The following is a 68569-nucleotide window of genomic DNA, read 5'->3' on the forward strand; positions in this document are numbered from 1 at the left end:
CTTTTGAGTTATCAGACCATTAGTCAATCAATTACTTGACGTGATATTTACATTAACATTAGCAACTTGATACGTATTGTTGGCGGTTCTCGATAATTGATTCCACTAAATAAAAGATTATTTCTTCGTGCTGAACTTTTAATGCTTTTAAGGTTTTTTTAGATTACACATTTAACTATTTCTGTGAGTGTGTGTATGTTTGGTGTGTGTGTATGTTTAGCATTTGTATGTCTATGTGTATGTCATGTTTTTGTATGTGTTTATATGAATATAATTGTATGTGTGTAAGTTTGCGCTTATATGTGTGTGTAATGCTTGTTTTTCCTTTGTCTGTGCTTTTAGATGTTTAGATACATTTACGTGCAAATTTTTGATAAAATTTGATACAAATGAAAAACTTTTCCCCCAAATAATCTAATTAAGGAATATGAACAGAAGTGAAGCTGAATGTATAGTCTAATCAATCAAACAGACAGCCACAGACAGCCATGTTTATGGATAACACAAACAAGGCGAGAGAGAAAAATAAATACTCCATCAAAAAAAAGTTATGTAAGAATTGCTAGCACTAAGAATTCCTTATTTTTAATGTCAGATGATGAACAGTTTATAACAATTCACACAAACAAACAAACACACACACACACACACACCACACACATACACACACACACACACACACACACACACACACACACACACACACACACACACACACACATATATATATATATATATATATATATATATATATATATGTATATACAAGAGACAAGAACACATACATACAAAAACACACTTACACATTAAACAAACACACACTCGCACACAACCATATTTTATTAAATTTAATATTTAATAAAATATGATTGTGTGCCAGTGTGTTTATTGTTTTAACCTTTGAACGCTTGTTACTACCAACACCAAATGCTTTAACTTCAATGATCTTTATTTCCAACACTAGTGTTGTAGCTTCCAACGATCGTTAAGTTATTGTTATTCCGTAGGTTCAAGATTCCGATAGATGAACACACTTGCTTCAAACGCAAACTTGGTTGAACGTTTATTTGAATGCCAACAGTAATAGAAACACCAAAGCAATCCAAGTAACTACGTAAATCACAGTTAAAACTTGGCATCAAATCTCGCTACTAACTTAGTTATTCGCAACCCCTTATAAATCCTCTATAGTAGATTTCTACAATCCTCTACGGTATGAAAAAATTCTATGGCTTACAATCGATAACAAATAGCAAAGATAACAAATATAACAAGATAACAATAATTATAATTATATAGCATAATTCCACCATCCCGGCAGATATAACAGTATACATGACAATCGTAAAAATATTGAACAGCTGTGGAATTTGTACTTTTTTGTAACCAAATGGCAGATAAAGATAAAAATGTTAACCGTCAAAAACACGATAAGTGCTCAGAAATTAGAAGAACTTTAGGTATCTACGATTTTAACTCCAACGTATTAATAGCATTTTTACCGTCATTCTGAACACACAATTCACAGTTCACAATTTTTATTTCAGAACAGGGCAAGGAAACGGCTCAATGGACTTGTATGGCCACCCAAAATAAAATAACAACAAAATTCTTAAAAAAATATATAAAAAAGTAAATAATAATCACAAAAATGAAAAAATTCCGAATAATTTTCCGTTTCCCCATCACCGGCACCATCATCTTCATCATCTAAAAAGACTGGAGAATGTGATTTTTGATGAACATCCGTCCTACATTCAGCGCAGTTGTCGCTACGTTTCAATTTTTACGACCATAAGTATAATTCACAATTGTTGTTTTTTTGGTTACTGATGTTGTTATGATATGTTGTGAATATATAAGATAACATAAAACTAGTATACAAAACTACATCACAAATCTCATATACAACTCATCCTGTAATTAGAGAAACGAAAAAAAAGCCTGAATCTACATTTCATCATTGTCTAATTTATAATTACCTAATCGTAAATATTTAGCTATAACTAAGAAGAATTAATTTTTAATGAATTCTCTCGAACTGAAATAGAGCCCTTAATTGGCCCAAATAAAATCAGAAATATTCTTATGAAAACATTTACGTTGAATCATTTAGTTAATTATTAATAGTTTCAAAAAAAGTAGGTAGGTAAGCACAATTTTTTGTAAAAAAAATTATCAGTTAGATCTCTTAAAAGGTTTAATTTTTCAAGAGTTTGTTTCACAGCGGTTAAAAATGAGTTGGGCTTATTAATAAAATTTCAAATTATAAAAAAACAAATAAAAATTTTTAAAAAATACTTTAAACGCGATGAAATGTTCACACTCTTGATTATTTTTTATCGAAAATTTCATCATGATAATGACATCAGAGGGTTGTTTAAATTTTTAAAAGCCCGTTAACGTCAACAATCAAAGATAGGAATGTTTTTGATGTAAATAAAGGAATTGAATTAATAAATAAATATTTATTTATGTTTGGAAAAAAATATATATATATTATAAAATATATGTAATATATTTTTAAATTTATGTATATATATAATATATATGAATATACGTGTACGGAAACTTTTAGGCCTTGAAAATTTTAGTTATTAATACTATTATTTAAATAATTATAATTTTTATTATTATTAATATTAATATTACTGTTATTAAAATAGTATTTATACGGCGCGTTTTAATTTACGTCATTATCGATAATTTAGGTTTAACCCAATCAGTCAGTGCTGAAATTTGGGTTCATAAGCTTGGAGTAAACCCTACCAACAATCATCTCCCAAACGACAAATTTCAGGAATTGAATTATTTTTCTCGGTTTCCGAAACCAAAATTTTTCTTATTGAGGAATATTTTCCACAGCAAATAAACCATGCATTCACTTTTTCAATCAAGCGTTTAATCATTAAACTGATTCTTATAAAAATCCTTACAGCAGAGGAAACACTTACGTAGACGTTGTATCGTTGATTGGATTTAATTGGAAGATAATGGATGCTTCTAAGTTTCATACATTCATAACTCATTAATTTCATTCACAACTTTCATTACCATGTATTAACACATTTGAGATGAAGTGACCTTGGAGTTTCAAGAATGAATCTTAAAAGTTTTAGTTTTATTTGAAAAAATTTGGAAAACTTTAATTATATTTGTGAAAATTATCACAAATTTTTTAGTGTTTTCCAATTCTAAACAATATAGTGAAAGTGTGACGAGAACTTTAAGTAGTTAGCCCATTGAAAAATCATCGTCTTTTCCACATGGGTAACTAACGATTTCATCGAAATTGACAGATTAAAAAAAGTTAATAGAAGGTTCCAACTCTAACCTTCTTATATAATAAAAATATTTATTATTTTTTCACAATACATAACTTATTTGGAATATGGTTTTAAGCTAATGATGGTTTAACAAGAGGTAAAATTTTTATGGTAACTGCAAGTGTGTATCAATTTTGGAGTGCCTCTTTCAATATTTAACAGACATGTGTTCACTAAAATACATACTACAACTACATGCTAGAGATGAGATATAAATATGTATATATATATATATATATATATATATATATATATATATATTTGTATATATATGTATATATATACTATACCTGCATGTATGTGTGTGTATATATCCATGTATAATACGTATATGTATAACAAGTCAACAATAAAATTTTGCGCTGCATATAATAACGAATCGATTTCATTACAAAAATTGCTGATATATTTATAGTGAGAGTAGAACTGAGCACAACATAACAACAATTTAGATTCATACAAACATACATACATACAAACAAACATACAATCATGCATATATACAAACACACAAACAGATTTACAGATGCAGAATTACAAATTTACATTCATAATTTTGTAATAAATTATGGTTATAAGTCTAACATATTGAATAATCAGATGAGCTAGTTAATTTCTATTTAAACGATAATATTGTAAAATATTCTCATAAGTGTTTCTAATTGTTTGTCGGTCTTTTATATTCAAGCCCTGCTCCGTCTGCTGAATTGCTGAAAATGTTAATTTAAAAAACACTTTTAAACTTATTAATCAATTTATGCTTTTTGTCAGTTTAGTTCTGAAACTTCTAATATTTACAAACATCATTTTTAAAACTAATGACAATATTTTTTCAAAATTTCAAATTGATCAATCAAAAAACAATCAAGAACGTTGTAACGAGGGATTTCATCCAACATCAAAAAGTTAGTTAACATTGATATTAATTATTTTCATTCCTTCCTATAAAATGTGATGAATTATATTCACGCTTGTTCTCTATTAACTAATCCTTTCTTCTCAAACATTTCATCAGAAAATTCAACCACACAATGTTATATTACATGCGGTTTTTATTTGGTTGAAATTAAGCAGAACTGTGAACGCTTTGAGACAATTTTCGAGTTTGGCCGAGACAGTACAATGGCAGCACAATGACTACAAGACGTGAAACTCGGAACTTATATCGCCTGCGTTAAATTGATATTCAATTATTACCTGATGAATTGGATAAATGCGAGATGAATCAATTCACGTGATGTCATCTCAAATTTTTCGAGTAATTTAAATGTTTAAATAAGAAAGTTTCATATTCTAGAATGTTCGAATATTTTTCCAATGAATGTAATTAAGAAAATGTGCAAATGAATTAATCATACAAAAGTGACAAAACTTGTTTGTGCGAGTTCAACTCGATTCAAATATTATTTTGGCCGTACATTATTATTACTGCTGCCGAACGAGCACCGATCCAGTTAGGAGTGAGTAGAAATGCATTCATCACGGTTGCTACTGTGGTTGATAAATTAATTTGATTTAATGCTAGCCTGCAGCTGTGACGTCCTAGCAGGCCTGCCTATTTCAAATTTCATTAAATCATTCACTATCATTTTTTATCGTTCGCTCATTCATTCAACATTTCTGTGAAACAATAATTCTGTCATAATATTATATTTCATTTAATTCTTATATCGTTGTGTGTAAGTCTGAGCTAATGTAAAAGTGCCTATGCATTAACATGGTACATTAACATGTCTGTGTGTTTGTGTTTTCACATGATTGTTTACACTCTATCCTATATTTTTCAAAAAGAACTCTATAAACATTCTCAAGGGTTAACCAATTTTTTTCAGTATAAAAATTTCGTGTACACACACACACACACACACACACACACACACACACACACACACACACACACACACTTGTTGATATTGTACTACAAAGTGCTTTTTTGTGTTTTGGGGGAGATTTTTAGGAAAAAAATTTGATAAAACATTAAGTAGCTACTCATAATGGTGTAAAATTTAAACAAAAAACATTTTAATTTGGATTCAGACATTTAAAAATAAAAGCCATTATGCAAACACACGAAAGCTATTTTTTTTATATTTGTTTATATAAACTCAGTGAAATATTCTTTTACGAAATGTAGCAGTATTCTTTTATTGCGTTTCTTAAATACTAAAAAGTATCACACATTTACACGCACACATACGCACACACACATACACGCACAACATACATAAATAAGTGTGGATTAAACCATCATACCCATATTGCATGTGATAGTTCAAGATCACTTTGCATTCAAACCCGACTCCTTCGTCTCACTGTCGGGCGTTCATCGTCGTTTCTCTTTTCGTACCGTCCAATTGTACTTTTTTATGGTATAAAACTAGACTGTCACAGCAATTAAAAACGCAAATCGTTAAGAGTAATGATTGATAGAGTTATTAATGATGTTAACGCGAACAGATTTCATAATTGGTTTACTCTTAACCGTCTGTCTTTGTCAGGCTCCTTTCCTCCTTATATTCAGAAACAAAGTCGTGGCATTATCATCTTCATCATCGACGTCATCGTCATTATCATTATTATAATATATTATAGTTATAATTATAATTATTATTGCCAATATAACCGCAGTTATCAGAACCATACTCGACAGCATCATCGCCGTCATCATCTCTGTTTTCATCATCTGTGTTTTCATCATCTGTGTTTTCATCATCTGTGCTTTCATCATTTGTGTTTTCATCATCTGTGTTGTCACCATCTGTGATGTCATCATCTGTGTTTTCATCATCTGTGTTGTCATCATCTGTGTTATGATTATCGTAATCATCATCAAAAATATCATAATAATAAAGGATAAACAGTGTTAATGACGTGTTGAATCTTTAGTAACAGTTCAGAAATTAACATTTTAATCAGTTACTAACTTTTAAATATTGAAAACCAAGCTATGATTAGAAACGTTTGAAATTTATGAAAAAAAAAGAACTACCATACCTTCACCGATAAAAAAAATTCAAGCGAGCATTGAACCATCCTGCAGAATTAGACCAACTAAATGCAGTGCACGTACCCAATCATAGTCATGACAGACTTTCAATTGCACTGCACTGAGTAACTGTATCAAGACAAAAATAAAAATAAAAACAACTTCTTTTGTCACAAAACGATCGATCTATTCATCACAATTGTATCTAACATTGACTGGATTCATGTTTGTTTAATGAATATCTCCGATGCAAATAATTTCCACAGTCAATAACATTATTATTTATATGATAAAAAAAGATTTTCTGTTGATAATTATTGTTAATTGTTTACATACATACATACATACATACATACATACATACATACATACATACATACATACATACATACATACATACATACATACATACATACATACATACATACATACATACATAGATACATACATACATATATACATACATTCATACATACACTTGCCGAACGATATGTAAACCTGACAAGTAAAGAATGCGGTTTGGCCGCGGCCAGAGCAGCGGACGAGAAAATGAAAAAATATGGGAACGCCCTCCCCTCGATGGAATTCGTGCCAATATGTATCGAGGTTCTTGGCCCGATGGACCCCAACACCCTTAAATTTCTTAAGACAATATATAAAATGATCAGCGTTAGATCAGGCGACAGCAGGAAACTGTTTTTCGCAACTAACCACATTTCGTGCTTGTTGCAGCGGTTCCTGCGTGTCTGTGTGCTTGAAAATATCCAACTGAATGCCGACATGTGCAATTAACGACAAATCAAAGTGTTAATCCATTTGTTACTTGATGTTTGACGGTTCAGTGTCACTCATCATGTTTTGGTTTTAACATACATACATACATACATACATACATACATACATACATACATACATACATACATACATACATACATACATACATACATACATACATACATACATACATACATACATACATACATACATACATACATACATACATACATACATACATACATACATACTAATATCCAAACAACCGTACATACATGCAGACATACTCATCACAAAAGCAAACATAAATTGTGTGTAGGCGTTGGACGTTGTTAAGCAACACATTTCAAACAACATGCGTTATACAGTGCACACCCTACACACACTCGCGCGCAAACACACACGCGCACACACACGCGCACGCCAACACACATATACACATTTCAGACATGCAAGTAAAAACATATTTTTATATCTCTATTCATCTATTTTAGTTTGCTTCAAATAAATTTTAAAAATACATAGCTAACAATGTAATATATATATATATATATATATATATATATATATATATATATATATATATAGAACTTTCAATGTGTTGCATTATTCATATACACCTAAATGATGTCAAAAATTTTATAAATACACATATATATATATATAATATATATATATAAATATATATATAGTTGCATATACTAATACAAAATTATTTTTATTCGTGTGTACATTGTATAATGCGTAGACAAACTGAAGTGGACATGTATATACAAAATGGATACCTACATTACACACCTACGTAAATAAATATAAATACAAGCATATGCACACACAAACACACATACATACATACATACATACATACATACATACATACATACATACATACATACATACATACATACATACGTACATACATACATACATACGTACATACGTACATATATACAAACATTTTGTTTTGTTTTTTTGGTGTCCCTGGTTTCCAGCTAGGGCTTTCCTGGAAACGTGTGTTAACGAGACATGCTCCAATCTTACTTTGTTTATTTTTGCCCTTCTGCAGTTTTTTTTTTTATAATTTTCTTTTTTCACATATTCAATAGGGCCGTTGTTGTTAGTTTCAGCTAGACGGGTTTTGATCAGTTAGGCGGAAGAGGGGGGTTTGGGGCTGAACCTCCCCCCAAATAAAAACTTCTGAAAGGTTAAAACAAAAATAAATAAAATCTGTATACAAATTTGTAAAAATTTGGACTGAAAACTATTTCAGTCCCATAACAGTAAAATTCGTTAAGTTTGTCTCCAAACCACTGACAGGTTTCAAAAGCAGAGTTTGTTGAAAAATAGCGTAAGATTCAATTTATTTATTACTTATTTGTTTAATTTTTTACTACTGCCTTGCATGCTGTAGCAGTTTCTGCGTCTGTCAGATCCTGATTTTTAAAGAATATTAAAAAAAGATTCAGAAAAAATGTGCTATTATTGTCAAGTTTATTTCCCCATAGCAGATTTTTGGCTACGCTGCTGTGCCTATGAAAAAGTTGTAAATGTTTGTGCATGTTGAAAATTTCTTTACAAAATAATTATTATTGAATAGCTTTTCAAATGATTTTTTGTACATGTGTAGATGTGAATAAATAAACAAAAAAAACAATAAATAAATAAAGTTAATAAAAAAGATAAATAACTATAATACACAAACGTTGTTATTTAGTCATTGTTAGTTGCCATAGAAATTTCAAAACTTCTGCTATTTTTGGGTTATTTATTTATTATACTATGCTTTTTAAGTTTTATTTTTTTCTTTTCTTTCTATGAATAGACACAAAAAACATGAATAATAATTATAATAATTAATAATAATAATAGGAAGAGAAATCAAAATAAAAATTTTTTATATTATGGTTATTAAAATATTAGTAGTAGTAGTAGTAGTAGTAGTAGTAGTAGTAGTAATAGTAGTAATAGTAGTAGTAATAGTAGTAGTAGTAGTAGTTGTAGTATATAGTAGTGGATGTATTATCAGTAGGAATATCAGTAAAACTAGTAGTATTTATTATTATTTCTATTGTTATCGATTGTTAGTAATAATGGAAATAATAATAGGTTTTCCTATCCAGTCAAAGCAATGCGATCATGGCGTGACGACATTGTGCAAATATAACTTGGAGTCAGGGCTGGAATAAAATGGTAAAATGCTGGTGTTTATTATTATTATCATTATCATTATTATTATTATTCTTATTGTTATTTTCATACCTATTGTAATTATTATTTTAATTATTTTTGTATCTTTAGTATTAGTAGTGGTAGTAGTAGTAGTAGTAGTAGTAGTAGTAGCAGCATTTTCATTCTCGTTATAGCTCTTTCTTTTGAAGTTTGTATCGTTATGTAATACAAAATAAAAATAGCAAGCTTTTTAAAATATTGTTGTCAACTTTGACGCTCGTGAAAACCAACACCCTTGTTATAACTTCAAAGATCTCGTCTCGATATTCCAAACAACAGTGTTGTAGCTTCCAACGATCGTTAAGTTATCGTTATTCCGTAGATTCAAGATTTCAGATAGATGAACACAACTGCTTCAAACGCAAACTTGGCTGAAGGTTTGTTTGAATGCCAACAGTAATAGAAACACTAAACTAATCCAAGTAACTACATAAATCACAATAACAACTCGGAATCAAACCTCGCTATTTGCAATCCCTTATAAAGACTTTACAGTAGATTTCTACAATCCTCTACGGTATGAAAAGATTCTATGGCTTACAATCGATAAAAAATAGCAAAGATAACAAATATAACAAGATAACAATATTTAATTATTTAATTTCACAAATCCAGCAGTTATAAGAATATAAATTTGTTAGCGCTTGTGCTTCTAAATAATTATATTCTAAATTCAAACAAAGTTTCTCATAGGTAAATAATTTAATAGAGATTGTTGTTACAATTTTGTACATGATCCAAAAAGGGTACATCATCATTCGCTTTTTTCATTTCCTTCAACGTTTGTTTTAAAAAAAATTATTTCAGACTCTCAGAAAAAGGTCAATATAATGAAACTACAAAACATAAATTGTATTTTAGAGGGGATACGGACAAAACGCCATAAAGGAAAGTTAAAAATATTAAAAAAAAATACCAAAACCCTCCAAAAAAATTTTTTTCCAGCCATCTCTTTGAAAGTCAAACTCGTTTTTATCTTATTCATCTTAAACCCACGAGATAAAAGATTCTTCGCGAACAGCGTGTGTGTGTTTGTGTGTGTTTGTTTGTTTATGTGTTTTTGTGTAAACGTCTATGTAGTTATGTGTAAATGTATGTGCGTATCTGTTTGTCTTTGTGTGTGTGCACATTTGTAAAGGTATGTGTATGTACGTGATTCAGTTGTAAAAGTATGTGTGTATGTGTATATACGTGATGTGTATGTACGTGATTCAAAGACAGACGTCTACAGTTTAAACATGCCATCACATAGACAGATATTATTCATTTTAGAAAAATTCACGCATGTAAAAACAAACAAACAAGCAGATATGCATAAACACACAAATGCACAAATACAAACACACATATAAAGCAGACACACGTGCAACAACAGACAGACACACAAATAGAGACACCAAGACACTGCAGATAAATAAATACACACACACACACACATACACAGACTGATACACCAAATGACTCGATTGAAACATTTTTATTGTCATCCTTCATTGCTTTATCAATCTATTTAATCAAAAAATTGTTTTTGTTTATTGCCTTCTTCCGTTTCTTTGGCATTCCCATGTCACCAAAGATATAAAATCTCATTTATAAACGTGTATATGTGTGTTTATTTATGTGTATGCGTGTGTGTATCTGTATGTGTTTGTTTGTGTGTGAATGCGTGTTTGTGTGTATGTACGTAATCCACAATTGCATTATTTTATGGTCGATTTTGTTGATGATGATGATGACGATGATGATGACGATGATGGTGGTGGTTGTGGTGGTGATGGTGATGATGATGATAAAGTGATGAAGATGATAATGTGATGATGATAGCGGGGATAATGGAGTTTGATACTTTTTATGATTATCACGATAAATTAACATGATAATAAAACTGTAATGATAGAATAGAAAGCATTAAAATGATAATGGAAATACACGAACAATAAAGTTAATAAGACTTTAAACTATAACAATAATAAGAAAGCGATTTTAATATTTTACTAATAATACTAATACTGCTAGCTTATAATAACGTAGTATTAATCATTATCATCATTAACTTCATCATCATCGTCATCTTCCAAAAGAAAATATTCCGAACAAGCCAACACAGCCACCACCATTCAAACAGCAAAACAACAGTTGTCGCGTTTCTGTTAGAAGTTAAAAAATATCTAACAAACATCAACCATAAAAGAGAAAAACTCAATATTCAGGATAAAATTATTATTATTATTTATTTCATTTTTTACTGTTTTTTTACCATTTAAATATTTATATTATTATTTATTTCTAAATTTATTCATCTTTCTATAACTATAACAGTATTAATAATGGTTGTAGCGTTAGCTCAAAAGGTAGAGGCGAAGTGACTCATCAAACTATTATTATACGATGTCCTGGTTTGAATACCATCTGTCCCAAATTATAAGTGTATGTGCGAACGTGTGTAGTATATTACTACATATTACTAACTCGATGCCTTAATACTAAATCCAATAACAATGAAGAACAAGAAAATGACAGCAACAATGATGAAGAATACAACACCAACTAAGAAACTCACTTTGATAAAGAACTAACTTTGCATTGTTTGAAGAAACTATATAAACCAAACCTGGACTGAAAATGATTTGTGAAAAATCGAAATAAGGCCTTCTTTGCATGATGAATTTGGATAACAACAGTTTCATTAAATTTTCATGACGAACTTGGATAATAATTCCATTTTCAATAAATTGAACAATTTTCAGAAAATTCTAGAAAGGAAAATTGAAGAGACAAACTTTAAATTGATTAATGTTAACAATTGGGTAGAATTCATACAATATGTATATACATATATATATATATATTCATGTTTTTTTTATTTACATGTGTTCATGTTAGTACACATATGCACAATTGCACACACACACACACACACACACATATATATATATATATATATATATATATATATATATATATATATATATATATGTATATATATGAAAAAAACAATTATATTGCTTTTTTAATTTTCCCACTATATTTCTAATTATTTATAGTCTGGGAAAATATAAAAGCAATTACATACATATATATTTAAGGGCTGAACACTTGAAATCTGCGATCACTAACAACTCATGTATTTAGAATCGTATGTTACGTGCCTGTTGTTGTGCTTGCGTGTCGAAGATTTTTCATTTTTTTATTCACATGTGTATAACGATATATCCGTACCGTGTGATACATCATAACATTCCGAGTTGATTTGATATCTTGTTAGTTGTATTTGTATTCTGTATGTTTATGTGCTTAGGCATAGGTTTGTATATTCGTTTGTTTGTTTGTTCATTTGTTTGTTTGTTTGTTTATGTTTATCTCTCCATTATAAATTTTTGAATGTTATTTTTATATTAAAAGGCGTGTATGTGTCCGTGTGAGAAAGATAGAAAGAGAGAGAAAATGAGAGAGAGAGAGAGAGAGAGAAATCGAAAAAAAAGAGAAAGGAAGTGAGAGAGATGGAAAAAGAGTACACATAAACGCTTTTAGATTGCTTACAAGCGTTAATGTCTTCTGTGTGTAGGTATTCGCAATGGTATTTTAATTTGCGTTCTCTGTAGATTGATGAATGAACACTGCAGACTTCCTCCAAGCAAGGCTGACTGCCTTGATTTGATAGCAATCATTTCAAGTTGTTAGCAACTCTTTTATCGGGGATGGAGGAACGATCGAAGATAGTAAAAGAACATTAAAGGTCATCATCGCGATAACAAACCCGAGCCGCTATAACTTCATTTCAATGGTTTTTCTTCATTTTTTTTTTATTTCAAGTTTGATAATAAAATAAAGTAGGTTGAATTTAACATTAACTTTGGTGAGATTTGTGGAAAACCAACAAAATATTCTTTTATCAACATTTATACATGATTGGTTGATTGTTTTAAACATATATTGTAAGTAGCATATGTAAAGACATGTGTTCATTTATTCTCAAAATTTCTTACTATATTTTTAATTAACGTTATACTCAAAAAAATTTCTTCATAATGTGGACCAAAAAAAATGTTCATCATTCTTATGAATTATTACAGAGTTCATCTGCTGGGAATGAAACTTTAGAAAGTTGATATGTACATTTACGAGATGTTTTAAGAAACAAAAATCTACAAATATCAGAACGTTTTAATTTGTTTGTTTAATTTGTTTTTTTTTATCTTTTCCAACATACAATCAACAACACCAACATCAACTATAAAGACATTGTTGTATATGCAAACATTTACGTATATACAAACATTTGATGCAGATACAAACATCGATATGTTTGATGTGTACATACAAACATTAACGTGCATACATCAACAAACAATGATGTTTGTCGCAAAATTACACATCTCTGCTAATTGTCCTACTTTGTATTGTTTAGGCGGGTTGATGCAATCAGAGCTCTCAGATGTGATGTACAGAAAATATACATCATTGTACCACACACGTGTGTATGTGCAATGTGCATACATTTGTATATTTCCCACTCAACACTCATACTCATACGTACATGCCTATCATGTAATTTATTAACTGTTTAAACCATGAATGCATGCCACAAAATGCACACAGAAGACGTAATCATCGAAGTATCCATCGTGAAGTAAAAATGAAACATCAAAATATATATGCATGCAAAGTACAGACTGCATTCACAAGATATAATGAACATCAAAACTTTATATAGACATTAGCTGTTAAGTTTCTAAAAAGCCTTCCAAACGTTCTTTCTGCAATGATTCCGCCATGCGCAATCATCTCCTCCGTAGACGAATTCTGCATTTAAATATTAATACAATACATTATAACACAACACAATACAATACTAAACATTGTATATAATTTATTTAGTTAGGTAAAAATATACTTTGGAATCACTTTACACGAGCGTGCACTGCTTACGCACACATACAAAACGCAAACAAACAAACGCACGTACACAGACAAACACGTACATACAATTATAGATATCTGCAAATTGATATTTGCTTAGATTATTAATCACGCAATCGGTCCTTCTAATTACGTACGTACATACCTACGTACAACGTGTTGTACACGCATACGGATCAACGTCGTGCACAAATTTCGTACACTATAAAAATGCACAAACAAACACACACGCACGCACAAAAAAATCAGAAACATACACATACACACAAACTCATAATCATACACACACACATACACACAAACACACACACACATTGTTGCCAGTTAGCCAACCGTAAACCATCGTAGGCGTATATTGCATGTTTTTATTGTACTCCAGGCAAATGCGTTTTAAAGGTAGACCTTTGTATTATGCATGTAAGTTTTACCGCTATTTTTAACTTGAATCATCATCATTATCATCCTCATCATCATCATTATTTTCATCATGTTACGGTAGCCATAGTACTCATCATAAGCACCATCAGCAGTATTATCACCACATTTGCCATCATCACCATAATCTCCACCATATTTATCTCCATCATAGTTTTATCATCGTCACTCATTATAGCCATATCCATCATTTTTATCATCATCATAATCATCAGCGTTAAATTCAACATCATCATTATCATCATCTCAATTACATTCACCGTCATTCATCATCATTATCATCATCGCCATGCTTTTAGTTATCATCATTATCATCATGCTTTTCGTCATCATCATCATCGTCCGTAACCATCTATCTATGTTTGCCTGATATCAATATACATGAGGAAGTAAATATCCAACGCATAGGGATTCTGAAAAAATGTCTGCTTGTTTGGTCCCATTGGTGACGTCATTGTTCTCATCGTTCTTATTTTTACTGTCATCATCATCATCATCGTTCTGTTATTATTATACATTTACATACATATACATACGTACATACGTACATACATACATACATACATACATACATACATACATACATACATACATACATACATACATACATACATACATACGTACATACATACATACATTTTTGACATTTTTTTTTGACATTTTATTTCATCAAATCAAACAATGAGATCAGAAAAATGAAATCAATGAAAGGAAATGATCTGGAAATCGAAAAAGAAATCTGGACTTCTTGTACTGATCACCAGTGTCAATTTGTAATAATAATAAATGAGTAGCTTTAAACAAATAAAAGAATTCAAGGTACACAAACATATTATAAAGAGTAATTCTAATATTTCAAAACTGTTCCGAAATATTAAACATAATTTAAAAAAAAAAGTTCAATATACCTAAACACAATATAATGTAGGTTATAGATATTTCAATACTTCAAAATTGTTTCGAAGTTTAAAATTTAATAACACTTTGACTAACTTCTAAATTGTGAATCTTATCTTATAGAAATACCACGCCAGAACCACATACACTCACTCACGCGCACAAAAACACTCACGTAAACACACACCTGTTCATCCACACACACTCACACAAGCACAGCACTCATTCACACACACTCACACAAGCACAGCACTCATTCACACACACTCACACAAGCACAGCACTCATTCACACACACTCACACAAGCAACCACATTCGCACACACTTAGACACACAGTAGAATATACATACATACATACATACATACATACATACATACATACATACATACATACATACATACATACATACATACATACATACATACATACATACATACATACATACATACATACATACATACATACATACATACATACATACATACATACATACATACATACATACATACATACATACATACATACATACATACATACATACATACATACATACATACATACATACATACATACATACAACCTTTAATCGCTCCATACATTGGTTACAAAGATTATAACATAAATTGCTGCTGTCAATATATATATAAATATATATATATATATTATACATATATATATATTTTTGTATTTATTAATTTGTTTCTATGCTTGCTTGTTTCATTAAACAATATTTCAATTTACAATTGACAATTTGGTATAATTATTTCTATTTTAAATGTTGAAAACTGTTCATACAGATTTGTTATATGCTAAGAATATTTAGCACATTGCAATTTTACTTACGGTCCCTCTGAATTGTATCTAATTATGAAGAATCCATCTATTTTGTCCCTAACTATATTCAGCTAATTTATCAGTTGTGAAATTTGTTTTATTAAATTTTGAAAGAGGTATTAAAAATTCATTTGCTTATTTATTCAATCAATTAATCAATTAATTAATTTGTTTGTTTGTTCGTTTGTTAGGATCTTTACACCTAGCTATGAAACGAGCTACTGGATGTTAACTGCGCGTGTTGACGCACCTCTAAACTAAACATCATCTTCATTAATTAGCCTGGGACGGATAAAAAGTCATCAAAATTTGGATCATAAATAATTTGAAGCTTTGCAAAAAACTATTTCATGTGCCATCCTTTCAAAATATAAGTACTTTGTCTTAACTCTAATGGATACAGTTTGATTGATTTGATTCTACAAACCACAAATTCATTTAAAAGACAAAATGAACAAAAAAAATAAAATTTTTAATTTAACCATCCAGCAATCCATCAATCAAAAATAAATCACAAAACTGAAACCCAGGCAGCCAAAACTTCCACCGGTCAGTCAGTCAGCCAGTCAGCCAGCCAGCCAGTCAGCCAGTCAGTCAGCCAACCAACATAATCCCACAAATCAGACGCACTCAAATGGAACAATGATAAATCACGTGACGATGACTCATGCTCATGACGTCATCATCAACGATCGATAAAATGTTTTTTGACCTCTTGAACCCTTACCGGAAGAAGTTCTCCATCATTGTCGTCATCGTCGTCGTCATCAATTCTGCAGTGGTCAGCGCTGTTGACGACTTATTTATGTCTTCACAGGTTTTTTTTTTTTTTATTCCGGTTGGTCCGTTATTTTTCGGTTGGTCCGGTTAAAAGTGCCATTATCGTAATATTAACTTGAATGAAAATATAATATTGGCATTAATTATAATAATGATTCCATTATTATATTGTAATTGGTCTTTTAAATACGTTTCATTATTTTTCATTTGATTTTGTTAGAAATTTTAATCTATCATTTGAGATTTTATCTCGATGAGTGAGTAAGATTGGGATAGGTTTCCATTGGGATTCCCAGAATATTAGTAATAACTATTAAAATTATTATTACTATTATTACTATTTTATTTATATTAATAATATTGTTGTTATTATTTCTGTAATTATTACAACTAAATTAATTTTCCAAGATATTGCAGCACTAACATTGTGATATCTATTCTCATTAATGTGCAATGTTACTGTTGGGAGCAATTATTATGACAGAATAATATAACTAGTGTCGTAATATAAAAATTATAGCAACATGACAATGTGATAATACACACACACACACACACACACACAAACACACACACACACATATATATATACATATATATATATATATATATATATATATATATACATATATATATATATATATATATATATAACATAATTATTGTTGTAATTAATATATTATAATGAGTCACTTGCTAAATTGGTTTTAGTTAAAAACCAAATCTTGTGCAAATTAGTGATATGGTAGGTTGAGTAATATTAATAATAATGATTTTATTGAAAGGAATAATTAATTATCTGTTTATGAATTTACGTTTGTGTAGTGTGTTTGAGTAAGTGTGAAAAAGTGTGTCTCTGCGTGTTTGTATGTGTGTTTGTGTGTGTGTATTTGGTAGTGTGCGTGTGTGTTCATACAATGAAATATAACTATTGAAACTGATATCATGAATACATACACTCATAAACAGACATACATGCATACATGAAGAGCAGAGAGAAAGAGAGAGAGAGAGAGAGAAAGAGAGAGAGAGAGAGAGAGAGAGAGAAAAGAAAGAGAGAGAGAGAGAGAGAGAGAAAGGCAGACAGACAGGCACACATTTAAACCAACTAACCAACTCAATCCCACAGAGTATTAACATGTGTCTTTAAAAAGCAAAGGATGATTGATGAAATAAATTCTGAGACAAATAAAATGAAAAGGTCCTACGCACTAGCGTGGAGATACTGGAATTGGTGATGATAACGAAACGAAACGAAATGAAACGATGACGGTTATGACAGATTCATTTCGGAGGTGGCGAGATATTGAGAGGAGCAATTAAATCATACTTCATAATGTACTTCATACGCAACACCGATGAACGTTCAACGATGGCTAAATGGTTAGTGTGCCTGGCAATGCTGTCGTCGGAACTGGTATCAAATTCAGAAAGACCCCACCTATCACATGCAATGTGTATCATGCGTCAATTAACAAATCAACACACACACAAACAAACAAACATTTATTAACATACAAAGATTGTACTGTACACATACACATTACACATACATACAAAGAATATACATATACACAATACACACACATACAAAAAAGGTACACATACACAACACACATAAACCTAGGCACTAATGAACACAATTTCTGGTTGACAAAAATCTCATTTCATCGAAATAATGACACTTCAATCAGGCAGAGAGAGGCCTGACTCATATATTTGAACTTTGATCCCTAGTGGCGCCCTCTATGTTTATTGATTTTGGTTTAGACAGATTTGAGACTTAATTTATGTATTATTTTAGTGTAATAATTTTTGTGAAAACTTTATAAAACTTTTTAACAAATTTAACAATCGATCAAGATATTTTTACAAATGTGTAAAAAAAAAATATGCGAACAAGCAACACATGAACAAATGAAATCCCTTGGTGAATGAATAAATAAACACACCCACCCGACTCTCTCCCAAACAAATTAGGAACCGGCGCTAGATCAAACCATCACACTGCTGTAGAAAGCCTAGAATATGATTGATTAAATTTTAAAATAAATAACGTGTAAGGGTTAGAATAATGTGTGTGTGTATGTGTGTACGTGTGTGTGCGTGGTGTGTGTGTGAATATATGTGTGGGTGCAATTGATGAGTAGAAGTTGTATTGTACAATTGTACATTGACTTACTCACACACACACGCACACACACATGCTAATGAAAAATTTTTGAAAAAGTAAATAATAAACCCATCTACACTAAATTTCTAATTAACATACAAAGGAAAATACGAAAAAAAAGCGAAACTCACATACAAACACACAGAGACCAAAACAAACACAGAAACACAAATTGAAACAAACACACAGACAGACGAACAAACAAACATAGACAGAATTAAATAAGCACATACAATACACACAATCAGAAAAACAGGCTACGAAATATCATTGCGAAAGATTTTTTAAACAGACCATTCATTTACTTTTCCTTTCATCTTACTGACTTTGCATTATGACATCATACCATCTCTTCTGTCTTTTCTTCTTTTTCTCACTTTTTTTCTTTCTTTTTCTTGCTTTCTCTCTCTCTCTCTCTTTTTTTTCCTTTTTCTATCTTTCTCTCTCTGGCGTGTAATCCAATATTTGGTGACATGCAAACCTATATCTGAAAGTGAATACAGACAATTTCGCACAAGTAACATATACTATGTCATAAACAAACTGGGAAATACATAAAAATTGAGGGAGAAGAGAAAAAAGAAAGCAAGAGAAAAAAAATGGAAAAGGAGGAAGAAAGTGTGGAGATGTAGAAGAAAGTGGTTGTTAGAAGATTGCAAAAAAAAAAATTTGAAGTTGAAAAGATAATGACAAAAATTGAAATAGTATCAAAAACACGATGTAAGTGGAGAAACAGACAGATATCTATCAGGGTAACAAAACAGCCAGACAAGTTCGCGTGCTCGCGAGGCTCTGCGTGTGTCGTGTGGATGGAAGTGTGTCGCGTGTTGTTTGTGTGTGTGTGTGTGTGTGCGTCTTCACGTGCGCGTGTGTGCTTATGTACGTATCGTGTGTGCGTTCTTGTCTGTGTGTGTGTGTTTGTGTGTGTCTGTGTGTACTTGGACGTGCACGATTTTAATTAAATGTTTGTCAGTGTATGTGTGTGTGCGTGTGTGTGCGTGTGTGTGTGTGTGTGTGTGTGTGTGTGTGTGTGTGTGTGTGTGTGTGTGTGTGTGCTTTGTTACCATATATAATATGTTTGTTTCAACTTCCGGACAAAAATTGTTAACTGAACTATTATTTCATTCGCTGCATTCATAGCATAATATTGTGATAATTTAATTTAACTTTCCGCCACATTAATATCCATCCACTAACCGAAATAACAAATTGGAGTCTCGGTTCAGCAAAGATTTCGTTTTCAGATTGGCTGGAGATTTATTGCATCCAATTAGTTATTCGTACATATAAACAAGTTTGGCAGTATGTGTTTGTGAGTGCTTGATCTGCTAATTAGCGCTGGTGTTCATGTTCATGCATCTTTTTGTATACACATAAACATTAAGCGTTGTATCTGCACATAGAGCAGGTTTTCAATACGTCTGTGTAATAAATATGCATGCACGTATGTGTTGAGAGTGCATGTGTTTTTAAGTTTGCTTGTGTGTGTTTGTGTTTGTGTGTTCCTAATTAAAATTATCTTACCTTTGATTTGTGTGCATGGATTGAAATGAAACAACGAGTGTTTATCTAATGTAAACAAGAAACATTTCTGTGAGACACGCGTAGTAACGCATTGTGAAAAGTGTGGAGCGCTGCGTTTCATCTTTGTGCATGCGACAATTCAGCCAGTACCTTTAGATGTGTATGTATGCTTGTTTTTTTTAAAATAATGTGCGTTAAGAGGTGCCTGCATAATAGTGTATGTGTCATTTTTATAGTTTTGTTTGAATTCAACGATTTTGGAGAATTGTTAATGCGTAATTGTAGACACGTTCTACAATTCATCGAAGTTTGAAAAAATATTGTTGGATAAATGATGCCTGTGCATGTGCAATATATAATGTTGAATGCATAAAACAGATGTCAACGTGTGCAAATGTTTCAAGTGTGTATGTCTGCCTGTCTGCAAGAGAGTTCGGAAGATGAAAAATTGTTTTCCTTGTTTTCATCATTCATTGTGTGCTCGTTTGTTCTCTTTCGTGTTCATGTTTGAAGATAGCCTGGCAGACTCAAGTGCTTCAACTGCAAAATTATTTTCTTTATTCTTTTTTTTATTTTTTTTAATAAAATTTGTGACGACCACAAAATATTACAATTATAATCTACGGCGTACATTTTTTGAATGCTTCAAACGTAAGAAATGGAGAGAGTATTCATTGCTTGTTAAGATGCTGTTGTTGTCCCTACGGTAGGTTCGATGAAAATTCATCAACATTTATTGAGTGAAGTCAGTGAAGATTTAGGTTTTAAAAATTGTTACATAGTCCTGACAACTTTACTTGTTTTTCATTTTAATAGAAATTCTATTCATTTGACAATGATAGAACAAGAGTAAATTTTTTTCAAGCAACAAGTAGTTCCAATGTAGATCTTTTTAAACACCTCACAATAATTTCTGCATGAGTATTTAATTTTCAAAATTCTGTTTTCTGAATTAGTCAACCCGTTGGTACAATCAGGTCTAAAATTTTGAAAATTCAGTGCGATGAATGAGAAGCGATCGATAATTCTACGGTGTCCGCAAATATTGAATACAAAAATAGAATAAAATTTCTGTCATTAACATCAGTAACATTAATAACTGCATCTACTACTGCTGCTACTACCACTACTGCTACTACTACAACAACTACTACTACTGCTACTACTACAACAACTACTACTACTACTAACACCATTACTACTACGACTACTTTTACTACTACTACTACTACTACTACTACTACTACTACTACCTACTACTACGACTACTACTACTACTACTACTGCAACTACTACTACTACTAATACCATTACTACTACTACTACTACTACTACCAATCTACAACTACCGATTTTTAAATAATAATACAAACAACAATAATAATAGCAACAAATGTATTTATTTGATGATATTATCATTTGGAATTTAAAATTTTTACTAATATATATTAAAAAAAGAAAAAAGTAAGGTGTAGCAGCAGTAGTAGTAATAGCACTTGTAATAGTGATAATAAATAAATTGAGTGAGTTAGTGCATTTGCCATCTACCAATAATCACTTATTAATAAATAATTGTATCATAGCAATGGCCAAATATTGCATAGGCCTTCCGACCGATGCTGTTGTCGACAGTTAATTCGTTAATTGTTCGTTTCGCTGCTATAATTACCAGTAGCAATTACTTTGATTTTAGGACTCAAAATCACACAGTAACGCAGTTAGGCCTGTAGTAAAACTGTAGGTGCTTTTATAAACCTTTTTTAATAGACAACAAACAAGCTGGCACACAGATAAAATTTTTTAAACGGTTTAACAAATAAATAACCGATAACAAACATACAAATCAACCAACATGTTAACTAGTTTTGAGAGCATTGAATCAGCTTGCAGCGATCTACGAGTCGTTTTTCAAGCCTCTTAAACACAAACAAATTAAACAACCGTAAATATGAGCTGCATTTCTAAACACATGTTATCCAAACAAATATGTCTACTCATACAAGAGTGTATCTGTATAATCAAAACTTCATATATAAACGTTAACTAAATAAACATACATCACAAACCTCACAAAACAGTAACATAAACAAACCAGAGTCAAAGCAAAATGAATTATTAAAATAAGCCATTCTATGTTTTATTAGCTGCTCTGTCGTACAGTAAACATATTTTGGTGCTTAAACAATGATAAGCAGAATAATATTACTAATATTGATTGAAATAATAACATTACTCATCTATTACTACTACCACTACTTCTACTACTGCTGCTGCTGTTACGACAACTACTACTACTGCTGCTATTATTATTACTTTAATATTACCACTACTACTACTACTGCTAATCTAACTAACATTTTTACTACTACTAATGTTAATAATACTAATAGTAACAACAATAATCATAATAATTTGTAGAGATCTGTGTGATTTGAGCCGAAGCAAAACAAAAACACGGGAACATTTACATTTAACTGAGCATAAATCAGAGATCGTCTATAAGTAGGCATAATATGCAAAATTTTGGCGGTTATTTCTTTTTTTTTATTAATTGTTATAATTTTTTAATATTTTTTTTATTCAATGGATTTCATTGGATATGTAAATAAAACAATTTTAAAATATATTTTCTAAAAAATTATTGTATCACCAATCCAAGTTTTTTTTATATTGGAATAGCACAAATATAAAATGACTTTTCTACAACATCTACATACTTAACAAACAAATTTTTGTTCTTTTCCAAATGTACACATTACGTAAATAGTAACTGAATTATGTGCACATACATACGAGCACATACATGCACATCATTGTACATTAAACTGTCGCATGTTTGTGCATGTTTGTATGTAAAAAAAGTGAATTTTATGTACTCGAATGGGCACAAGTTAGTATGTATGTCTCTGCTCGTTGTATCAATGTACACATGTTACATACAGAAATCTATTTGTATGAGGCATACATTATATACATTTCAATTGTATGTTTTTGTATGCATCTATGTACACTACATCTTTGTATGTGCACGTAAACAACAAACATAATGACGTACGAAACGAAGGTGTGCGGACAATTGATGACTCGTTTGTATGGCGCTACACCACACTACAGGTAAATGTTTCCATTATTCTTTTCTCTCTCTCACCCTCTATCTTTCTTTTGTTTCTTTCTTTTTATCTTTCGTCATCTCATTTTTTCTTTTACCCCATCTGTCATTCACTTGCTGTTATTGTCATATTGTTGTATACATACATACATTACGGTGCTTCATCATTCATTCATTCATTCCATCCAAATCTTCTGCCATCTGTTTTCTATTCATTTGTTTCAACTTAAAAGCTCTCTACACTTTAAATTTTATTGCTTTATAGTATTTAAATAATTGAAAGACGTATATTTATGGCGATTATATGGTCTATTCAAAAATATTAGATTAGAAACGATTGAAATATTTTAATCTTCTAATAAATTTTGGACTACATAATATGAAGCAATAATCTTTAAAATTATTATCAATTAATCTCTTGAACGATATTCTCATCCTACATCATTTTCCAATCAAATTTATGACTATGTTTCTAACAGCCCGTACGTAACATGTCAATTGTCACGCCAACAATTAGCGTATTTCAAACAAAGCGATACAAAATCAAACCACATCCCAGCAAACTGACTTGCAATAATTATGGATGGAAGCAGTGCACGCACACTACACATACATACATTCGAACGTTGTTTATACCATGCTGTCTAGCACAGTTGAATAGTTAACAAATTAACTGTTTAAAAAATGTGAATGAATTTAAAATAGCATTTTCAGTTGAATACTACTGATATTAAATACTACGACTAGTCAATTACCTCTGCTATTACTACAGCTGCTACCACCACTACTACTATAACTACTACTGCTGCTACAACAACAACTACCACTATTATTATTACTACTACAACTACTGCTGCTACAACAACAACTACCACTATTATTATTACTACTACAACTACTGCTGATGCTGCTACTACTACTTCTATGACAACAACAATAACTTCTACTACTACTTCTTCTACTACTACTTCTACTACTACTACTACTACTACTACTACTACTACTACTACTACTATTACAACAACTACTACTAAATGAGAACAACTTTAAAATAGCATTACAAATTCTGAATTATTTTAATAACATATAGCAAACTGTGCTGTGATAGAATTTCGAAATGATCAGTAACATAGAGATGGCAGATTAGTGAAAGTAATTACTTTTCAATGCATGCAGATTGGATAAAAAACATTTTACCAAACAATTTGTGTAACCATTCAGTCGAGGTTTCAAATGCAAGCTGAGTTAAACCAATTTTCATGAAAGGTTATTTTCCGTTCGATGGTCGATTCTATTGATAAAAAATATAAATTATCGTTACGTATTTTTAAACAATTTATATATTACTATATTATTATTAATATTAAATATTAAAATTTAATAATTTAATGATTATTAAAATAGAATTGACATACATTATTCAGTTGCTCTAATAGGCCAGTTAGTAAAACGAAACGGTGAAACACACGTTGTTTGTTCAGGTTTTGATTGCTTAATTGATTGGTTGAATGAATGAATGAATGAATGAATGAATGAATGAATGAATGAATGAATGAATGAATGAATGAATGAATGAATGAATGAATGAATGAATGAATGAATGAATGAATGAATGAATGAATGAATGAATGAATGAATGAATGAATGAATGAATGAATGAATGAATGAATGAATGAATGAATGAATAAATGGATGAATGAATGAATGGATGGATGAAAAAATGAACGAACGAACGAACGAACGAACATATGAATGAATGGAATAATGGATAGATTGATCGATTATTTGGTGGATAAACAGATTGAAGGATGGATGGATGGATGAATAGGTGAATGAATGAATGAGGAAGACGAATGGATGAATGGCTGAGTAAATATTAGCATGTGCGTATATTATCAACAGTATCAATTAATAGAACAATTAAAAAATATCAATAACTGTTTTGAAAGGATGTGGTGATGATGATGAAGATGATGTTGATGTTAATGATGATGAAGGAGGAGATGATGATGAAGATGATGATGAAGATGATGATGACAACGATGGAACCTACGAAATGACAACGCAAACCATTTTAAATGAGTTTAGTGAACGTTTTAAAGTGAACGAAAACTAAAAGTCGAGCTTTTAAAATTGAGGAGCTGACAGCTTGTGGAGGGATGATGAATGGCGTGCGAGATCTGATCCGTTTCAATCCGCATGTCGTCTGACGATTTAAACTTTCAAAAATCTTTCAAACGGGACAAACTAGGTCTTGTTTATGAACTCCTCTGATGTGCTGTCTCCCCTTGCGTTTGTGTCCGTATGTGCGAGTGTTTGTGCGTGTGTGTGTACGTTTGTGTGCGTGTGTATGTGTGTTTGTGGGTGTGTACGCTTATATGGATGTGCGGTGTGTTTGTGGGATATATCTGAGTGTATGTATTTGTGTTTGCGTGTGTTAATTGTCATGCGCGTGTGCGTGTCTGTGTATGAATTCACAATTTTCGTGAGTTATTGTTTTCAGTTCTTTAATGTTTTTTGGTTGTATTTGTAGGTGAGGTGCTTGTGTCTCTCACGTACCCTTAACTTCTATTGTCTTATTAATAAATTCATTCATTGATAGTTTGATTGAAAAGTAGAAAGCTTATTGTATGTTACATGTGTGTGTGTGTTTGTGTGTGTGTGTGGAGGGGGGTGCGCAGTTTTGTATGCCAGTCTGATTATATGCTTGTCAGATTGTCAGTATAAAGAGCCGATGATGACAGAAGTGACAACAAAAATATCGTTTGGTGGTGAGGTGATGATGGTGTTAAAGATGACGAAGTTGATGACGGTTATGACGATGATGTGCTGGTGATGATGATGACGAAGATGGTGATGACGTTATGATGATGATGATGATAATGATGATGATGATGATAATGATGATGATGATGATAATGATGATGATGATGATGATGATGGTGGTGGTGATGGTGACAATGGCGTTAAAAACAAATTCTTCATTCAACTAATTAAATATAGCAAATGATTATTAAGAAGAAATTAATTTTGTAAAATTTGTTTCAGAAAGTAATCATCATGATCTTAATTAACACATACTTCTACACATACATAAAAGAGCACACACACATACATAAACCAAATAACAAACATACATAAAGACAAACGAATACAATTTAAGAACCATAAACAAACAGACAAGCAGACAAACACGCCTTGTTAAAACTATTCAATACAAAAACCGTTAATTATTTAGCATTAAGATGTTTGAAAGACTGCAAAGCAACTAAAACACAATGGCAATATTAACAGAAACATCAGCAGTAATTAAATGTCTGAGTTGTTACTCTGTGTATGTGCACGCACGCACACATTAAAACTCACGACAGCCCTAGAACGCACGCACACACACGCACATATTATAAAAAAAAATATACAATACACGCACTGGCTTATACACGTTTAATAGATATAAACATATAATACAAACGCATACATACATACAAAAACACACACAAACACACACACATACACACACCAACATAGACAATCATACACAATTAATTTCTAACGTTTAAATAGATGTAAACTTTGATGGGTGTCAGCATATATACTTTATACAGCATTTATACACTTACAAAATATAGATATCTAGATAATTTACTAAATAGATGTCCGTGCTGCAAGCACACAAAATCACGCACACACGTACAGACAGACACGTACACACACGCACAAAACCAGGTATTTTCAGACTTGTAAGCAAGCACGAGCAGACATTATTATTATTAAAACAAAAAATAAGTCTTATATTTTTATTCTTCCATATTGCAGTTTAGTCAATCATACGTAGAATCATATAGAGGATTTATCACCTCTCATATTGTAAAATGGTTGCAACGATTAATTGTTCTAAATCATTGCGTAATAATAATAATCTTTGCTATTGATTATTCACGTGTAAAAAAAGATACATAACTATACATGTGTATTACGTATAAACATACACATTGCGTGTGTGTTTGTGTGTGTGTGTGTGTGTGTGTTAATCTTCTTTGCATTAATCAATGTAATCCTTCGTTTGTATGTGTTGTGTGTATCCATTCATTTTTCATACAAGCAGAAGAAAACTAGCGATGGGTAAATATTAGCGTCAAATAAACAAAACAATACATTCTCACGCTAAAAAATTACTCAGTACTCAGTACTACTACTCTGGTAGTAGTAGTAAGTTAGTAATTAACAAACTAGTAATAGCATTGGTGATGTTTGGATGATGAAGAAACTTTGGCTTGTAAATGTGTGTGTGTTTGTGTGTGACTGTGTGTGTGTGTTTGTGTATGTGCGTGTGTTTTTATATGTGTATGTGCGTATATAGGTGTGTATATATGAGTGTATGTATATGCATGTACGGTGTATGTATATGCGTGTGTGATGAATGTATATGCGTGTATGATGTATGTATATGCGTGTATATGTGTGTGTGAATGTGTTTGTGTATATGGGTACATCATTTTAATATCAAACGCGTGTAATAGATACTCGATTAGATATATATCAGAGATATATATCAAAATAGATGGGTGAGCTTGAGATATAATATTGATTTATAAGAATTTACTTTAGTTTATTGCCGTAATAAAACAGATAATAATGATATCTGACAGAATATCAACGACAATAATAACAACAACAACATTAATAACAACAACAACAACAAACATCAACAACATCATCAACAACAACAACATCATCATCATCAACAACAACAAAAAAAATAACAACAACAGCAATAACAATAATAACAATAGTAGCAATAATGTTAACAATAACAAATTCTCTATTTATAGATATGTGAAAATAACAACATCCATTCACCAGACAGACAGACAATAGATTTGAGCTCAGTTTTCTCATCAAATTTTGTAACTTCGTTAATTATTTTATTATTTTATTCTTATCTATATTTATTTTAATATTCATAATTTTCATGGTTATATTAATTTTATTATTTCAACTATTTTTTGATCATAGTGCATAAAATTTTTATCATCGCCATCTTTAGGCATATGATTGTAACCATTATCACCATCATCAGCATCAGCATTATTTTCATTATCATTATCATCATCTTCATCATCATTATTATCATTATCATCATCATTCACGTAATGAATATGATCATCATCTTCGTCGTCGTCGTCATCACGCCATCATCATCGAAATCATCTTCGTCATCTTCTTCTTCTTCCTCCTCCTCCTCATCACCTTAATGATACGACAGTCTATAGAAAATCAATGACACCATCGCTGGCAACAAAAAAACAAACAACTACCTTGCACGTATAGGAAAGACATGGTGATGACGATGATGACGACAACAATGATGATGACGATGATGACGACAACGATGATGAAAAAAGATGATGAGGATGACGATGAGGACGATGCCGAAGATGATGGTTACAATTATGATGACGTTTTCGGCGATGACCTTTTTGATAAAAATACTGACAACGCTGATGATGACGAAGATGTTGAAAATATCTTCAAATTGATAGTTACTATGATAAAAATGATAACGACGAAGATGATGATCACAATATTATTGACGAAATGACGCTTATAACATTGGCAATTGTTTGCAATTATTTCGAAGTGCTACGAAAGACGACGTAACGTGAAGTGAATAAACGTAAATCAACTCATCGCCGTCCATCGCATGTGATATACTGAAATCTCTCTAGCAATTAAACCTAACATAATTATCAGCAATCTTATTATTATTTATTTTATTATAATTATATTTATTATTATTATTATTATTACGATTCTCTTGACAAATTTCCTAGAGGCATTAGCAAAAAACACACAGTGTCTGCATGAAATAACGCATCACATGCACGCATTTGATAGGCGGGATCTCTTTGAAATCGAGCCCGGTAACTGCGATAGCAGACGCTTTAACCATTACACCACCTCGCCGGCCAGATTTATATTGACATTGATGATGAACAAAACAGAAACCTTTTGTTTTGGTGGTATCTATAAAAATGATCTAATGACAATAATGATTTGATGAAACGTTTAAACAGGAAAAAAATCCATGCTAGTTCTCACAAACCAATAATGATAATAATAAAATAACTAAGTGATAATAATCACAAAAACAAAAGTTATAGTAATAATAATAATAAATTTTAAAACGAAAATAATTATAATAATAACAACAACAACTACTACAAAGACGTAAGATAACAAAGAAATAATATTCTCGCCAACTTCAATCACCTCTTTGAGAGAATTTGACGTATGAAGAACTCATTTCAAGACGCCCATCTCACTGAAACTGACTGTCAATTTTTATTTTTGTTTGTGTTTCTTCCATTAAAAGCGTTACTTTTTTAATGGTTTAAATATTTTTTCATTTACCAAATAACGCATTATTATTATTATCTTTATTATTATTATTATCGTAAAATTATTTTATCAAATCCACAATTAAAATACATCTGATTTTAAAGTCAGCCACCTTGTGTTAAGCAATTAATTTTATTTCTAAAGCAAAAATTATCACATTTTCTTTTCATTCTGAACTAAAAACTCAATTTGATTTTATTGCATTTAAGCGTTTTAGGATATGATTTTTTTTTGTATAAATCAACGAAAAAATACTATACAACATGAACAGCTGGAGACAATAAAGCAAACGATTAACTCGTTACAGATACTACAGTACAAGAGTAAATTTTACTCAAATTTTACTTAACATTAACCAGATGTAAAATACTTTTTATCATTGATAAGTACAGTGTAAATGGAAAATTAACCGGTTAAAATTTGTGTCACGAGTTAAAGTTTATAATAGTTTGTTTGGCATGAGTTTCTGAAATATTTGGCAATATTTCTGAAACTTTTATGTTAATATTTTTAAACACAAAACTGTATAGTTTAAAAACTGTATAATCTTTTTAATCTATAAACTAATCCATGAAATTTTCATTCATTCAAATAACTTTCACATCTCAATCACCAATCAGTCAGACCAGAAGAGAAATTTAACTAGTCAACCAACACCGAGCGTATCGAAGCCAAACAGGCTAAGAGGATCCCTCCAAATTCTAGTAACAAACTTCAAAATGCCACGCAACGTCTGCAACAACAACAACACTTTTGATGCAACAAACAACAATAACAACAACAACCGAATAAACACGAAGACAGGTAACTGTTCTCTCTACTTCCGTTTCTGCCTCTCATACTACCTGCAAACGCACGACTCAACAAACTGCAATCTCGCTGTCGGATATTCAAAAGTATTCTTCGATACTCGATCGGTAGACAATCAGATCGACTTAAATACCGTACCCAATAAACCGATATTCGAATCGCAAAATGGCGAGTGGGAGCGAGGGAAAGTGGTCTTCCTAACCTCCTTAAACAACTCGCTTTTCTTTGAATTTTATTTTGATAAACCTTGGCAGGTGGGCTGTTGTGATGTTTTTTGTTGATATATAATATTGATGTTGATTTGGTATTATTTATTGCAGTTGTTTTAGCCGCTTGTGTTGTCTTTTCTAGTTTTGTTGATGACTTTGTTGCTTTTTTTGTGTTTTTTTTTTGTTGCAACTTTTTTTTGTTGCTAATGTTTCATGTAACTTTTAGTGAATAAAAATTAAAGATTAAATCCTATTAATTAATAAATTAAGTATTTAATTAATTAATTATATTGCAGTTATATGATAAACATATTCCTCGTGTAGTACTTATTAAATGTTGTCACGTTAGTTTTTTCTTATTGTTCGTAATTTCATCTGATTCAAAATTTCAATAACTATCGTCTCGTCGTAGTATCATTCATTAATGCTAGTATCATTGATACGAGTCACAGCGGGTATCATAGCCGCTATCATTAAAACCAGTAGTATCATCGAAAGCAGTGATGTCATTTTTTACCCCTGATATAATTGATACCGGCTTATAGAACGTTTAAAACTTTCCACACGTTAACTTTGAGATCATTATTTTTTGCAAGATGGATATCATTTTCCTAAGTAGTAGTAGTAGTAGTAGTTGTAGTAGAAGTAGCAATTGCAGCAGCAGCAGAGCAGTAGTAGTAGTTGTTATTGTTGTTGTAGTAGTAGTATTATTATTAGTAGTAGTAGCAATTGCAGCAGTAGTAGTAGTAGTGGTAGTAGTAGTAGTAGTAGTAGTAGTGGTAGTAGTAGTAGTAGTAGTAGTAGCAGCAGTAATTGTTGTAGTAGTAGTAATAGTAGTAGTAGTAGTAGTAGTAGTAGTAATAGTAGTAGTAGTAGTAGAAGTAGTAGTAGTAGTAGTAGCAAAAGGAGTTGTCAAAATAAATTAACACAGACAGCAATTTGAAATGCCTGTAAATGTATGAAACTATGAAGCATACAAAGCCAACCTATTCAACACGTTCTAATTACGGCAGGTGTAATCCTATAACTTCTCTCCATTTTAGGTAATCACTCAATTTAAATGAAAAAAATAGAGAATAATTTAGTGATATTGTTGAAATGTATCGAGCGTTTCAAGGATTAATAGAGATATCGGGTTTCTTCAGTTCACCTCTATGTTACTGAATAGATAGACGAAGAGAAAAGAAGATATATGGATGTATAAATAGATACATGCATAGATACCTGTATCGAGGTATAAATACATGTATTAGATACATGTACGGATTGATAAATATACCTACATGGTGTTGTGAGCGTCATATTAATTTTATTTTTTTATATCAAGATATTCATCATTTCCCATTATTATTAATATTATTTCTGTTCTTTTGTTTTGATTTATTTATTATTATAATTATTATTTCTTTAAAAAATTTAATTTACCACCTTATAATATGGACAGCAAAATTTTGCCCATCTACATATATGCTTGTGCCTGTGTGTGCGCGTGTGTGCTGTGTTTGTGCGTCTGCGTTTGTGTGTTTGCATATGTGTGTTAGTGCTTGCGTTCATGAGTGTGTGGATGTGTGTATGTATGTGTGTGTGTGTGTGTGTGTGTGTGCGTGCGTGTGTGTACCTGTAGATGTGTATGTGCGTGTGCGTGTGTGTTTGAAAATTTATATTTATTCTTAAATAAAAGTATTTAGCTAGGTCAAATTCGAGCCCCATGTGTCGCTTACGTTAACGGTGCTCTAATTGTGGGACTGCAGTTAGAGAGTTCAGTATACTTTATTATTTTTATTTTGATGTATTATAAAGCACTTAGTTAATATAAACGCGAGTGTTTTAAACTGTTTTATGTGAATCAAGTTTAACCCATCAATGTTATCTGAAGACTGTTTTTCATTTTACTAATTTTGGCTCACTCCGTCTTTTTTATTCTCTTTTTTTTTTACTGTTAGTTTCTCACTTTTGAATAATATATTTTTCCAAAATGTTTCTGTTTATTCAAATTTCCTCTCGCCATCTTTCTTTCTTTCTTTCTTCCTCCATCTCATCTCTTTCATTCTTATTTTCATCTGTCTCTTTCTCTTTTTATCTCTGGTCTTTTTCTTCCTTACATTCTTCGATCTTTTTCTGTCTTTTTCTCATGCTCTCTTTCACTTTCTTTTTCTTCTACCCCTTCTTTCTCACCTCCTCTCTTTCTCTCTCTTTCTTTCTTTCTCTCTCTCTCCCGCTGATGGCATGTAATTTGAAACCGTCAAAAAACAATATGTTACTTAGGTAACTCCGTGCTGGGTGATACCAGTTGCTGTGATTTATTATTATTAATATCATTATTATTATTGTTGTTGTTGTTGTTATTGTTATTATTATTTATCAGCAGCAGCAATTTTGTTGTTATTATTTTTGTTGTTTTATACGTCATAGCTGTTTTTAAAGGTTATATCGCCATTTTAGTCTTATCATGCATCCATTCTTCTAATTTTGTGTTTCAAGATATTAATAACAATAACAATTATAAAAATTATATCTGTAATAATTATTGTTATAACAATTATAATAATTATTGTTATATAATAACTATAATTTTTGTCACTTAGTATTAATAGCAATTAATTCCTTTTAGTTTAAGCTTCATTATAGTAATATTATTTTTTACTCATAGATATTAATAAAAGTAAATACTAATCGGAGGTATATTATTAAACACACACACACACCCGCGCGCACACAGACACACACATGCAAATAGACACACATACACACATATTGCATGTGATAAACGGGGAGCTTTTTGTATTCGAATCCAGTCACTGCAACAGCAGAACCTGACGTCGTAACCATTACACCAGCCTGCTACTCAAGTTATCGCAAATCTTGTCATTCAATTTAATCAAAGCCATGATAAGCAACGGCTAGATAAATTTTCAAATTTAGCACTTACCATACACATACACTTTTGGATTTTCTAATACAGTCATTCAGTAGCAGGGTAGGTACCATTGATTAGTTTCTATAATCATAACAAATCACGTCAATTCTTTTTCTTTTAATTAAATTTTCAACGTATACATTTTGTTGTTGTTGCTGCTGCTGTTGCTGCTGCTGCTGTTGTTGTTGTATATTTCAATGTATCTTTTATATTCATTTTTATTTATTGTTAGAATTGTGTTTCGAAATATTTTGGTTTACTTATTGAAGTATTAAACACTTCATATTAGTTGTTAATTATATTTAATTAAATGCAATTAACTCAAATAAAAAATCATTGCTGATTTGAAAAATATTTGAACCCACAGAGAAATTTCTCCTTGCTAGTTGAAGTCTACAACAAAGGTTAGTTGCTTAGTTAGTTAATTAGTTAATTGCCTAGTTAGTTAGTTAATTAGTTTATTGCTTAGTTAGTTAATTGTCGAAATCATTTTGCTCATCGGCAGATCATTTTTCACCCTTCAATCATTCGATCACACATATTTTAACAGGTTTATTATTCATGATAATTTTTAAAAAATTTATGAAACTTATTAAATACATAATTTCGTTTTCATAAAAATTAATGCTGAAGCTTATTTGAATGTGAAAATAAATTTGGGAAGAGAGAGATGGAGAGAAAGAAGAGAGAGGAGAGAGAGAGAGAGAGGGAGAGAGAAAGTGAGAGACAAGAAAATATGAGGAGTAAAACAGAAAGAGAAAGAGATAGAGAAAGAAAGAAAAAAAGAGAGAAAAAGATAAAAAATAGAAAAGGAAAAGAACAAAAAAAAACAAAAGAAATAAGAGGAGAACAAAATTATAAAAATGAACCAGAAAACACCAAAAAAGGGAGAGATATGGATGAAGGGAAAGTGGAAATTTCCTGATAATTGATCCGGCCTGGTTAATAAACAAACACCTGAAATATAACTGAACGAATGGATAAATAAATCAACGTATTAAACAGTTAAATATATAAGTATTAGTGTATTTGTGATAATCATGTAGGCGCGTATTTGTGTGTGTGTGTGAGTGTGCGTGCGTGTGTGTGTGCGTGGTGTGTGTGTGTATATTACATATAACATCCTTCCTTTGTTTATTTATTATGTTTATTTATTATTTCTAGAAGTGCATGTAAACACACGCGAAACAACACACCACACACAGATTGCATGTGATGGGTGAGGATCCCGTGCAATCGAATCTGGTCAATGCAGCGCTGCCTACGTCATGGTTCTTTATCGAGTGTGGAGCTATGAAAAAATTTTTTCAATAACGATTTCTAGTTCGATTTAAAATTTATAATCAAGGAGGTTTTCTACACAACCCAATAAGTCATTAAGATAAAATAATACAATAAAAACCTTGTAAACAAAACATGAGCGGTTCATAACTTAGACATTAGTGCATCTGCATATAAATCATTGATTCATCTCATTATCTACCTACTTATCATATCATAAATTTATGTATTTTTTTTTACAAATCTACGTATCCGTACAAATTTATCCATCCATCTATGTATCTATACATCAATCAATCATTGCATCCAATCAACCATCCATTTATTCACCTATCTCTATATCAATCAGTCAATCTATCTTTCTATCCATCTAACCATCTACCTATCTATCTATTTATGTATCTATTTATTTATTTATCTATTTATTTATCTATCTATCTATGCTGCAATTAGAACGTTCGCATGCTACCCTATAATTATTATTGTTAACGGATTAATTAGGTACTTGGTTACGTGTTCTCAGACAAGAGCTTGAAATAATACTCTCAGTTTTATTACGTGATTTGATGATTATTTGTGAAAAAAAAATATTTAAACTGAAATTTTATTTTCGAGGTTTCTTATTGAATTTGTTTATTTTTAAATAAATGCTTAGTTATTAAATTTTTTTAATATAAAAATTTACCAAATTAAGATGATAATAAATGTGATTTTTCCCAATTTATCACAAAAATTTATTTCAAATTGATATGCTGCCCTTTGCCAACAAACCATTCATCAGCACGGACTTTCTGGACGAGTTTAAAACGTAATGTGTTTCGTATGATGTGCTATGTTGATCGCTATTAAATACGATCATCACATTTATTATCAACTTAATCCTTGCTGCTGGTGATGATGATAAAATAAGTTAATCACGTTAATGATGATGACGATTCTAGTAAGATGATGATGAAAATGAAAATGATGTTAATGAGTGAGTGAATGAGTAGTGAATGAGTGATGGAGACATGTGATGAGGAGGATGAAAATAGCAATGGAGATGACAAGAGCGATGATGTCGAATTAAATTAACCACGTGGTTGTTTATAAACCGGGATCAAAAATAGATCTCTGTGTAATGTTTTGTACCTATGTATGTCTGAAGTTGATTGTACGCTTCTAAAATGTTGTGTACAAATTTGTATTTATTGCTTTTGTGTACGCTTGTGATGTAGACTTAATGCGTATAATTGTACATTCAGCTGTATATATAGTTAGTTATGCAGCACTTAGTTGCATTTTTTGCTTAATCCAATTGTAATTTAGATAGTTATGCGGTTGCATTAATTGGTGTGTGTTTGTATGATTTATTTTATTGAATGTATGTGAATGGTGACAAATAATTAAGGTATGTGTGCGTGTGTGGTCATACTGGGTGGCAAATGTAAAGGTATCTATCTATCTATTTAACTTCACGTATATCTCAATCATCATCTCTTATCTGCACTACAATCTGTTTTTGTAAGAGCGTGTGTGTTTGTGCGTACGTGTATTTGTATGTGCGTATAATACATCAAACAAATCACCTTGTTAGTTGAACGTTATTGTTGTCAGAGTCAATCTTTCCCACAGCAATTTAAGTAATAATAGCTACTTAAGCGTTTGTTATTCACGCAAGATTGGATATGTAATTATACTTTGCGTTCGGTTACAATGCAATCTCGTGTGCACGTGTGTTAATGTGCATATCAAATAATTGAATGGTTAAATTGAACACAACACACTATTATTAAATGTTATATAATTGTTGCAAGTTGCAAATATTCATATGCAGACCAACTTTATAACTTTAAAATGATGCAAAACAGATCAAAATGTACTTACATACAGTGTTTGTTTGAAGTATTTTGTGGAAATATGCCAGGCAACTTTTAACGTCATATACAATACATCCATACAATTTAATGTATCCCGTTATTAATAGCAACTAAAAAAACATTATCTGTATGTGTGTTTGTTTCTGTGTGTGTGTGTGTGTGCGCGCGCATGGAAATCATTTGCAGAAATATTTGGGTTTTTATCGAAAAAATAGAATAAAAATCAATTATGAATCTGAAAATATGTGAAGGATTATTAATTTTCTCCCAATGAAATATTGTATTTATAATTTCGAAATAATTTATTCAACCCACAACAGCTGAACGATCGTCAACAATATCGTTCTTACCTCAACTGTCACCTCCATCAACATCTCCCTCCTCCTCATCAACATCTCCCTCCTCATCATCAGCATCTCTCTCCTCATCATCATCTTCTTCCTCTCCCTCCTCAACTGCATCAACATCTACACCGCCATCCACCGACCAGCTCCTCTACGCGCACCGAACGGTGAGAACCGACTTGAACGCCTCGCTAATGTGGATGACATACGCAGACGATGACATCACTTTCCACGTGCGTGCTATCTGCAGTGCGAAATTGAAAGGGCCAATTTGTAGCGAATGTCAGCCCACAGATAATAGTGAATCCGGTCACTATAGATGCCAGGAAGTTACGGAGGACATGGAGTGCCTGCCCGGCTGGTCCGATCCCGATAACCTATGCAGGACACGTTAGTGAGGCTTGAGTCGGTTGTCTGGTCGGTCGGTTGGTGGTTAAGGTTGTTCGGTTTTGTCTGTTTGTGTGTGTGGTTATTTTTGTGGTGATGAACAATTATTTTTTATTATTCTTATTATTTTAAATTTATAATTTTGAATTTTGTTAAGGTTAATGGTGGTTTACATTTTTTTTCAAATTTTTAATTGTCGTGAGGTTATGAGTTATTTTTTTTTACTAGTCCAGAAAAACAATTTCGTTGAAATTAGTAATAAAATATATAAAGCTAATAAAAGCTAAAAAATGGGTTCAGTTGTGTGTATGTTTCATGCTTTGTCTTGTAGAGCGAATGAAGAGTTAATGATCATTTTATCTCTATCTGGATTTGTGTAGTTAATCGTATGTTTGAGTACTTTGGATGTTGTTTGGCTGAAATGATGGAAACTGTTTGTTTTTTTTTTGTTTTTTTAATAATGTTAAAATTTCAACTATGTACTACTCGTAAGTAAAAAGTTTAAATTGACACATTTGTCTCAATTTTTAATATTAATAATATGGAAAATAAATAGATTGAAATCAGATTCATTTATAGAAAATAAAAAAAATTAAAAAATAAATAAATATATTTTAAAATAATATATCAACAATAAACTGCATTATGCTGCTTCTATAAATAAACAATAATTTTACAAAATTGAATATAACAAACAAAAACCACAACAACCGAACGATCATTAATAAACATCAGTTGGGAGTGTTTACTGTTTAAAAATCCACCTGCTATTTGCAATGCAAAGCTGAATGTTTGTTTAAATGTGTGTGTGTGTGTGTGTGTGCCTGACTGATAATAATTTCATGTGAGTGTGTGTTCATGTTTTTATGTTTCTGTATACGTCTATACACTATTATTTGTTTTTATGAATGTGTTTTTCTGTGAGTGTTTATATACAAAGAGGGTGTGGTGTATGTATTTGTGTGTGTGTGTGTGTATTTGTTTGTCTATGTGTATTTTATGTTTAGATTATTATCAATTTATGTATTTGTATAAACATTCGTTTTGTTGATGATAATTGAATTTTTTCAATGGTTATAATTGAAATAGCAATAATAATAACAACAACAAAAATAGTAATAATTAATGTGATATTTATTATTATTATTATTATTAATTATATTTTAATAATTATCACTAATATTTCCATCACAGCCATTTGCGATCCAGCTTGTGTCAGTGGAGAATGCATCTCTCCGAATGAATGCAGGTATGTGGTGGTGATGATGATGATGATGATGGTGATGATGAGGAGGATGAGTCACCATGCATCTGGTAAGCATTATCAGGAAGCTTTTTTGACGCATACATGCAGATGCGTATTTATTTACGTCAACTCTGGAAATGTGCAGACGATTTTGCTCGAGAGTAGACTTGTATTGTTGGTAAATAAGAGTATAGATAGATCTGATTTTGTCAGAGTTGCTTATCATAACGATACTTTTTTGATCATTAACATCACACACCGATCGTCATCACTTTTATCACCACCATTTTATAGTCACAACCATCATAGAAGTTCTTTGAAAAATTTAAAATTTGAAGCTTGGCGAATTTGAAAATGATAAGTCTTAGATGAATAAATATTTTAATGTTAGAATAATAAAATGTTAATGATCAGACAAAAGACGACTATGACGACGCTTTCAATCTTAATGATCCTTTTACTATGAATGAACTTAAATCCCAAACAAACAATTGATCGATAAATCAGTCGCTCAGTTTAAATTCAAATAATCATTATGTTAATTAAAGTTAGCTCAGTCTCAGGACAGAACAAACCAGAACCCAACTGGGACTTTCTATGATAACATTTTACGTGTCGTAACATTCCAAACGTTCCGTATGTATAGTTGTTTATGAAGAAAAAAAATTGCGATGGCTAATGTTTTTTGTACAGATCATTTTAAAAGGGTTAACACAATGTCGAAATAGTAAAATTGATTAAAAAGTTGATGAGGCTGATAGTAACGACGACGACGACGATGGTGGTGGTGATATTATGTCGGATAGGTCAGGTCGGTTGAGAGAAGTCTAAGTTGGGTATGTTTGTTGGTAAAAATGGTGACGATGATGATGATGAGGTTGTTGTTGATGATAATAATGATGAAGAGGATGACGACGATGATGATGATGACTGAAACTAATATGAAAATAAAAGAGAATAATTAACTAATTTGATAATAAGAATAACAATGATTGTATTAAACGATATTGACGATGATGGCGATGATGATGATTGATGAGGATGACCATGGTGACGATGATGGCGATGATGATGATTGATGAGGATGACCATGGTGACGATGATGGCGATGATGATGATTGATGAGGATGACCATGGTGACGATGATGGCGATGATGATGATTGATGAGGATGACCATGGTGACGATGATGGCGATGATGATGATTGATGAGGATGACCATGGTGACGATGATGGCGATGATGATGAGGACTTCGAAGATGATGGTTGTTGATTTTAAAAAAGATGATGACGATGATGATTTTAATGACAATGACAACGATTATTTTTAAAATGATTACTATAATGATGAAGACGCCAATGGCGATAAGGATTTTAATGGCGATGACATTTATATCGGATCGAGTTACGGTAATTGTCGGCAATTGCCTCTATCCGTTTCGAATCGGTTACTTAGAAAATCGTTTATAACTTTGAAACAAAAATGCCGTTTCAAACTGTTCTGTTTATTTTTGTTATAAAATTTTATCTTTAACTCTTTGTTTTATTCTTTTTTCTTTCTTTTTGAAAATTGCTGGGTGTGTTTATCGCTAATAGCTCTTGTTTAACTGTAAACTAACAATGTACATGTTGATAAGGTGCTGTAGGAATTTTAAATTGATATCTCGGAGCACTGATAAAATGCATTACAAAGGTTCCAATCTGTTTAGTGTATGCATTCTTGCACGGTTTAACATTAAAAATTTTTTAAATATTATAAGTCAACTTTTTAGTCAATATTATCTATCTGTTCCATTAACTATATATATGTTCCTTTTAATAAGATACATGAATTATCAATAGACTTATTAGCTATAGATACATTTGTCTATTGATTCATTGATGTAAAGACTTTTAGACTTTTTATTTCAATTTGATTAATTGGAAGGATAAGTGAACGTATGATTAATGATGGGCTAATGTTTTATGGATGGAATTTTGAAATATTTGAATGCATTATTTAAACGAGACAAAACAAAACCTGATTTATGAATGTTTTGATTAAAAAATGAAGTGACTTTTGATAAATGGTTGATGAGTTGAAAATTTGAAAAATTCCTTAAAAATTTGCAAGATGGATTTACGTGCTCGTTGAAGAATGCGTTTGGAAGTGAATGATTGATGAGCACAGTGATTTGTTGGTCTGGCTAAAAATATCAAGAGGTGATTTGATTGACATCAGATGCGGCATCTAATTTTCAACTATAGTTCTTCCAGTTTGGATGCATTGTTTAACAATCTTCCACCCTATTAATCTTTAATCCCAAGTCAACTAAGTTTCAAAAAACAATAATAACTCATTCAATTAATTAGATTGACTGAACAAAGACAGAAGTAAAAATAACTTGGTGATTTGAAGTTTTTTTCAAAATTAAAACCCACAGCTGCTTACCTGGCTGGAAGGGTGAGAGGTGTGAAACGTGCGTCCCGACGCTGCCCTGCCACCCAGTGAATGGGTACTGCACCCACCCTGGCGAGTGCCTCTGCAAGCCCGGGTGGGGGAACGGAATCATTGGATGTGATCTTGGTTTGTAGTACTCCTTAATTACTTTTTTCAAAAAGAAATTTCCATCCCATCAAAAATAATGTTTAATTCCGGTTAAAAGACAACAATGTCAATTTTTTTTAAATTCATTTGCGTAAAATATCTAGTTGTATGAGCAAGCTTCCATATTATTGTTCGGTTATTTATTTATTTAATGAATAAAAATATTTTTAAATATGTCGCGTGAAATGAAACTGTTGCCCACCATTAGATATGGAATACTGCACTCACAACCCTGGCATCTGCTTGAATGGTGGTACGTGCGTCAGCTCAATGCCAGACATCTTCTGCTTGTGTCCCGCCAACTATGAAGGCGAACATTGTGAAAAATTAAAAATCATCAACAGTTGTTTATTGTCACCCTGCTTGCATTCCGGTACGTGCGTTAGAATGCCCAACTCGTCCAAATACACCTGCACGTGTTCCGCGCGGTACACAGGTGGACATTGCGAGACGGAAATTCCAACGAATCCGTGCAGTGCAGATGATTTTCAGTGTTTGTGTTCATTGAATGTAACATTTTGTAAATATACAACTAAAGTAGTTACACCATTAACGGTAGATCGTTTATCAAACATAACAACAAAAACAACAGCCACGATATCAGCCGTCAATCCGACCACACCATCCAACGCCACATCAACATCTCCAACAACAGTCAGTCGCAACCAAACGACAACAGTTAACTCCACAGACGATGAAAACAACAAACTACCAAGACCTCCAATCTCGGATGAGCTGAGGTCCATCTTGGTCATCTCATCGGTAGCCATCGTCTCGCTCATACTCATCGTGACCACGCTGGTCATTGCTTGCTGCTGCAGAAGACGCAGACAACAACGCAGGCAACAGTCAAAAATTCTCAACAACTTTGGAGCGAACAACCAGACCATATCCAGCAGATCGACCTCTTCCTCATTCAATAACAAAACGAAAAATTGTCAGGTCGTCATTAAAAACGACATCACAAACAGCAGACGAAACATCAACCTCAGCACCGAGAATGAAGTGCTCGACAAACTTACGAACAAGCATCAAAACATCAAAAATGAGCGAAGGTGCAATGAATGCCTGGCCCAGGCTATCCAAGTTGAGAAAAAAGCAAAAGAAATTTCCAAACACAGACTGTGGAAACCTAGTTTAGATTTGAATTACACCTACCAATGCTCATCATGCGGCTTAGTAGATCTTACTCCTAATTCTATATACGAGAATAGTACCGCAATGAAGGATTTACAAACCGAAGCGGATCATCCGACTAAAGCAAAGTCGGTTTTAGTGACTATCGAACCGCAATTGAGGTTAATGTTGATATAAATTATAACAATGTGTTTTAAGCACTTGCGTTTGTCAGAGTGTGTATTAGTAACATAAAATAAACTTTCATGCGTTTTAAGTGTGTTTTGATGTTGACAACATGGTCATCATAGGTCAAATTATTATAAAAGTGCCCAATATATTAAGGGTTGCTAAGATGGTGCAACATATTTTGTTGAAAAAATTTTTCAAATAGAACCAATAAAATAATTTAATGAACAGACAAATAGTAACAAAGTTGTAATTTACTGATTGTGCGATGAATATCAGCTGAAACGTCCATATACTATTTTTACTATTATTAATTCCCTTTGTGCATAGATCTCCGAAGAGGAAGGATGCGACATCTATAGCGAAACTGAGCGTGCTGGAGTCATCGAGTGGAGATTTCAACTACACATCATCCATAAGCTGCGATCGAGGCATAATGACAGCCGACGAAGACAACATTTTTAACGAGTACAATGACGATCGCATTCGAGCAACTTGCGTCTGAATGACCTCAACTAACAAATTTTTTAACAGCTGGAAATAGTGATATTAATATTTTGTATATAAATCATAGTAGATGTAATTATAATTAGACGAATTGCAAACATTTAAATACTGTTTGTAATGAGTTTGAAAAGGTTTACAACGGTCAAATTCCGTTATCATTATGATAACATGATGTTCACCTCGCGTCCTCAAGTTCCTTCATTGGAATTTATTAAGACTCGGTTCTAATGCTAATTAAAAATGATGATTTGAATTTTTGAAAGATAAAAATAAATTTTTTATCATTAATGTTATTTTGCTTGTTTGTTATCCGTAATAAGTTTAACTTATTATGAATATTTATGAATACGAATGTTATGAATAATTAATCTCTTTATCACCGTGATACACACACACGCACGCACACACACACACACACACACACACACACACACACACATGTACATATATATAATGTGTACCTCTCAAAATGTGAGCGTTATGCATTTGAAATAGATGGGAAATCACGTCAAAACAAAATTATCATGTCATGGTCTTTTTTCATTATTTTTCGGCGGTACACACATACTTGATTTGAAACATATAATACATAAACACACGCACGCACCCACACACACATAAATACACACACATAATTAAACGGACGTATTAAATAAATTCTAAAATGCTAACTACGCAACGACTACCGGCTAGAATGCATTTTATGAGAGTAATCAACACACTTCGTCAACTTGGTCACTGCTAATTATCATTGTAATACATAATTAAACTACTTAAAATGGTTAAAAAAAAGTTTATTTGAGATTTATAATTTGCAAAACTATTTCTTATCAATGTTTCTAGTTATAGTATTAATAGCAAGATAGCTTATAAGTAACATTTTTTTGTTGTTGTATCATTAAAGTGGTGTTGCTAGTACTAACAAAAATGACAATTATATTAATTAAGAATGTGGTCTAAACCTCAACATATTGTTGAATATATTCTGCGGTTTATAAAATTAAATTATAGTTGGAATTCCTGATAAAAAAAATATAGGATAAGTTTGATTATTTTTTTATTAATAAATAACAATTATTCAATGTAATTTAATGTTCGTGTTATTTATTTGTACAATATATATATATATATATATATATATATATATATATATATATATATATATATATATTATATATATATATATATATATATATATATATATATATATATATATAACTAGGTATATTTATTTATTTACATGTATATATATCCCAGTCATTTCATTTTTTTCAAAATCGTTCCCCAAAATTTTAATCTATTACTCACTGAAAAGATTAACTGATTAATAATAAAAATAATAATAGCAACAAAATCTGAAGATAGCGTTACGTCATTATGACGTCATCTCGTAACTTCCTCCCACGCCGAACAGTGAAAGCTGTGGAATTGTTTGATAGCTTATGCTTGGACATAACTTTAGCGCCAGGTTATCTTTGAAATTAGTTAGGGCGGTTAACATGGCTTATTTATAGGAGCACTAACTCACGCACGCACACACACGAGCACAAACAAACACATACACACAAGCATATATAGATATTTTGTTTGACATATTGTAAAACATACAGAATCCAACAAGAAGACGATGACGAAAACAATGACGATTCTGATTAAATCATTTAAACTACGTATAGACATAAACATGTAAACAAAGCATTGTTACCTGACAACCAGAATTTATGTTCTTTTTAATTGATGTGTATATATGATGTATACATACATTTATATATATATACATTATATATATATATATATAATGCATGTATGTTTTGTATTCATAAACTCATACACGCCTCACATGCAAACATACACACGCATTCAATGCCAACAAGCATATAACTCAAACACACTCCTGATACATTAAATGCACTTTTATGTAACATACCTAATCATTATTCTACCCAAGCTTGCATATCTATTGTTTCTGATGTATTCCAAACAGAAAAATATATTTTGAAATTTATACAGTTATTGAATATTTTGTGTAAATAATTTTTTTTAAATGTTACATTCATTTATTTATTTATTTTCAAAATAATTCGTTTCTATTTTTTCATCTTTTTGTTAGTAAATTTCGTTTTATAAAATAATGTAAATTTAAGAAATTTGTACTTAGGAAAGAATCTTCGTATTTAATATTAAACCTTTTCCCATTTCAACCAATTTTGTGTATTTTTGTTCATCATGTATAAACATTTATACTTCCATTTCACTTAATACGTATTATTGCTAATGAATTATAACAAATTTTTCAATTTAAAATAAATTTAAAATGTTGTTAATAACTTTTTGCTATCATTCATTTCTTACTGTTTTTAACAATGAAAATTTGTTTGTTATATACCACAACGTAACATTAAATATAACGTAATTTTTTAATTTTTAAAATTACGAATACATATTAAAATTGATTAGATAATTTAATTATGATTATTAAACTTAGAATAAAATCAAAACCGTTAAATTTATTTCCTACCTGTGATATATTTGTTAATGATTACTATCTAATAAATAGATTTTTTATTCAAATTAAACAAAATTTAAAACTTAATAAAACAAAAAAAATTTGAAAAATATTAAAAAACACCAAGAATAGCGCACAAAATTTACTACAATAACTCATTGTTGTGGTCATCCACCGAAAAAACTTCAATTTTGAAGAATGATGGAGGTGAATTGAAAATATGAAACCACTGTTTAGAATGAAAATTTTCGCCTCTTCATCAATTAACATCGCTTTGCAAATCTAGAATGTATTATATAAATAGATTAAAGAATATCTAAATAAGGTGATGGTTTAATTAATTCTTTGATTTAGTTTATTTTATCACGATTAATAAATTCTAAAAAAATAATCAACAATAATATTTCAGTATTTCGAAATCTTTTAAAAAAAGTTTTTATTGTTTTTATTGGGTTGAGGAAAAACAATTAACAACACAGATTTTATCCACACGGGCAACAAAAAAACTTAACACCCAGAGAATATTCAGCACTTTAAGACCTCAAACAACATGATCGCTATAAAGAAAGCGAATAAAGGGTGTATTTTTGTAGTGATTAACCAAAGCTCATACAATTTTGAAGTCAACAAACAACTACAAACCATTTACACACCCCAGAATTGACACACATACACAGCTTAACACACATCATAGAAAAATACTATCAATTAGGCAACATCAGTTATAACACCACACCGTAAACTTTCTCGAACCAATCAAAGATGCCAGAATAAGTAAATTCTATTTAATACCTTAAGTCCATAAAGAAAAAAATAAATGGACTTTACCAGATATGCCACCCGGCAGACCCACCATCTCAGAATCCTGCAATATTGCTAAATTTATCGACTTCTACATCAACCTACTAGCACAAAACACACCAACATACATCAAAAACACTATTCAGTTTATTAGCAGAATAGCATAAAAGAAACTAACTCTCCGCAAATACTTGTCACTGGTGATATTGTCTCCTTGTACACATTTTGTGCAAGGGAGGTCAACTTTTTTTTAGAAGTGTGTTTGTTGGCTTGTTTCGCCGACGACCAAATCTGAGCGTCTGTTCCAGACGCGGAGACAACAGTCAGCCACTGACGATTCGTCAGTTTTCACACTGAGGTTATTTTTACGGGAGGAAATAAATACCAGAAAATTGATAACAACTATAATTATTATTATATAATTATCATAATTATTGTTAATATTATGAACAAATTTTAATTTGAAAATCCGAGCTTGTATTAAATTGAGTCCGTTTTCAAACTTTACAAACGTTCGGAGCAAACTATTTGATGAAAAAAACTTCAAAAAAAAATGAATAACCATCGAAATATAAATTATTATCTTTAAAATGAATTATGTAATAAATTAACAAAGAGAAATTACTTAAAATTAATTAATAAAGTAAGTACAAAAGTTATGAGATGAAAATGTTTTCAATGTTCGTCAATGTTTTCATTCGATTTCGTAATGAATGAATTTTTAAAGGGAGAAAAAACCGAATCATCAGATCGAAAAAAAATTTGGACAACGATAAACTATAATAATAACAACAATAATAATAACAATAATAATAATAACAAAAATAATAATAACAATTAAAACAAAAAATAAATGAAAATAATATTATCATTATTACTAAATTATTTTATATTGTTCTGACAATAATAAAAATGATGGCATAAACATTTATTAAAAAAATAAAATAAACAATTCAAGGAAAAAACTTATAAATTAAAATAAAAAATGGTTGATATTTATAAACAAACTCTAAAATAGTCATTGAAGCCGAGATAAGACAAAATTATTTTATGTAGCGATAATAATTGAAGTAAAAAAAATAATAATAATAACAATATAATAAACATAATAAATAAATAATAATAATAATTGGTATTAATTAATTAAGTAATTATTACCAATTAATTAATACCAATTAATTAATTAATTAATTAATTAATTAACGAAAAATAACCATTTAGTAATCATATGCTAAACGAAAACTTATTACGAAAAAGTATTTAGTGAAATAAACATTGAAGTTTGAAACAACAACAGCAATAATATTAATAATAATAACCAGAATAATAAAAATAAAAAAGTTATAATTTTTGAAAAATAGTAAAATACAAATCATATTAACGACAACAGTAAAATAATAATATAAATAATAAGAAAAATTGTAATAATACAAACCCATAGAAGAACGAAATAGAAGAAGAACATATATACACACACACGCACACGCAGACGAGAAAACGTAATAACAGCAAGACAAACAAACAAACAAATAAACAAACAAAACAACAGAAACAATTTTTAACGTTTAATTAACCCATCCTATACGATGAAAAACATTTCTTTCAAAAACGCGCATTCTTAAATATTGTTAATAATCACCTCGATGTCAAAATTATTATTATTATTATAGCTAATAAAATAATTATTAAATGCAAATAATCGCGCTTTTTGAAATTTGTATCATACACACACACACACCTATATAAATGCTAATTAATCATATTATTAATATAATTATCTTTTCATTATTATTATTATTATAAGTAAATGTGCAATTATAGAAAGTATTGACATGTGTATCAACAATAATAAAATTATAAATAAAAGAATAAATTATATATATATATATAACATATTACTGTTATATATATATATATATATATATATATATATATATATATATATATATATAACAGTAATATGTTACGTATATACATTCAATTAACACTAACAATATATTAAAGTCAGAGTTGAAAAACATCTTTTTAATTAACAGTCCAAAAAACCAACAATCTTATTAACTTTAGCTTCCCGCTATAATGGTGAACGTAAGGGGTAAAAGTAATAATAACCATAAGTAAAATATAAATAATAAATAATAATATTAATGATGATAAATGATAATAATATAATTTATTATTATAGCGATGTATCAATAAAAAGCTACAAAAAGTATGAGAATAATAATTAAAAAAACGATTCTTTCAAGGTTGTCATATGCAGTGTTGTAGTAATATTCAATTTATAATTGAAATAAACATTTGAACATCGTCATCATCATCATTATCACCATCATCATCGTCACTCTCAACATCCATCATCATAATCATAATCATCGTTGTCATACTTATCATTATCATTAACATTATTTTGTAATTATGGAATATTACTGTGAGTAATAAATAATAATAATAATAATTGTATTACATTAACTTGCAGAGGTGGTCCAGATAAAACTATAAACACAAATTAATATATACACAAACGCACACGTATATATATATGTTGTTAATTATATTTTACTTATGGTTATTATATGGTTATATATATATATATATATATTTACAATATTCTATAAATTAATATTAACGCCAAACATTCGGTAGAATTTATAGAACATTGTAAAAATTATGGTCTATTACCAACATATATATATATATATATATATATATATATATATATATATATATATATATATATATATATATATATTATACGTACGCACATACACTAACACACATCTTAACACATTCATACATGCCAGGAATGAAACGGATCCAAGAAATCGAGAATAGTGGACTCAGGATCCGAATCTATGTGATGGATTCTAACATACGTATCCGTATCGGAATCCGGATCTAAGGTGAATGCATGCTAATGATTAAAGATTATTCAAACCAAGTTCCATTCTAGCTTAGAACACCGAGAACAATGGACAATTTTGCGCTCTCTGATTCAACTCATGCCGTTACGTCTGGTAGTTATAGAGTAAAGGTGTTTTATTCGGCTGCGGTTTCAAACAACTGTTGAAAAAGGTTAACACGTGATTCGAAAATGTTTATAGAACCTCTCTTTTCAAATTTTTGAATGTACTTTACCTAAATTATTTTTTAAAACTCAACTTTATTCGATAAATAACCAAAGATCCGGTTTCAACCAAATCTCAAGCGTTAAATTTGACAAATCCGAATCATTACTGGATTCGGATTTGGAACCGTCGCATTCATAATACATACGCATACATCCATCCACATAAACACACACATGCACACACACACGCATACATGTTTGTCTGTCAATTTTTATATTATCTCAATAAGATAAGTGTCTTCAATGAAATTTAAAAAATTAAAAGTGAAAGTAAGTGATAATGACATAATGAAGGGATATTAATTTCAAAATAGTTTGGAATTTCCCCAAGAAGCATAGATAAACGAAACATAAAAAATAGCAATTAATCATAAAAATGAATGGATGACGCATTACCTAATTATATTTTTTTTTATTTCTAACATTTCAGATTTTAAAATAATAAATTAGTGAAAAAAACATAACTAATTATGTACAGATGTAGTCAATAACATTTCGTACAAAAGTTGTACATGTGTGCATCTTATTGAAGGAATTTTTTGTTGGTATTTGTATCTCATTTTATTTTTTTATAACTGTTAACCTTCTAAACTGTGTGAAGCTGTGTGTGTGCGAATGTGTATGTGTGTGTGTATACGTGTGTGTGTGTGTGCACGAGAGAGTGTGAGTGTGTGTGAGTGTGTGTGTGTATGCTCGCTTTTTGTGTCAGAGTAATAAAGTGTACTCCAAAAAAGACCGTAAAAAATTAAATAATAGGACCAAAATAAGAAGATCAAATGATAGTCATAATAATAAAAATAATAACAATTTGGTAGTAGTAGTAGTAGTATTTGTAGTAGTAGTAATAGTAGTAGTAATAGTAGTAGTATTTGTAGTAGTAGTAATAGTAGTAGTAGTAGTAGTAATAACAAGTGAGTAAACAATAACGAATCAATCATTGACATGAAAATAGTTTTGTGAAATAAGGACATTAAATTATATTATATTACTTAATTATAGTATTTAGTTATATTATATTATGTTACAAATAATTCTCAATTGTGTGAAAATGCACATAAAGAACCATAAAAAAGGTGTTCCCGACAGTCAGCTGATCTGTGTAAACCTATTAAACGTAATAATAATAATAATAATAACCACAACGACAACAATAACAATAATAATTATATTTTTTATTAATATTATAATTATATTTTACCATGAACAATAATAATAACATATTGTTACAATTAAAAAATGGGTGAACCAGTTAACACCAATGAATGAATGAATGAATGAATGAATGAATGGATGAATGAGTGAATGAATGGATGAATGAATGAGTGAATGAATGAATGAATGAATGAATGAATGAATGAATGAATGAATGAATGAATGAATGAATTATCATCATCGTCGTTATCAGTTAGTGTGTTTTTAATGATTATATAATTAAAAAAAAAAAATAATAATATTATCTATAATAATAACAATAACAACAATAATAATAACATTTAAAACAATAACAATAATTATTATTCAAAATCCAACATTTTATAAAATTATTTTTAAAAATCAATCGAAAAAACCCACCAAAAATACAATACAACAGACATACATAAAAAACTGATGATGATAATAATAATAATAATAACAACAATAATAATAATAATAATAACAACAATAACAATAATAATAATAATAATACAAATAATAATAACAACTATAACAGCTACAATGATAATAATAAGAACAAATAATAACAATGGAAAAGTTTATACTACTTATAAATAAATAAATAATTATAATGACGAATGAAAATAAAAATATGAAAAAACGAAACGAAAATATTAAATAATAATAATAATAAATAATAATAATAGTGATGATGATAATAATAATAATAATAATAACGGAACAATGTGGATAATGAAGCAGAAGAAGAGCTTCAATCTTCTGAACCATCAAACCTGTAGTTGAAAAAATGTTAGGATGATTATATCATTATTATTATTACTATTGTTATTATTATTACGCTGATGAACATACAAATTACAAACCACAAACAAACATAACACAAAACAACAACATACAACCCACATACAAACCCCATAAAAACTACAAACAAACCACATACAAACATCGTTCAAACAAACCACATACAAACCACATGCAAACAACACACAAAGCACATACAAACCACATACAATCAACACACAAACAAACCACATACAACCCACATACAAACAAAACACAAACAACACACAAACAACACACAAACCACATACAAACTCCATAAGAACAACATTCAACCACATAAAAACTGCAAACAAACAACATACAACTCACATACAAACCACATATAAACAACACACAAACCACATACAAACCGGTGTTATACAAATTGTGTTTGTGGATTTCCTTCATTCAGAGTCCTAAAAAAAGACAAATCATACAAATATAAAAGCATAATTTAGTATACATACACACACACACACACACACACACACACACACACACACACACACACACACGATATATATATATATATATCGTGGTAGAGGTGGTGTACTTTATGTGCTTGTACTGGCCAATTGAGGGAGCAGGTCGAAAATTCTCACCCCATGTATACCTAACCAGGTCAGGGAAAGGAAAAAGAGAGAGAGGGAGGGAGAGGAAAAAGAGAAAGAGGGAGAGAGGAGAGAAAGAGAGATTTAATCAATCATTCATTCATTCAATCACTCATTCGTTCATTTCCTAATTCCCTCACTCATGCATTCACACATCTAAGAATAAGTAAAGTTACACAGAAGAGAGAGATTGAAAATGTCTGAATTTATGAGATTAGTGGTGATGTAAGCATTGTTGGATACTACCACCATTAATTTCCAAAGTGGTTTTACAACATTTGCATCGCATCACTGCAATAACAAATCTCGAACGCCTGATTACAAGATTACAATTTGTGGATGAATCGAGGGAAGAAAGCAAGAAAGAAAGATAAAAGGAAAGAAAGAATGAATGACTGAATGAATTAATGAATGTACAAATGAATAATTGACTGAAGTAATAATACAAAGATAGTACACAAATTTATGCCTACGGATGGATAAATACATAAGGGTGAGTCATCATAATCACCTACCTACCTAGGAACCAACCAACCAACCAGCCAGCCTCTCATACAAACTCATTAACATATAAACAAATGTATACAAAATTGTATATTATATAAATTAAATAGATGCTAAACTTATTCACACGCATACGTACACATAGAGAGATAACAAGAGAGAGAAAGAGAAAATGAAAACTAGAGAGAGAGAGAGAGAGAAACAGGGAGAGAAAGAGAGAGAGTTATTTAAACACGCTTCACATACCAGAATGATAGTTTTAATGAAACGCTTTTTAAGAAAGAATTAAAAAAGCAAGAAATGATCAGCCGATTATGACTAATTAGAACCAACGCCAGCTGTTGTGCACTTGCTTGCATCCCAACTTAGGCTCTGCGCACATTTGTTCAGTAGAAAACCATTCCTACTGACTAATAACATTCCTACTGTCTAATCAATCAACCAAATGAAATCAAACCAGCTCAAAAGTTCACTGGCTCCACCAGCCTACAGAATCATTATCAACCAAAATAGTAGTAATATCGATAACAATAATAGTAATGATAAGAATAATTAGTAATGATAGTAATTAACATTAACAGGTTGATTTTTTGACTGAACAACATTAGATAAAAATTTTAAACTCCCTGCACCAGCACTTTGAACTGAACAGAAATTGGATATCTTAAATATATCCCATGAAAAAAATTAAATAATAATAATAATAATTATAATATCAATAATGATAATAAAAGAATAGGAACAATAACAAATAGAAAAATAATAATAACAACAACCACAATAACAAATGATAATAATAACAGCAATAATAATAATAAATTGAAACTTACAAAACTAGATGTCAGTACATTAGGGTGATTTCTTTTTATTGCTTCTTCAATCGTAGCTCGCCTGGCAATAGTGGATGAATGATTTTTAAAACTTTAATTAAAATACGTACAGATATACATTTTCATAAATTAAATTTTTTTTATTATTATAAAATTCCCAACTCAAAAAGCAAGACAGTGTAATGGCTAAAGAGCTTGGTTGATCCAGTAATTTTAAATTATTTTTCATTTCAAGTGGTTCGTTGTCCATACAATTTACACAACCGTGCAGTACCCACAAAGAGATGAGCGAATTGGAACGCCAGACAGGAAAATTGCTATGGATCATGTGAACGAACTTCTGGAGAAACAAAGAAGAAGGCTATCAAATAGATATATACGAAAATTAGTCGAAACAACACAACAAACATCATTTGTTGGACGAAGATATTGAGAAGTTAATTCCGTTAAAGGAAGAGATTTTTCTCACTCACTGGCACAGACTATCAACACGACATCATGAAGCAACCCAAAAGCTTGTACGGCGCTCAGCATCCGTTAAAAAAGATAACAGTTGCAAGAGGACATAGAAGACGAGAAAGATATTTTTAGTGGAGGCAAAGAACTTGTGATTATCAAACGTTACAGAGTGCCCTTCATCGAGAAGGCTACTAAAAATGAATGTCCTGCCAGTTGCCAGTTTAGAAAATTTTGAAGTAGGTTAAATAAAAATTTCTATAAGAAAATTCCAGTTTAAATATTAAAACACAACAACAACAACACACGTTTAGACGACATTTTCCCCGAGATCGGGGGTTGCCGGTTGGCTACCTAAGATGAAACCGAAATACCCCTCGACGCCATCCACATCTGTCACTCGCCTCAGTATCACGCAACCCCGCTTTCACCCTGTCCTTCTCCACCTGCTCTCTCCATCCCAATCGCGGACGACCCCTTCCTACCACTCCTTCAACCTCGAACTCCAACGCTCGCCTAATCCCGACCCTTTCATCCCTTCTCAACACATGTCCATACCACCGCAATCTCGATCTCCTTATCAATGTCACACTGTCCTCATTCAGTCCCATCATCGACATCAGCTCTGTACTACTCCTCCTATCCTTCACTTTAACCCCAACATCATCCTCATCATAGCTCTTAAAACACAACAGAACGTAAACCAAAATTTAAAAGTAACACAACTAAACCTAAACTTAACACAACTTACACCAACAAAACAACACAGCCCAAGAATACAGCATAACTTAAACCAACACAACAACACAACTCAAGAATACATCACAACATAAACCAACACAACAACACAGCTCAAGAACACAAATCACACAAAAAAAATAAAACTATCAGATAAACCCTGACAACAGCACACCCCACTAACTTAGCATTAAGGCCCCCACCAGGCGGCAGGCCAGGGATGTCCTGCATGGAGAGCAGGTGCATTATGTACTGAACGTGTGAGGATTCTGGCGGATTTACTGTTAGGATATCTGAAATGGAGATACGTTATCAGTATTAAGTATTTTCTTATCAAGAGTAAATTATGGATGTTAAGATTATCATATAAAAGTGACAATTATATATGTATATATAGATATATATAAAGATATATACATATATATATATAATTATATATATATATATATATATATATATGTATTTGTGCGTGTGTATGCTTTTACAATAAATATACGTTTTGGTTAAATGCTAGTTGGCTAATAAATTATACAATTTCAAATTCTAAGTTTAAAAATTTTATTGAATTTAATAAAAATTAAACGAAACAAAATGGCATAGAGGCCTGGTTGAGTCTGGAAAAATATTTTTACATCTAAATTTGAAGAAAGAGGGACGACGTGAATGACTTGAATTGCAATGAACTAAATAGAGTCAGATGATGACTAACGATGATGGAGATGTAGAAGTGAAGAAGTTTAAATTGCAAACAAATTTACATTCAATTAAGTAATGTCAATATATAATTATCTGATCGTATATGCATTTACAATCAATAACCACAAGTAAATATTAAAAGAAATAAATCATACAAAAAGAAGGAAGAGAAAATTTAGGAAAGGTAACTGCTCGGAATGAAACGGGCAAATATTGGAGTGTTAAATCACTCATCCAACTGAGACGATGTTTCAATGTTTTAACATTGAGAATTAATGTAGTTATGAACCCGAAATAATTTAATTACATTAATAATAATAATAATAATATTACTATTATTATATCATAATAATAAATCACATAAAAATTATATGTAATGCACAGTTCTATTTTGACGCATAAAATTTTTTTATAGAAAGAAAGAGAAATTACTAGACAATCTTTTCAAAACAGGCAAATTATATTTCCCAAAAAAATTACAAACTAGCTAACAATTAGTAAAGAAACCTGAGATAAGAAATGATTCATTGAAAATGCAATACATACACTGCAGCTGTAAATTATTATAAAATATCTCTTGGGCAGGTATGACTCAGCAAAATGACAATAAAAAAAAATTAAAGTTGAAACGTTTCATAGCCTGAAATATGTTCATATATTATTTTCCACCTTGACGCAATGTTCACAGGATTATTTTTTTTTAAACTTTTGTGAAACATTTCAACATAACGTCAATAAAATGTGAAACAAATATCAATAACATAACATTAAATTAAGATGAAGTCAAACCAAAAAACAATGGAATGAAGCAATAAATTATTTCTTTTTAAAGTTTCGGTTGGTTACATTGTAATGAACATTTTAAAAAAATTAACTGATAACAAATCACCCAACGAGTCAAAACTTTATATTGATAGCACCATCACCATCACCATCTTCATTATTATCAACATCATCATCAAAATTATCCTCAAGAACATCTTTAAAGTCGAAATCTCGAGCACCTTGAATCTTTCTCTCGAGAAGCTCGTCCAGTTCGGCCTCCCTGTCCAGTGCCTGTTGCGATAAGCACGGCCAGCCAGCGAATGCCACAATTACGATGCTCATGTTGTCTCGGCTACCCTGCACATGTGCAAAGTGGGGTAGGTAGGGTTTCGTAAAATAAAAAATAAACTTATTAACCATCACAAGATATTATAAAGATCAAACTCCAGAAAAATAACAATAAACTGAACAATAGTTGGTTAAACAACCAATAAACCAATCGGAAAAAAGTAATTTTTCTCATTAAATAATAAAGCTAATGATAAATGAAATAAAATTTCTGGTGACGTGACTAGTTTCATGGTAAGATTACAACGTGGCACGAACTTTTGAGAGGCAAGTGTCCACGACACAGCTGCAGATGGCTTCAAGGTCATCAGTAATCCTCATGCGAGACCTCACGAAATCGCACAACTCGTCATTGCTCATGACATCCCAAATCCCATCACATGCCAAAATTAGGAACTCGTCCTCATCCGTTCTGTCTAGTGAGGATATCTCCGGCTCTGGAGATACCAACTGCTCGCACTGACCTTTACCTTCAACGTTTTTGTAGTCAAAATCACCAAGAGCCCTTGAAACTGCTAGAGAACCATTGACCCTTTGTATCATGACACTGCCTCCTGCATTTTGTATTCTTTCTCTTTCTTGTGGGTTGATTGGTTTGTGATCTAATGTATTGAAAACACATTTACCAGCTCGGGAGAGGACCATTCTCGAGTCACCGCAGTTCGCCACAAATACATGTTTTGGTGAAATTAGTGAACAGACTGCCGTAGAACCACTTTTGTCCTCACCATTATTTTCTCGAATTTCATCATCTAATTTAAGAAAGCCACTTTTTATGCCATTGATGACTGTTTCTGGAGTTAAAGTACTTTGGTCGTTTATTTCTGATTTAAATTCATTACTCTCAACTATAACTTCTAATAATCTCTTGGCACAGTACTCAGAAACTTTAGCACCAGCGTGTCCATCGAAAACGGCAAAGAAACTCCAATCATTGAGTTGACTGAGAGGTAAGCCAATGGTAGCGCAGTGGGCATCTTCCATTTCCACTCTCCATCCCTGCATACTACTGACACCATATTTCAGGCCATTCCCTGTTCCTTTCTCAGTGTGTTTCTCTGTTTTTGGTTTGTCTAAAAATGCACCCATACCTGAAATTGTGACATAATAAACATTTTAAAATAAATGAAAATTATATGTCAGGAAAAATCATTGAATAAAAATTAACTATTGTACTAATAATATAAATAAAAAAATGATATTTCATGCTGTTATTCCTACGTCACTAATAACTATACAATCCGTTGTTAATCTGTCCGCGTACACTACAGTATCATACAGTTTAATTAAATAAAAGTAAGTAAGCTAAGAAGTAAGAAGGTAAGCTTTTGCTTTGTTGGTTCTGGCTTTGGTTTTCCTTTTCGAATGATAGAAAACTAACACTAGCAGTTAGACAAGTGAAAAAAGTAAAAATTTGACAAAATTTGATTTCAGGAAATAAATCCGAAGTAAAAATTTTCAAACGCCAACTTTTAGTTTCGTGAGAACTTCGCAATCTTCACTTTTTAGATAATAAAGACGATAATAAACAAGGAAAACAAATTGAAAAGATGCGCTTGATATCGGCTCTTCAATAAGACGAATAAAATATTTTAACAGTTACTTATGCTATATTTGACAAAATTTAAACATAACTTTTTTTGAAAATTTTTTAAAAAATGATGATGTCAGCAAGTTAGAAATTTTTATTACAAAAATTTATACTTCATTAAAATCGAATATAAAATATTAAACTAATTTCATATTAATCGGTGGTTGCCAAGCTTAAGCAAGAGTTTTCCAGCACAACCTGATTATCGTAGTTATGCCCGTTAACTAATCGTGAATTTTATCTCATTTGAGGACTTTTCTCTAATTAAGACATAAATATTGAAGTTAGGAAATAAAATTGTTTTTTTTACTTCATAAAAAATGACAAGTTCTACAGCAGGAGATGATTCGGCGCATATGACACCTGAAATTATTCGCTACGTTATCGACGGCGACATAGATGGCGTTCGTCGACTGTTAGCGGAAGGAGTATATGTGGACTGTCAGGATAGTTCGGGGATGACTCCACTTCAACAAGCGGCTTACAAAGGAGACCTTGATATTTGTGATCTGTTGGTGAAAAATGGGGCAAATGTCAATGCAAATTATCACAATCAGGGCTACACAGCTCTCATGTTTGCTGCTCTATCTGGCAGCAAAAAGGTGCCATTCATTTACTTTACATTTTTATTTTGTTAGTCAAAATTTGAATGGCTGAAAGCTTGTCATGCTTTCATGGCAGGCATAATTCTATCTAATTAACAAAACGTATAAACATGAAGGGGTGTGGTGTGTATTTTTGTGAAAAAAATCTGATATATATATATATTATATATAATATAATTCTTAAATTAAATAGGTGGTAAAGTTTTTGTTGGAACATGGTGCCTCCACAACCATGGTAAACTCAGTTCATCGAACAGCATCACAAATAGCTGGTTTCATAGGCCAGCATGAAATTGTCACCCTAATAAGTAATTTCTTCTCTCAAGATGAAATCGACTACTACTGCATTGCGAGAGGTACTGAAAAGGAGCCTAAATTACCTCGACATCTATCCAGCTCTGTCTATAAATTTTGCACCACTATTAGTCTCAATCCAATCAAGTTGGTCTTTCTTCTACAAAGCATGCCAGAAATTTTAAATTTATCGACAAAAGTTTTGAAAGTTCTTGAACTGTTATGTGAAAAAATGATGAAAAGAAAAGAAACTGATGAGGTGATGGCTCTTAGGTTGAAATCATTTCTTCATTTTTCTTTTATAGTTTTGTTCATTGAAATGCCCTGATAATGAAATATATCGACGGTTTGTATTTAACAGATTTCACTACCTGTTCACAGTTCTTACAGAAGCAGTGAAGTTCAACAAAGAACACGGTGACAACCTCGAGTCGTACATAAAGCATCTCATCAAGGGCAGACTGTCAGATGGTTTCCCTGTGAATCAAGAAATCTTAGTTAGGGAAACATTAAGAACCTTTCCATACCCTGAGTGTCAGCTAATGCATCAAGCAGTTCGAAGCATCACTAGCATCAACTCAAGCGGGAATGCAACAGCCATATCAGTTCTGCAGTCTGCCATCAATGGCCAGAGGTATGTAGTTGGTACACCCACATACATCTAAATGAAATTTTGTAATAAATTTATTTAAATAAAGAATTTATTAAGACCTGTAATATTTTAACCTCCATGCATCAAAATTTTTTGTTTGCAACTTGCTTGCTATCATGGTGCTGTACTGAAAATATTTTATGGCAGTTTGTATTAATTTTCCTGTACAGAATTTATTGCTAGACTGCTAACCTGCTCTTACTGACGTCACATTTCCCATGTCTGTACACATTCATTTATAGACATACAAATTGCATTTGTGTAGTGAGACATTAAAATTCATATCCAACATACAAATCATATTTCTGCCTGTAGGATGGCGTCAGATGAAGACAGGCAATGCAGTACGTGCGGAGAGTACAATGGGAAAGCGTGCAACTCCTGCCACTCCGCACACTACTGCGACAAACGATGCCAAAAAATTCACTGGCACCTGCACAAGCGTTTCTGTGAGAAACTTGCCCTACAGCATGAGAGAAAAGAACTGATGAAGAAGATGGAGGAGGGAGGAAAGAAGAAGAATGGTAGCAGTACTGATGATAATGTTGGTGATAGGAATAATAATGATGTGGGTAGGAATGATGATGTTGAGAGTAGTGTTGATGATAACGTTTGTGGAAAACGTGATGTTGGAGTTGCTGAAACTTGTCGTGGAGATAACAATAGCAATGATGATATCAATAAAATTAATCACAATGTTAGCAGTTTGGGTATTGGTGATGTAAAAAGTGATATTGGCTCAGTGAAAGGTGATACTGTTTCAAATGAAAATTAGTTAGCCAGTTTATGTTTTAGGCACTTGTTCATGATCATATTATTTTTGTGCTTCAGTGTTGGTTAGGAGTTTCAAATGTATTTTAAATTCTAATTATGACTACGTTGCATTTTCAATTGTGCTATTTAGTTATTATTTGTTAGGATCATCATAGCTGTAGATGTTAGGATCATCATAGTTGTAGATGAAAGTTCAATGATTTAAAGAATACAATCTTTTTTCTAATTTTTATCTTTTGTGAACTTTTTCACAAAAAAAATTGAATAATTAAGTTTGCAGAAAAAATTTGAAGGCTTTATATTTTTAATTGTGCAAACATCACAAAAGTAATGGTGATTAATTATGTTTGTTTTAGTTATTTTCAAAAAATATCAGTGTGTGTAAAAAAGAATACAAGTGCAATATAATTGTGAAAGTATAACAAAAATGAATTAGCTGTCCATCGCTGTTTCTTGAGAGTATTCATTTTTTTGAAATGAGCATTGTTTATCATGATTATGTTGACTTTGTTGAGGATGAAGCTACTGATGTCGATGTTGTCGGCACTGATGTGTTTGTTGGTGATGTTGCTGGCGTTGATGCGTTGCTTGATGACTTTAGCTTGGCTGTAGACAGAATATTTTCTTCAACAGATGACGTAAATGAAGCTTCTAATGTAGGAAAAGGTTTTGAAGGTTTCAAGTGAGGTATGGCTGAAGTTTTTTTGATCTGCGGTGTAGATATTCTTTTGATTGTTTCGATTGAGCTGCTTGTTAATGGTGCTTCAATTGTTGCTGGTGTTGCTATACTTGTGATTGTTGAAGTCATTTTTGCTTTACTTGTAGCTGTTGATGACGTTGTTGTACTTGTGATGGTTGATGAAGATGTTGGTGAGGCTGTTGTTGGAGATATTGGTAAAGAAACTGTTGAAGTTGTTGTAGTTGATGTTGGTGTCGTTGATTTTGCCAGTGTTGATGTCTGTAATGTCGATTTTATTGGTAAAGAAGGCATAGAAAATGTCGTTGATGCTATTGATGAAGATGTTGTTGGAAGCATCTCTGCAGACATACTCATTTTTTTGGTTGTGAAGTACAAGTTTGAGTCAAATATTTGTGTCGGCTCATACTTAAACCCTTCTGAAATACTTGAACTTGCTTTCTTAAAACAAAACAGAAATTTGTTTTTATGTATTTGCCAAAATGCCCATTTAAGATATTTAATTACGAAAAAGAGAAAAATTTTTGGAAAAGAAAGCTACGTAAAATTGTATAAGAAACTAAAAAAATTAACTTTTTTGAAAAACGGTATCACAGATAATGCTTTCTTTATGGGATTGACATTAATATCTGAATAAGCTTTCTCAACAGCTGCCTCAAGTTCTTTCACTTGCCCTTTCACCATATTCAAAAAAGCCTGAAAATAAATAAATTTATGATTTGATCTCAATTCTTATTTAAATATTGTAAAGACAAATCATTATAAATCTTAGATTTATTGTTTCATGTTGCCTGATGTTCAACTGATGAACCTCTAATTTGTCAATTTTTTCAAAATATCCATCCATGTCTTGACACCTCTGTTTGATTTCATTCATCGTTGTTTCAAGGGCCATTGTACTATCAATTCTTATCTGAAAATCATTGACTGACATTCATATTCAATACAAAATCATATTTTGCAGAAGCTTTGGTAATATCTCTTCTCATTGTTTGGTTTAGTAGAGTCAATAGATCGAATATTCTTTGAATGAATTTTATTTAAAAATTAAAATCACCAACCAAGTCAACATCATCTACTGATTTTTCTAATTTGACGAGTACTTCGTCAAGTGATTCCATAAAATGTTCTTTCTAAAAAATAATAGAAACAAAAAATTAAATTTTTTAAATTAATTAATTTTTAAAAATTTTTTAAATTTTTATTTATTTAAATAAATTTTCATTTGAATATTTGAAAACAATTTGTTTTCATATTCAAAAAAATTTTAATTCTGATTCATTATTAATTATTTCTATCTTTTTTATGTCTAACATATCATTGATTAAAAATTACAATAATAATTCATAATCAATGTATTAATGTAATATAAAAATTAAATAAAATGAGCTGTAAAAAAGATGTTACATCAAAAATTCAGAAAAAATATTGTCATACTCATCATATTTATAATAATAATACGAAACAAATCATATCATATGATATATGATCTGATTCTTGGATCTTGTGGAGTTTTCAACAGACATTACAGTTAAACAAAAGTGCATTGATACCAACAGCTGAAACAAACTAATTCCTAACTTCTTTAACATCTTTCACGTCCAACAATAACGTAAAATCTTTTGCAACTTCTCTTAACAAGTCCTCGCTTTCTTTCTGGCCTGAAGCCATTTTTATTGTATTTACTTTATAAAACTTAACTTAACTAAAAATTGTTTAAAAGTGAGCTTCAACTATATTGCTACTGTTTTCTAACATTTTCTAAAAATTCAGTTCACAAAATGATTCAGTCTAAATAACTGAAACAAAATTAACATTTTTAAAATGTAATTTTTTTTACATTATATAAATATTAATAGACATTAGGATATGAAATATTTCAATATCATCACAACACAACAAAAAAATAAATATATATATATGTGTATATCTATATATGTACATAGAGTAAAATACATATATATATATATATATATATATATATATATATATATATATAGAATAAAATACATATTAATCTCGGGCTAGAGTAAAACATAAGACTTTCATTCAAATACCATACAAGCATGCATCATATGGTGCATAGAAAACCTCATACTTAGAATATATGCAGATAGTGATATATCTATATCTATTGTGATATATCTATATCTGTATAACACATGTGTGTATGTTTATCTAGTAGTTTAACCAGCTTTTTGCTTATACGTTCTATTTCATATTGTTTTTTTTTTTACTTTTATTTATTTTTAGTTTAGTTTATTCTTGCAATTATATTTATTTGACATTGTTGGTTTATGGCTAAAGTGAAAATAAACTTCGCACACGGTTTCATTCAGAGCGTAATCAAAAATCAAATCGACAGGTAAAAATATATACATAATACAATTTCCATTTTTTTAGCCCAATTAATTTTGATTTTTTCTGTATAATAGTAATATTTAATAGAAATAATAATGAATATTGTTGTGTTTTATTCGATTTCAGGGATAATTATGAAAAAGAAGTACAGGCAAAGCTGAAAATTAAAGCAAAGGCAAAGAAAATCAATAAAGCAAAAAAGCCAGATATGTGTCACTACAAACCACCTGCTTTTAAAAGTCATTATCCACCTTTGTTAGAATTTTCAATTTAACTTTCAAGAAAAAAGATTTAAAAATGTTAGTTAATCTGTTTCTAGATGAAAATAGCAGTGACAACAAAGTACTATTCATCTTTGAGTATGAGGATAAAAAAGGTGAAATAAATCAATTGGAAATATATAGGGTTGTTGTTTGAATTTTTTAAAATAGAAATTGAACTATACGTAATTAATAACGGTCCTTATTTATTTAATAATTTAATTTAGCATTCGTGTATCTGTGATATAGCTGCCAGTTTAAAGATGAAACACAACCTGACTGAAGAGATGAGAAGTGCCCTTGAACTTTTCCTCAACACAGAAATTAAAAAAAGAACAATTTAAGAACCAAAGTCAATATATTAAAATGCCTTATTTTATATGTAATATTAACGTGGTCAGTTTGTATATGGTCAACTTGTCATTGCATTTAAATTTTTGTAAAATTCTTATTTCAAACTGAATAACTTTTACGCACGATCGTTTAATAAATTCTAGTCAATATCCTGCAAAAAGTAACATGTTTGTTAAATTTCATCCCAAATTTGTACATAAAATGTGTGCGTGCGTGTACGTCTGTGTGTGTGTGTATATGTGTGTGTATGTGTAAATGAGCTTACGTACGCGTGGTTAAAAATTTGTGACATAAAAAGATGAATATTCGAATCACACGTAACAATGTAAACCTTCATACGTTCTTTTCAGAAATTTATGGCTTTTCGTTACCCATACAGACGCCTTTTAAATGTGTTTAAGTTATGTATTATACCTATCGCTTTGCTTCGGTTCGGGTCTATCTATCTATCTGTAGACAAGAATCAATCACATTTGACAGCTGTGTAAAAAATATTGAAAAGAACGAACAGTTTAAGTTATTGGGTAAGAACGCTTAAGATTGAAAGCTTTACTTGGCAACTTTTTAACGTGAGTACATACATTATATTGACAACTACATGCTCTTAAAAGTTGTTAAGTGAATTAAGCGAAAAACGGTACGTGGAACATAAACCATCAGTCTTACAGCATTAAGTTTGAAAATATTTTTTAACTTCTGGCGGAATGTTTATTCATACGTACAGGCGTTAACTTTAAACGTTCGCACGGATAATTGTAGTTATATGTAGGTATAAAGTTTTTATTACAAATGTATGAACCTATATAAACTCTTCAATAAACTTAAAAGATTTAACTGTTAGAGTTCGTAAGGACACGACAACAGGCGTTGCATTACGAGGCATTGAGTGATAACATTTTAAATATTCTTCCTTTTGTAAGCCATGTGTATAGAATATCGATGCTGTATAAGCGTACATACGTACATATACATACATACGTACGTACATTACATACATACATACATATATATATACATACATACATACATACATACATACATACATACATACATACATACATACATACATATATACATACTTACATACATACATATACTTTATATCACACACATAATATATATAACGTGGAATCCTATGAAGTGTCTGGAGTGCAGACGGACGAACCGAACGCATTATAAAGAAGTCCAGGCAGACTCCTTTGAACTTCCCTCTTTTCCATGCTTAATATCAACTACCATTCATGACGCCTGCCTTGCCTATGTATGATGCTTTCCACAGTTTAAAACTTACAAGGAGTTCTTCATGGGCAAATTATATTTTTTGTAACTTATTAACTGAATCGGCTGACTAACTTTCGTTGTGATTGAATCGGGTTGATTAAATTTAATTCGTTCGCTCGTTAGTTAGCATGGAGCAGATAGTGTATGTGGAAATGAGAGTGAATGTATGAGAATATGACGGCCGTTGATAACTGAGATTTCTTTGAAATAAATTATAACAACGAGAAATTGATTTCTAGTACTAACCTTTAAATTAAATGTTAGTACTAAACGGTTTAATCATGGTTGCTGAATATCATGCTGGATGTGTTTCACATACGTTGTGCGTGTGTGTGCGTGTGTGTGCTTATGTGCGTGCGTGTGTGTGATCTTCAATTACTTTCTGAAGGAATTGTAATGGAATATTTTTATACTTATTTTAGTTATAAATGTTATAATATAATTTTGTATTTAATAATGTTGCAATATAATTAATAGAATTGTCTCGATTAATTCATTTGTACTAAAATTAAAGTTTTATCATCACACGTGCACTCACGAATGTATGTATTCACATTCACATTCAGGCACAATCTAGCATCTACGATTGTTTAGCTCACACAAATCACACGATATATGGAACGCACACTACATATAATGAGCATAGATAGATGAATGCAAGCACGCACGCACACACACACACACAGACAGACACACACAGACATACACAGGCACACACCTATTGAGATAAAGATAGGAATGAAAGATGAGGAGAAAGTCTTCATATAAAGAAGGAAGCTGGGAGTTTTACTTATAAACGTTTCATGACCTATGTCGAGTTTTTATGATGGATTGTGTTAATAAATTAGTATTTTTATACATTCGAGAATGTTTATTTTGTTTGTGGCTAACTCAATATGAATAAATGATTTAATATAAAAGTATATTTGCACCTTAAATTATTTTAATTTTAAATAATGATCATAAAATGTAGCGAGTGTTTTTAAATTGATTTTTCTACAAATCGTTTTTTTATTTCTTTATCACAAACAACGTTAAAATTTAATTGCCTGAAACGTTCTTACCGTCTTTCAATGAATTAAAATATAAGATATTCTACTCGTCTGCCCAGTTTTGCGCCAACCATGTTTGAAAAATCTGCCCACGGAATACCACCAGGTGGATTAACTTCACAGCAGTCAAAAAAATTAACGAAACCAGATGATAAATGTTTGAAATATACTTTGGCGTACAATCTAGTACAAAATCTTCTCATCATACTTCTATTTTGCATCGTGGTCATTTATTTTGAAAGAAAGGTCGACCATTTGGAAGCGCGTTTAAGAAGTGTTGAATCGAAGTTCGCATCTAATTATGACGTCAACAAGTTTTCAAAGGGCGAAAATACAGTGAGTATTACATCCAATTATTTAAATTTAATTTAAAATTATTTATTTCTGTTTCAAATAATTATAACCATGTTTTAAATTACTATTGTATGACCAAACTTTGGTTTCAACCTCTTGCTACGATTAGAACAAACAGTTGTGCAGTTGAGAATAGAAACAGCAATGCAAATATATAAAAATATAAGAAACAGAAGAAATTTATTTATTAGTAGCCTCAGGCATGCTTGGTCCGATGATCAGACCGTGAAAAGTAAACGAACATTCTCGCATTCTCGCTCTTGTCTTATTATTGAAGAACACGCCTCGAGATAGCAATAAATTTCATTCAACTTCTTGTTACGGTCTAATTTGAAGATGTTCCAAGTCCGTTTAGCAAAATTTATTTGACATTTTAAAAATTTATTTTCTTTTATTCAGCTGACGCTTGTGGAAACAACATCACCGCCTCTAATTTATTCTCGGAAAATCAGGGAGGTAGGATCCTGTGCTTGCCCGCCTGGACCCCCAGGTAATTAACGTTTTACCCAAAAATTAACATATTTTTAAAAATCAACATATTTTTAAAAATTTACATATTTCAAAAATTAGCTCCATTTAAAATTTTAATTATTGAACTTAGATTAGATGAAAATCTCATCAGGATGATAGTAATCTGCCTAGCGATAATTATAAAACATGAACTTACATAATTAAATACAAATTTTAAAACTATTTTTTTACATCTTTCATTCCCATATATTTTCAGATAAAAAGCAACCTTTTAAAATTTAAAAACGATCCATTAATTATGCCGGAATAAAATGTTTTTTTAGTGTCAAATTACATTGTGAATTGTTTTTTAAATAGCAGTCTCACCGACGATCCGCTAGGTTTTTTTTTCTCTTATTTCTCTTATAATCTTAAATATGCTCAACTGGATTTTCTACAAGTTAAACTACAAATTTTTAACATTTTTCTTTCATAATTTGACGTTTTATTATTCGAATACCATAAATTTTGTTATGTAAAACAGTAAAAAATCGTTCCAAAGATAATAAATATAATTTGTAGTTCGAGTTAAACGGAAAAGATAAGTGCTCAAAGCAT

At 30.8% G+C, this 68569-nt stretch overlaps 6 protein-coding genes across 6 annotated transcripts; 4 read left to right on the forward strand and 2 right to left on the reverse strand.

Annotated features, from left to right (window-relative positions):
• Window positions 1-4392: 4392 nt before the first annotated feature.
• Window positions 4393-7028, reverse strand: HELRODRAFT_164536 (hypothetical protein; the record flags this gene model as incomplete). Its single annotated transcript, XM_009029448.1, has 3 exons — window positions 4393-4495; window positions 5970-6129; window positions 6791-7028. 3 exons carry the CDS (start codon window positions 7026-7028, stop codon window positions 4393-4395), a joined length of 501 nt encoding a protein of 166 aa, XP_009027696.1.
• A 24083-nt stretch (window positions 7029-31111) lies between these two features.
• On the forward strand, window positions 31112-35642 carry HELRODRAFT_164537 (hypothetical protein; the record flags this gene model as incomplete). The annotated part of the gene is made up of 4 exons (XM_009029449.1): window positions 31112-31456; window positions 31708-31755; window positions 33100-33161; window positions 35534-35642. 4 exons carry the CDS (start codon window positions 31112-31114, stop codon window positions 35640-35642), a joined length of 564 nt encoding a protein of 187 aa, XP_009027697.1.
• Window positions 35643-37001: 1359 nt separating this feature from the next.
• Window positions 37002-42018, forward strand: HELRODRAFT_164538 (hypothetical protein; the record flags this gene model as incomplete). Its single annotated transcript, XM_009029450.1, has 4 exons — window positions 37002-37041; window positions 37789-38202; window positions 39394-39448; window positions 41868-42018. 4 exons carry the CDS (start codon window positions 37002-37004, stop codon window positions 42016-42018), a joined length of 660 nt encoding a protein of 219 aa, XP_009027698.1.
• Window positions 42019-42241: 223 nt separating this feature from the next.
• Window positions 42242-43904, forward strand: HELRODRAFT_189468 (hypothetical protein; the record flags this gene model as incomplete). Its single annotated transcript, XM_009029451.1, has 2 exons — window positions 42242-43329; window positions 43667-43904. The coding sequence occupies 2 exons, from the start codon at window positions 42242-42244 to the stop codon at window positions 43839-43841; spliced, it is 1263 nt and encodes a 420-aa protein (XP_009027699.1). The 3' UTR covers window positions 43842-43904.
• A 12963-nt stretch (window positions 43905-56867) lies between these two features.
• Window positions 56868-58747, reverse strand: HELRODRAFT_107894 (hypothetical protein). Its single transcript, XM_009029452.1, has 3 exons — window positions 58697-58747; window positions 57485-58317; window positions 56868-57235 (listed from the first exon to the last, which is right to left on the reverse strand). Exons 2-3 carry the CDS (start codon window positions 58313-58315, stop codon window positions 57011-57013), a joined length of 1056 nt encoding a protein of 351 aa, XP_009027700.1. The 5' UTR covers window positions 58316-58317; window positions 58697-58747; the 3' UTR covers window positions 56868-57010.
• An 8472-nt stretch (window positions 58748-67219) lies between these two features.
• On the forward strand, window positions 67220-68172 carry HELRODRAFT_164542 (hypothetical protein; the record flags this gene model as incomplete). The annotated part of the gene is made up of 3 exons (XM_009029453.1): window positions 67220-67483; window positions 67901-67991; window positions 68072-68172. The coding sequence occupies 3 exons, from the start codon at window positions 67220-67222 to the stop codon at window positions 68170-68172; spliced, it is 456 nt and encodes a 151-aa protein (XP_009027701.1).
• Window positions 68173-68569: the final 397 nt, after the last annotated feature.

The sequence above is a fragment of the Helobdella robusta genome (genome assembly GCF_000326865.2).
Source record: "Helobdella robusta unplaced genomic scaffold HELROscaffold_6, whole genome shotgun sequence".
Lineage (NCBI taxonomy): Eukaryota > Metazoa > Annelida > Clitellata > Rhynchobdellida > Glossiphoniidae > Helobdella > Helobdella robusta.

Bases quoted from the DNA above. Each gene is read 5' to 3' on its own strand.
- HELRODRAFT_107894 (XM_009029452.1), bottom strand. From the start codon at position 58,315: ATGGGTGCATTTTTAGACAAACCAAAAACAGAGAAACACACTGAGAAA. The intron at 57,236-57,484 runs GTTCGTGCCACG...GCACATGTGCAG, and splicing joins TGGACACTTGCCTCTCAAAA to GGTAGCCGAGACAACATGAG.